This window comes from Mobula birostris, chromosome 20 (assembly GCF_030028105.1).
Source record: "Mobula birostris isolate sMobBir1 chromosome 20, sMobBir1.hap1, whole genome shotgun sequence".
In the NCBI taxonomy this organism is placed as follows: Eukaryota; Metazoa; Chordata; class Chondrichthyes; order Myliobatiformes; family Myliobatidae; genus Mobula; species Mobula birostris.
Genome location: NC_092389.1, coordinates 10,069,386 through 10,141,474, shown reverse-complemented (window position 1 = coordinate 10,141,474; position 72,089 = coordinate 10,069,386). Strand labels below are relative to the sequence as shown.

The following is a 72,089-nucleotide window of genomic DNA, read 5'->3' as shown; positions in this document are numbered from 1 at the left end:
TTGTATTTCCACAAAGTAAATTTGAATTTCATCATGGTTGTTCTATAATTTGAATTCATTAAAAAAAAGCTCTTAGAATAAGTAGCTGGTGTCAGTAAACAATCAAGTTCAAATTTATTGTTGTTCTGCTTTACACATGTATACAGCTAAACAAAACAGTGTTCCGCGGGAACTACAAAGTGACTACAAAATTGCTGTATTGTTAGAAAAAAAACAACTGATTCACTAATGTTCTTGAACAAATGGAACCAAAGCTGATAGACTACATATCAGGTTCGCACCAACATTGAATTGATCCTTAGCTGATTTGGGAGCATCTTCAGGGAGTCAACAGGGTCATGTGCTGTATGGGCCTACATATGGTGCCCTCTGCCAGGTGCGTGAATAATGATTGGATCCTACAGCCATCAAGGTTTGAGTTTATGCACTCACCAGCCCCAGTTTGGTTGAAATCCCTGGAGACCAAGTAAATTGTAATAAATTGCTGGAAATTGTAGATCAATCAAGTAACATCCTAGGAAGAGCATCCACTGGTTGGCATAGATGAATTGAGCCAAATGGTCCCCTTCCATGCTGTACAATTCTACGATTGTATGAATGATCCTCTGAAGTGGCTTAGGGATGGATAATAGTAATGCAGTGTTAAATATATTCCAAGAGTGAACAAAAAATCTGATTGAATTTGTGTTGATCAAATAGTCCCACAAAGTGAAGTTTCATAGATCTGCAGCCATTGAAGTCCACAGAAGGCAGTACTAGATCAGTTTCTGTGTAATTATTTCTGCATTTTAAGTTCACCTAACTCCTGGTAAAACAAAACCATGTAGTTAGATATTAAGTATCTACCATACTATTGCATTAGAAGCAGTGAGACTGTTTAACCTACATCGTTGAACGGTGCAACCTGTCCTTTGCCCCTCCAATTGAGCAAAGGCCAGGTTTAATATTTGCCCCCATTCTTAGCTCTTCTTTACTTGGAAATGGATTGGATCTTCAGCCACAGTTGAAATAATAGTTTCAAATGGATGTATTATAACTTAAATTGAAATCCAAGTTCAAAGTTTGGTCTCATTTGATGTTAAAGTTGTGATGGTATGGGTGACTTAAATGCCCTGTTGCAGTTGTGCCCAGAACAGGACATCAGTGAAGGCAACATTCAGATTTCACACAGGCTGCAATATCATTGAAATAAAATAACAGGAACATCCATCTGCAATAGGTTCCGGCATGGTGATGGTACAGATTGCAAAGTGAGACTGGTGCAATGGATAATGAATCAATCTAATAGAGTTTGTAGGTTATGGGTTCAACTCCTGGCATTGAGAGGAGGAGAAATGTCTTTGCTCAGATGGTTGTGAATTTGTGGAATTCTCTACCTATGAAGATAAAGTGGATGCTCAAATGTTGAGTAGATTCAATGTTGAGAAGGATAGATTTGTGGGCACTGAGGAAAGCAAACAAAATAGAATGAAGCAGGAGAATGATTTTGGAGGAGAGATCAGCTCTGATTTTGCTTGATTGGTGGAGCAAGTGTGGGGGGCTTGTGGCTCACCTCTCCTTCCATCGTTAGCTACTTACAATGCAGAATGCATTCTTTCTCTCTCCACAGACATCCATAGAGGAGAAATGGCATGGACCACATAATTAGTTAATTTGCTATTGTAAATTTTCCACCCCAGCTCAGAGCTTAAACAATTTAGTCCATTATATATGAAGGAAGCTGAGCTTGAATTGGCACAGGGCAACTAAATGACAGTATATTATAGTACAACAATTAACTTCATTTAATTGGATCAGTGTCTGATTGGACATTAGATTGATAATGATGGTTATGAGGTAATTAATAATTCTAAGAGACATAATGGTTCCAGGAGTATTGTGGGAGAGCAAGGTTCCCTAGAGGGCAAGAGTCCAAGGTGTCAGATGGAAGAATGAATGAATGAGTGAATTTTCCATACTCTTGATTAACAACCATATTTCTGCTACAAGGATTAATTCCATCTTTCCATTGTGGCTAGGGGAGATAGGTGAGAATGAATATAATTGTAAGCTATGAAAATATATTGGTACATGAGCAGTTTATTAGACTTCTCAAGCTTGTTCTGCTGATCACTGAAATTATGGCTGAGCTATGACTAACTCCACTGTATGGAATGATAGAAAAGGTTAGAAGACCTCTTTCACCTGTCCTGAAATACTGAAACCCTCCATTTTTGTTGCACAGCTCAGTTGATGTTCCCAGCCAGAAAATGAACCTAACTGCCCAAAAATCCAGTCATAGAGATCTATTGAATTACGTGTTGTAAGTCAGGAGATGGTTGGTGCCTAACCATGTGTCTGCTAGAAATACTGATTCCTAATAACCTGTCTATGTGTCATATTCGACTATTAGCGGGACATCTGGTCAGATTTTAAACTCCACCCATTCAGTAGAAGGTATGCTCAAAATTGAACCTTTGATGGAAGTCCTTTTGGTGTTATTTATTTTTATAATACTTAAAACATTTAACAGCATAGTACAGGAACAAGCCCTTCAGCTCACAATGTTGGGCAGAACTAACTAAATTAGTTATCAAATATCCAACTAAACATCCTTTCTGTCTGCACAATGTCCATATCCTTCCACCTTCACATGCCTATCTAAAAGCCTCTTGAATCCCTGTACCACCACCACCCAGGCAGTACATTCCAGGCACCCAGCATTCTCTGTGTGGAAAAAAAACTTGCCCCACACAGCATCTTTGAACTTAGCCCCTCTTACTTTAAATACCTGCCCTCTGGCGTTAGGCACTTCAACAGTGAGAAAAAAGTTACTGTCTTTCTCCTCTATCAATGTCTGTCATAATGTAGTAAACTGCTGTCAGATCCTTTCTCAACCTCCGCTGATCCAGAGAAAACGACCAAAGTCTGTCCTGCCTCTTATGAGAGCACAAGCCCTCTAATCCAGGCAGCATCCTGGTAAACTTCTTCTGCACTCTCTCTAAAGCCTCAACATCACTCCTATAATGAGGCTCCAGAATGGTATGCAATTCTCCAGATGTATTCTGATGAGGTTTTTTTTAAAGTTGCAACATAAATTCCCGACTGTTGAACTCAATCTCTTAACGAATATTTCCAGCTGTTTCTATTCTTTTTCGGAGTTCCAGCATCTATTGTTTAATACTTCTATGTTCTTTACATGTTGGTCAAATACAAAGAAAAATTATATTTGTATGTACTACATATCTCCCACCCTGCGTACGCTCAAGGCATCTCAAAATACTTCACAACCAATTTGTTGTTTTTGAAGTGCAGGTATTTTTGTTTTATAATGTAGCAGACAACCTGCACACAGCAAGATCCCATAAGTGTTGAAGTAACAGTCCAAACTATTTTTAATAGCTGCTGAATACTATCATGGTATGATATGGAGGGATTCTTCATTCATTTCTATGGATCCTTTTTCTTCCAACGATTTTGCTCATTTACATAGCAGCTTTAGTTTAATTGCATCCCATGATCCACTGCAACAAAGACAAGCAAAATTTGATACCAAACCCAAAAGAAGGAAGTCAGGGCAATACTTAGCGTAATGACACTGACAGTGCGCAAATGCTACCACTGAGGAGCAGAAGGGGGCAGCAATGCAGAAGAAGCCAGAACTGAAGGAAAGCAGAGACAAAAAAATCAGGGCTTGCTGAAAAGGTGAATTAACCGAAGGAATTATCCTTCACAGAGTTGTCGTTGAGTAATTAAAAGGTGAGGAATGATGTAGGCTGCATGTTGCATCTGTAACATTGAGCAGAAAAACTTAGGCGTTACTATGGGAATTCTGCATTTCCAGAACTGGCATCATCTGGAAGGGCAGGAGCTTTATTCCTGACATATTATACAAATTCCCGAAATAAAATACACATTACCAAACTGATCATAAGGCAGAGGAGCAGAAATAGGCCATTCAGCCTATCGAGTCCACTCCACCCTGCCATTCCATCATGGCTGATCCTGGATTGCACTCAACCCCATACACCTGCCTTCTCCCCATATCCTTTGATGCCCTGACCAATAAGGAAACAATCAACTTCCACCTTAAATATACCCACAGATTTGGCCTCCACTGCTGTCTGTGGCAAAGCATTCCACAGATTTACTACTCTGTCTAAAAAAATTACTCCTTACCTCTGTTCTAAAGGATCTTCCCTCAATATTGAGGCTGTGCCCTCCTAGTTCTGGATCCCCCTCCCCCATAGGAAACATCCTCTCCACATCCACCCTATCTGGTCCTTTAACATTCAGTAGGTTTCAATGAGATCACTTCCCCCCACATTCTTCTGAATTCCAGCAAGTACAGGCCCAAAGCTGCCAAATGCTCCTTAAATGTTAACCCCTTCATTCCCAGAATAATCCTCATGAACCTCCTCAGGGCTCTCTCCAATGACAACACATCCTTTCTGAGTTGTGGGGTCAAAACTGTTGATAATACTCCAAGTGCAGGCTGACTAGTGTCTTATAAAGGCTCAGCATTATCTCCTTGCTTTTATATTCTATTCCTCTTGAAATAAATGCCAACATTGTGTTTGCTTTCTTTACCACAGACTCAACCTGAAAATTAACCTTCTGGGAGTCTTGCAGGAGCACTCCTAAGTCCCTCTGCACCTCTGATGTTTGAACCTTCTCCCCATTTAGATAATAGTCCACACTATTGTTCCTTTTACCAAAGTGCATTATCATACATTTCCCAACACTGTATTCCATCTGCCACTTTTTTGTCCATTCTTCCAATTTGTCTAAGTCTTGCTGCAATTGCATTGCTTCCTCAGCACTACCTACCCCTCCACCTATCTTCGTATCATCCACAAACTTTGCCACAAAGCCATCAATTCCATTATCTAAATCATAGACAAACAATGTAAAAAGTAGTGGTCCCAATACTGACCCCTGAAAAACACCACTAGTCACCGGCAGCCAACCAGAAAAGGCCCCCTTTATTCCCTTCATTGCCTCCTGCCTGTCAGCCATTCCTCTGTCCATGCCAGTATCTTTCCTGTAATGCCATGGGAATTTATCTTGTTAAGCAGCCTCATTTGAGGCACCTAATCAAACGCCTTCTGAAAATCCAAGTAAATGACATCCTCTGCTCTCCTTTCTCCGCCCTGCTTGTTACTTCATTGAAGAATTAACAAATTTATCAGGCAAGATTTCCCTTTACAGAAACCATGCTGACTTTGACTTATTTTATTATTAGTCTCCAAGTACCTCAAAACCTGATCCTTAATAATATATTCCAACACTTTCCCAACCACTGAGGTTAGATGAACTAGCCTATAATTTCCTTTCTTTTGCCTTCCTCCCTTCTTAAAGATTGGAGTGACATTTGCAATCTTCCAGTCCTCCAGGACCATGCCAGAATCAAGTGATTCTTGAAAGATTATGACCAATGCATCTGTTATCTCTTCAGCAACCTCTCTCAGGACTCTGGGATGTAGTCCATCTGGGCCAGGTGACCTATCCACCTTAAGACCTTTGAGCTTGTCTAGTACTTTTTCTTTTGTAATAGCAATGGCACTCGCTCGTGTTCCCTGACATTCACAGACCCCTCGCACACTGCCAGTATCTTCCACAGTGAAGACTTGATGTAAAGTACCCACGAAGTTCATCTGCCGTTTCTTTATCGCCATTACTACCTCACCAGCATCATTTTCCAGTGGTCCAATATCAACTGTCACCTCCCTTTTACTCTTTATATAACTGAAAAGACTTTTGGTATCCTGCTTTACACTATTGGCTAGTCTGCCCTCATATTTCATCTTTTCCCCTTTTATAACCTTTTAGTTGCCTTTTGTTGAATTTTAAAAGCTTCCCAATCATACAACTTCCCACTCACTTTTGCTACCTTATATGGCCTTTCCTTGGTTTTTATGCAGTCCTTAACTTCCTTTGTCACCCACAGTTCCCTACCCCTGCCATTTGAGAACTTCTTCCTCTGTGGGACATACTGTATCTATCCTGGGCCTTGTGAGCTATTCCCAGAAACTTCAGCCATTTCTGCTCTGCCGTCATCCCTGCCAGTATCCTCTTCAAATCCACCTGGTCAGGCTCCTCTCATGCCTCTGTAATTATCTTTATTCCATTGTGATACTGATAAATGTGAGTTATGCTTCTCCCTCTCAAATTGCAGTATGAATTCATCCGGTTGTGTTTGTGGGATCTTGCTGTGCTTCAGCATTGCAACTGTGACAGTACTTTAGCTGTATGTTGAAACACATTGGGACTCAGTGGATGGTTTCATATGATGGTTCCAATGCAAGGTTTTTCTTTCTACTTCCTTGTCCATTCTTCCATATCCATTTATTCTCCTTGAGATGTTAAATTCAGCATCTATGATCCATCATCAATTGTGCACCACCCTGATTGGTTTTAATGGAAAACTCCATCAGGCAATGTGTTCCCACTGACGTTGACCGTTGTTGGATATGTTTAATCCAACCATCAGGCCATTTTCTGTCTGACTCTGAACCTGAACTGAGGAAGAGGAAGCAGAACGGGTAAAATTTCTCTGATACACTCAGTATCTAATGTGCACAATATAATGAGGTACAGAAGTAAGCATCCCTATTTTGTTAGAGATGTTTGTTGAGTGATAAATATTGGGCACTGTGTGACACCAGTGCTGTCCTTTCAAATGACATGGAATTCCATTTATCCTACTGAAAATTGACTCCTCTAATGTTGAGCCCTCCAGCTGTGCAACACTGGATTGGGACATCAACACACAGTCTCTGACCCACATGAAAAGCCTCACCAGAATGTCTTCCACCTGCCATTGATCAATATCCTAATCCATTTTATGAAGTTGAACAGGAATAAACACCAACGATATTGCTTCAGTAAGTGAAAGCCCAAATGTTCATTAGATAAGGCTGTGCCTTTAAATCCTTTGGATGTTTGAACTTCGGTGTTTTAGTCTGAGTACTGCGTGAGTGACGAGGAGTTAAATGGAGCCATTAAAACGATCAATTAACAGATTAGCATTTTTGCAGAGAGTCGAACATTAATCAACTGTCGTATCCATTTATTTTTGCACAGTGGGTTTAGTGGAAAATAGAAAACATGGCCACGTTACAAAGGGTGAACAGCTTTCAGAGGGTATCACAGAAATTTTAAAAGTTTATTAATATGACAGTTCACCTCAAAGGTTTGCACCCTTATTAATTTTAAACCAAAGAACTAAGGTTAGTGTAGAACAATGTTTGCTTCTGAAATCACTGGAGACAAAACAAAGACGTAGAGATGTCTATTTAAAGGGAAAAACTCTTGTCTCCATGGGCAGTGCGCCATATAGTCTCTGAGCTACATGTTGTTTAATTCCATATCCCCATTAATTTCCATGTTCTGTATGAAGGTAGCTAACACCAGCATAAGCACTTGAACATGCATTTCAGACATGCTCTCTGTCAGTGTTACCAGCTTCAATATCAGACATTAAGCTGAGGCACCATCTGCTTTGTCAGGTGGATGTGAAATGTGCTGTAGCACATTTATATGAAATAGGGAGTTCTCCCTGATGTCCTGGCCAAAGTTTATCATTTTACCATATTCCCATTGCCACATTCTGCTGTTTGTGGGATCTTGCTGAGTTTAGTTTATTTGTAATGTCTCCATATTTATACCTGTAGGAGTTACACTTAAACGTCACTGCCTTGAAAGCTCTTTCGGATGTCTGAGGGTATGAAAGGTGCTAACTAATTGCAGGTCTGTTTAGGAATTCTTCCTGGATGAAAGTATGTCACTGGGTCACCTACACGCTTATGTTTTTCTCACTTCCACCTGCAGTCTTCCTCTGATCTGGTTCACCAAAGATGCATCAGTTTTCAAAATGTCCTGCCAAGAAATTTGATTCAGGACTAATCAGTGAGTAAGAAATAAATTTACAAAAGGACTGGATTACCTGGCTCACAGATTGGTTTGATCACCACCCCAGCAAGGTTCTGCTTAGGAGTTACTTGGTCTTGAAATCAGATGGCTGACAAATCTAACAAATGAAAAGCAGGCAGTAAATGTGGAATTTTTTCACTTCATCCCACCCTTAAAGCAAGTTTAGCCATTTGCAAGGACTTAAACACAGAATCTTCTCCACAAATTTCCTCCAATAAAGGGTTGGAATAGATGGAGTTTTGATCTAACTTAGAAGTTTTGGGTGCTGATACTGAGAAGAAATAACCGGGTTCATTGAGATTTTAGCAAAGTTTAACCTTGTTTTTATTTTCAGTATTAGTATTTTTCATTTTACACAGTCTCATTATCAAACCGTAATTGCCCTGAGACCAACATTAACCAAGTTGGTGGGAGCCTGACTATATAAGGATGTCTTTGCTCAAGGATATTAATGAACTTGATAGATTTTACAATAATACAGTGACAACATGCTTACCACAAATGGATTTAAACTAGATTCAAATTTCAGGTTGTCAGAGTGAGATTTGAGTACCTGCAATGGTTAGTGTAGGCCACTATATTACTAATCTAAAAATAGAATTACCATCTATACCTTATCTATTAAAAATCTTTATGCCCTTCTGGACCTCTTTTCTTTTTCAAACCTTTAGGCTTTTAAAATGAGCACTTAATTATCTTCTGGCTTTTACATTCTTCTTTTCTCTCACTTTCGTCAGTGGTACTCTTTACTGAAAATGGAGGTTTCCACCAAAACTGGTCTTCCATGACAAGGAGCCATCTGCAACCAAATGCTGTAGACTAGTTCAGTTGAAGGCATGAGACCATGTGCTGAGGCTTGCTAAAGCTACTGAAACAGTTTTACAAGGAAAGGATTCAGGTGTAGAACCATTGCAAACCAAAGGGCTGAACCCTCCTTGTTGCATTATTCATGAAATGTATGAGAAAGAAATGGTACAAACTCAGTGACTCAGGCTTAAACTCAATTTATACTTCTGCGACAAACGTATGCCATAGGTACGGCGTAGCCACGTACACAGCGCTGTACTCTATGCCGTAGCCTAATGCGCACCTCTCCCAAAATGTAAGTACGCGCCGCGGCAACGCAGATCGCAATAACAGTGATTGGTCCGTTTGGTAGCTTCGCATTTCCTCCTGCACATTTCCGGTTGCTGCTTCTCTACCATTTCAGAATTGAGAGAGAAGAAACTCTTGTTCAACATTTATTAGCTCCAACTCCAACATGATGCGCTCAATTTCAATCGCCATTGTTTGAAGTACAGGAAGAAACTCAACACAGTGGCATAGGAACCCCACCGCCAACTAGCATTTTGGCGGTGAATTGCAGAGCAACACAGACACACCAATGCACAAGAATAAATGCTCACAATGGCATAGGCCACTTGCGTAGGCTATGGCGTAGCCCGTACGCACAAGTATAAATCAGCCTTTACCAGGGACACACATTGTTAGGCAAGAGAAAAAGCTGGAGGAATTCAGCTGGTAAGGAAGCATCTTTGGAGAGTAATGGACAGACAATTGTTTCAAATCAAGACCCTTCATCTGGTCTAGCCTAACCCCGAGTCCCTCCAGTGTTTTGTGTCTAGCATCTACAGTTGTTCCCATGTCCACACATATTCTTCTTGTGTTTTAAACCTAAAAATATATATACAATTTGCAAAATGCTGTATAGTCATATGTCAACATTCACAACTGTAGACATATCGTTCCATTTCTTTACAAGATTTACAATTGTACTTTCATAATCCAACTGAAAGAAACATCTCACTACACTGTGGCCAGATCCATTTTCATCAACAATAAGGGCAGGTAGAACATGAACACGTGGGGACTCTTGGTGTCTGCATATCCAGAGTATAGCTTGATGTCACCTCACAAAACATAACTGCATTGGATCAGAATCAGTATCAGATTTATTATCACCTATGTTGTAAAATTTGTAGTTTTGTGGCAGCAGTGCAGTCCAATACAAAATACACTATAAATTATGATAAAAAAATACTTTAAAAATTAAATAAGTTGTACAAAAAGGCAAAAATAGTGTGGTAATGTTCATGGGAGCTTGGAAACATGAGGAACAAATTTTCTCCAGCAGTGCAGGAGCTAAGTAAGGCCTTGACATATAACACACACAACTTCACTGACAACGGTCCCACTTATCCCCACAGCTGAAAGAAGTGGTGCTCCCAAAATTTCCATTTCACCTTCATTAATAGGCTCCATCCAGATTTTTGGTGCCCATCCTGGCTCCTACAAACCATATTCCCAGCATTTTCAGGTAAATGGACCTGACGGTGAAGAGAATAAATGGCCATTCAGACCAGTTACCAAAGACTATGGCCTTGCATTTTCTGAATTCCTCTCTCATCCGAGAGGTCAGTTCACACCAGTTTGCAGATGCTGTTCAGTCTGCAGACCAACAGTAGATCTGAAGAGAAGAGGATGATGTCATCCAAATGTTGGGAAGCTTTGACCTGAGGATATCAACTGCTTCCTATGCCACTCCCTTCCTAATGTATTAGGCAAGAAGCAATACAACAGATAAATGAGGTGGACTCGCATCCCTGTTACCTTGATCAGAAGGTACTTACTGCTTTAAACCAGCAGGTGGCAATTGGGAGCACAAAACGATACAGTGAATACTCATATCCATAAAATTTTTGCTTCCCCTCCAGGTTTGATATATGGGGAGTGGTGGTGGGGCAGAGTGTAAAGTCATTGGGCCAAAAGAATGGATAATCATTTTGATGAAATAAATTATTTATCAGTTATTGGGGGAGGGGGGGGTTTAAGAGGAAAAAAATTAATTGGATTTGGGAAAGGGCTGTTTTATGATTGGCCTTGGGAAGATGAGGTGCCACAAGAATGAGCCAATAGAGAAAATGTGAGGGCAAGAAAATGAGAGGTTATGTGACATCTAACTAAAATTGTCAACAGATACTACTTTTTTCCGAAATTCCTTAATGAAAGCAATCCTGATTCCACAAAGGAAATTAGAACCAGAGTAGACAGATCACTGTTTGCAGCAGGCTCTGTCTTCGGTGCTGTACTGGAAATTCTCTTAGATGTAGAGGGCTATACTTTGGGAAATTCCATGCAAAGAAGATGTGCATTGGGTAAATGATACAACAATTCTAATGGAAGGCAAGTGTAATCAATTCCCAGAGAGACCAGGGACACATTTTTGTTGTCAAGTGTCAATGCTAAGCAATTTGAACTCCCGCAGCATTATCAAGAAACTGGAACTCTGTACAATTTTACTTGAAATTTATAACAAGACTCAGGAGGTTAAGAAGCATGGAAAGGGAAATAGTGAAGGTTATATTAGCACCAGGAAAAGTTATAAATTAAGCATTTTAAGTTATAAAGAAGGAACATAGTTGAGAGAACAAATGGAATGCCTGTACCAGGATAGAGGACAAGTTTTACTCAATGCTGAGTCCTGGGAGCATTTAGAAGATAAGATGCTACATTTAGTTGAGATTTCCATCCATCCCGGTTATACTCTGGAGCAAACATGACTTGAGATGAATGCAGAACACAGAATTTTGAATATAGAATGCAGAATTTAGAATGTAGAATTCGCTCGCTGCCACAGGAACAGACTGAGGTGAATAGCATTACTGCATTTAGGAGGAAATTGGATAAATGCCTACATGAGAACAAAAGGGGAATAAAGTGTATCAGAGATCAAGAAGCCAACAGTACAAATGGCCACTCAGCCCATCGTAAGCTTTGATGGAGCTGTTATGTTTTGTACCATTTCCCTGCATTTTGTCTGTAATATTGTAATCCAGTCCAGCTCTATTTTAGACACTTATAGTCAGCTTTACCAACTTTTCAACTGGAACATTCCAAATCTTAACAGCTTGCCATGTAAAATCATTTCTTTTCATCACCACTCCAATTGTTTTAGTTTTATGATTTTTGTTTATTGATCCACTCCCCTAAGAGAACATCTTTCCATTGAAACGTTTCAATGTCTTGAGATCTTCTACTGTCACCTCTGAACCTGTGTACAAAGGAGAATGGTTCTAACTTTACAAATTTCTGCTCATTATTTAACTTTCTGATCATCATTTGTAACTTTTCCTCTAAACTTGTATCAAATTTACATCCTTTCTAAAGCAAGCTGGTAGGATAGAAAGGAACAAGATGGAACGAGGGATGTGACCAAAACACCAGCATAGACTACTTGTGGCCCATCACTCACGACCATGACCAAAACCTATTTAGTTTGTTGTTCACTCTTCCTAACATACAGCCCAGGCAATGTCCAAATACCAGTTGGGTTCTCCTGATCCTGGCCTTCTGTGTGGCTTTCTTGGCACAACACAGTCCATTTGGGTAGAGACAACTCATCTTTTCGATAGGTTTTGAGAAGGTGAGGTGTTAGAAGCATGGGCATTTTGGATAGCCAGTGAGAGTAGTGGAAGTGGAGATGATCAACACTTTCAAAAGGAAATGGGATAGGCACATGAGGGAAATAAACTGAGCTATAGGGACAGAGGGAGTAGATAAACTAGACTGACTGCTGCATCAAAAGCGTACATTGACCATTTGGGCGAGAGGACTCCTGTGCTGTGATGACACTATGAATGAGAGATGGCTATTCTGAAGGAAAAGTAAAGAGGAATCAGAACCAGGCTGATATAGGTTGTGAAATCTGTTGTTTTATGACAAAAATTTTAATAACCCCTGTGGTACATCACCTAACAGACTTCTTTATCTTTCGTGAGACTGGAGGGTTTAGGATCATTATGGTTAAACTCAATCCTAATCTGACTCAGAGTACATAAACTATACGACTGTACACCACTGGAAATTGTGGCTCTTTATCCTTCCTTTCTCCTCAGCTTCCTCTGATTTGAAACTATCTTGTTATACTGCCCAATGTCGCTTGCCCACAATGCCAACCTGATCCCAAGAGATCAGTTGCAGATAAATAGAGATGTTGATTCCAAGTTTGTGAAGAGCCACAAATCATTGACATTGGTGAATTTGGACCTGTGGAGTGCTCTGTGTTGTCTATTTTGCTACAGGATGAATTATTGGAAGCAATGTACAGGAGCCAGCCCCATGACTCGCAACTATAACCAGGAACAAATGAAATCTGGTTGCATTAAAAAACAAAAGAGAGCAACTGAGGGAGTAGAGACAGACTGGTCTCACTTGCATGTTGTTCTCAGCTCAATATTTACTCAGTCTAAAGAGGTGAACAAATCAATGAGACTAGTTTTTAAGTTAGATCATCAGGAGATCTTGAGGTAGTTTGGAGGTTATACCATCTGGGCCATTTGAAGTCAGATCATCTTTAACTGAGATTTGTAGTTTAAATATAATTTTCCTTCCTTGTTAACTGTGAAAGTCATCTGTTGTGTAGACTAGCAACAGCCCATTCATCCCACCTGGTCTGTATTGGTGATGTATCTCCACACAGGTCCCTAATATTCCGTCTGCTTTATCTCAGTCATTCAGAATAACTTTTTTGTTCATGTAATTATCCTGTCTCTTCTATAAGTCTTCTAATCTATTTGTTTCATTCACTTTCTGGGCTAACCAGTTTGGACATTCTAACCATACTCAGGAAAGGAATTTCTCCTATTAGCCAATTGCATTTTTTAACTACCTGGTGTTGATGGCCACTAGACCTAGACTCTTCTATACAAAGAAACATGCCATTTTCATCTGTCCACTACACACATAAGTTCACAGAACACCATCAGGTCTCTTTCACGGCCCCTTTATGCTAAGGATAAAGCATTAATTTATTCAATCTCTCCCAAAGTCTGTAACACTCTTGGTCTCAGTAGCATCCTTATAAGTGCTTCTTCACACTTTCTCAAGTACTTCATTAATATGGAGGCAAAGTCTTGAAGTACTTTAATGTAACTCACTCACCCCAGTGCATAGGCTAAAAATGACAGGGGTAATAATGCTTTAATAATTTTAAGATAATTTAATTCAGAAATTAAAATATAAATTTTAAAACAAACTGGTTCACAAGGTTGTTAGAAACCTTCACAACTTTGACCTATGTTTATTAATTTTGAACTCTACTGCTTTCAGAAATGAACCCTAACTCTTTGTTGCCAATTTTAATTGCTTTAACTTGCTTCAACTTTTAGATAATTTCTCCACCTGTTTTCTTTAAACCCTTTGTTCTCTCATCCCAAATAGTTTCTTATTTTCACAGTGCAGCTAGAAGCTTTATCTTGCAAACACATGTAACAAAGAGAAGCAAGCAAGAGCAGTCTTAATCCAGTTTCAGGTAGGCAGGGCAGTACTGTACTCTACTCCCTGACCATTCTAACAGTCTCTTTCAGAGAAGTCCAAGGATGGGAAATGGAGAAATCTCCTGCATGCTGCCAGAGATGCATGCATGAGGATGAGTATTAGATACATTCATGCAGAAAGGTGACAATGGAACTTAAAACAAAATCTGCACTATTTGTGCAGGGAGTACCTAATTCAGAGCCAACTTGGAAAACACTCAGTTCCTCAGTCCTGAGAATGGGTGGAGACCAAGTGTAGGAATTAACGTAGGATTAGTGTAAATGGGTCATTGATGGTCAGCATTAACTCTGTACGCTATAGGCCTTTCTCAAAGCTGTATTTTTCTGTGACTTGATGGCTTACTCCTTCTCCAAATGAGCACAAGTCATTTGTAAAAGAAAGGAATTGGCAACCGAGAAGCAGTATCTGTAAGAATACCCCCTTAATTTTAGGAATGTTATTGTTATCCCCTCTTTTTATTAGTGCTGGCACTCATTATTACACTTATCAGACGGATAAAGATGAAGGTCATTTGATCCATTAATTCCAAATGAAGGCCAAGAGTTCCCCTCTTCTGCTCCAGTTCCTTAACAACAAATAATCTGACATCTTGTTGCATTTTTTTTTACCAATTCAAAGACAAAATTCTACAGATGCTGGAAATCTGTAATATAACCTGAATGTGCTGAAAAGCATTTGCCTCGGTGGAAAGAGATATTGATTCAACCCCATGACCAGTTGGGAGGAATTTCGGCTCCATTGATCTCTCTGGGTCCATTTGAGGTGTGGATAACACTAGGTGAGACATTCTTCCTGCTAACACTCCCAAATGTGCTTGTGGATAATCATCAGCACCAGGTCAATTCTGCACTGTTTAAATTTACCAGTTTTGCTATTTCTGTGCCTGTTCCTGTATTGTCTTATCTATGCTGAGCAACACCTCTACAGGTTAATAAATCCAAGATCCTTAAATTCTCCAAAGCTACATTTTTGACTAGCCTCTCTGCGTTCTCATCGACAGTAAATTTCCTACAAACCAAAAGTGCTTCATTGGTTGTAAAGCAATATGGATCAGCTGAATTTTGATTTGAAATTTGCTATGTAAATACAACACCGGTCTTACAATATAGATCAGCATTCTATTTGCTTTGAATAATGTTTTCTTTGTGATACACCTCAAACTTAGCTAAGCTCCGTCAGTTACAGCTCACCTCACTGCTTCCATATATTAACTCTTTGAGGCTACTGAAAGCTTCTTATAATTCAAGTGTACTTTTTCGTTTCTATTCAGTTTGGTCATTTCTTCGCTGTATTTTTCTGGTTGTTGGCCAACGCAAGATTTGACTGCATTCAGACTGCAATGAACTGCCCCACTGCCAGTGCCCCCTACTACCACCACCACCCTCCATGTCAGCTGGAGCAAAGTTTTCACATTTGGGACTCTGTCTCTGGTCCAAAGAGGAGGGAAGAAATTAGCCATGGTCTCGAGACATTAACCGGAACAGAGTGAGAAGTCAGCTGTCAAGGTACACAAGTCTTAGCCATGGCTATTGTTATTTATTCTTTAACCTCAGTACTGCATTCTTTCTTGATATCCCTTTCGTGCTATTTCAGTTGTGCCATCTCCTTTTCAACTACATCAGGTTGATTCTGTGTCCAATGGCTTGTTTTATATATATATATTCCTACAACTCTGGGCAAAGAAATGTATTCTAAATTTAAATTTAACCAGCTTTGTTTAAATTCCAGATCCCAAAATCTAGATTCCTATGTTCAGGGAAAGTATCCAATTCCCTCAATTATTTTAACATGATGCCAACTAAATACACAATATCCAGTAAAGTATTGGAGGTGGGGTGCGTGCACATCTGGGCTCATAACAGTCCATTGTCTGGCCAAAATTCAACATACTCAGAAAACAGAGTTTACTTAAAGGAGGGATTAAACAGGACTCCAGTCAAAAACCATATCAACATTTATAAATACAATTAGTGTAATATCTCTAGTTGTTCACAGACCCTATGCTCAAAGTCAGTCTCTGTCAACATGGTTACCGAACTTGATTGGCAGGGACTCCACTCTAGCTGGGAATAATGTTGTCATGGTAAGCAATATTTTAGAAGCATGTCGCAGTCAGGCAACCTTGTGTTTCATGAACAGTATCCTGCTTTACTAAATGCTGCCTTTCCATTCTATGTGGGGATGCAGCCATCACTGTTTAATGTTTATTGGCCAATGCTTGTTGGATTGGGAAAGTATTCTTTAGAGCAGTTGAGGGTCAGGTACTAAAGTTAGAATAAGAAAGAAAGATTTATAAATATCTAGCACCTGGAAAGGTTAATTGCACTCACGAGCTTCTCTTGAATAACAAAATGAATTTGCATTTCTATAGCCCCTTTCATGGCTAAAGCACTCTACAGTCAGTGAAGTACTCTGAAGCAGAAAAGGGAGGTAAGAACGAAGGTGAAAGTCTATATACTAGTAGATTAAGTGACATTTTAGCCTCTCAAGCCTCATTTTCTTTCCCCTTTCCCCTTTCCCCTTCCTCTGCATTTTAGAATTTATTTCATATTTCAGATTTCTGTCCAAAGGTAGTCAACCTGAAATATTAACCGTTTTCCTCTCTGCGCCTGCTGCCTGTCCTGCGGAGTATCCCTAGCATATTCTGTTTTTATTTCAGATTCCCAGCGTGTGCAGTATTTTGGCCACAGATGCAGTTGTGAAGTGTGATCAGTATTGAATCGTAAGCATGGCCAGAGTTGTTAAAGCATCAGATGCCCTATCCTAAAGCATGTAAGTATTCTTTTGACTTCATCGTTACTATTATCAGATTTTTTAAAAATATCTGGATGTTTTAAAACTGAACTCAAAAATGCTCAGCTTGTCCTGATGGAGTCTGAGGCTGTGTTCTCTGGGTTATTCGTCCAGTAGTGTCCACCATAACTCATCTTCTATGACCCAGGGATTATCCTGGAGTAAAATTAATTTCTTTTGGTTCAGAATATACGTATTCGGGTTGGTCGATTAGGTCATGTCCCTGAAGTGCAAATATCCTGTTAGCGATCAGTCTGAGCTTGTGTATGGCATCTGGACCAGACAATGGAGGACTGCCAATATCTCAGAAACTATTCCTGTGATCTTGGAAATGATTTGGGGAATTCTGTAAGAATTCTACGCAGAGACGAGATGTACATTCTAGAAATGGGTCAGGACATTTGAAAGCCGCTGGGAGAGCGCCGGTGAGGGGATTGTCAAACAGTTGCCAAAGTGAAGGCTTCGGCTGTTGGTGCGGGATATTTTCCCCCCACTCTGATGATATCGGTGAGTTCCCTCTTCCTCTTTGTTTCAGCCCCGTACAAAGGATAACATTATTGCAAGGCACGGTACTGCCATCCGCACCTGACAGATCGCTTCCCAGGAATGTAGCCGGAATCTTAATGTCTGTCTGTGCCGAGTCAGTGATTCCTCAGTGCCTGTTGATGCAATTACTAAGGTTCCGGCTCTATCCACCTCACCGAACACCCCCCCCCCGCGCCCACCCACCAAACACAGACACATACACACACTCAAATTCGCAGATATCCACCTTTCTCTTCCGCAGGCAATGCGGTACGTTTTAAAAATGGAAAATTGCATTGAATGATTCTTGTAAACTGTAACCCTTCCGCCTGCCCATATTCCCACCCGTCCCTAAGAGTAGCCAACTTAAACCAAGTCCTTACCCCCACAGCCCTCCCCTGCGGATAACCGCAAGACTTACCAGCTCCCATTTAACTAATTCTTATTATGTTGGGCTTCTGTTATTGAAATAATTGGCTTGAAATAGACTGCGTTGGTTTCAGTAACTCAGCCACCTATCAGGATGAACCAAATCTACGTATTTGCATTTCCTATTATCTAATGATCATCCAGGACCCCCGCTGAATAATGTTGGCCCTTATTACTAGTCGCTTAAGGATGATCTTTTTATCCGCTTCTGCCGTTCCTACCCCCATTCCCATGCAGTAAGGGTGACAGAGTGAATCTAGTATTAGAACGATACAGCATGCTGCGTTGACGAGCGGAGGTTGTTATTACAAATATTCCCCCCCCCCTCACCTCCCCACCTCTGTCCATCTTCCCCTTCTGCAGAGAGAACTGAGCAGTGGTAATCAGAGCGGTATTGATTTCTGATTCCGCCAGTGCTGTTAGCATTTCATCTGACTCGGTGTGGAGAGAGGGAGCCTGACAAAGGAGAAATACTTCCAAGCTTTCCAGGAGAGAGAGAGAGGGGGCAGTGTGGTCCTGCACACTTCTGCATGTCACTGATTAGTGCCTAGTGTCTGTCGTCCATCAGCAGCCTCCTTTCCAAGGCTAGGGGAGAGCCAGCTCCAGACTATATGCGCTGTAGAAAAAAAGAGCGAGCCAGCCGCATTGATAGTGCAATGTCTACATGGTTAAGTTTAAAGACAGTCCTTATGATGCCGGTCTGGCGATGCTGGGGAAGACTGGAGAAGAGGATTATTTTCTGGCGTGTAGGTGTTCTGAAGAGGTGAGAAAATACACAGGACATTCATGCATGCAATTTAACGTTTTAAGTATGCAAGCTTGTTATGTTGCCGGATTGTGGGGCCAGGGTTATGTATGTTTTATTTTTAAATTTAATGTTTGCATGGACAGTATTTCGGATCTCTACTGAAAAGGCCCTGCCGGAACCGTCCTCTTCGCTGTTCCCTCTTCCCATCCGAAGGTGTTCGAGTCGGTCTACTTCGAACATCTTGTAATTGTGTCGTTTTAAAATAAGGAGGCAGGAAGAGGGAAACTGAGGGCATACTAGAAAAACAGAAAGATTATGTGTGTTGTTTCTCTTTGTGAGGTATTTTTGAGCCGTTTCTGTCGGCACAAAGTTCACCGAAAGTGCCTGTTCCTTTAGCCACCGTTGACCAAGAGTGACACAAGGATAGAGCAGGATATGTACAAGGAGGGAGGGAGGGGGGCATGTCTGCCAGAACCCCCCTGTGTATACTGAATGACACATCAGAACTGCAGTTGTTAATTTGGCCTTGGCTTGGTATAGGCAGCTGATGCATTGAGGCCCCAGTGACAGGGGTTTGGAAAATACACAAGGAAGGAAGCAGCGGAGAAGGTGGCTGCCGAGAATTTTTTTAACGAGAGAAAAAATTAAGAGAGACTGTATCATCGGTGCGGGAAATGGGCTGTCTCCCTGGCTTACCATTTTATCAAGATGCTAGTAGCGACTTGGGGGTCACCGGCAATCGGGATTTCGTTTTTTAAATTTTCTCTCTCAACAGTCAAGTTCTGAGATTTAAAAAAAATAATAATTTCTCGGCCCCTTCCTGGGGCTGATTGCAGGCGGTGTGTGCTCAGCGCTAACGGGTGAGTTCTGAAGTGATGTTTCGTTATCACGTTCTTCCCTCCCACCACTGTCCTCTGCCTGTCACTTGCCTCTTAAGCCTAATATTTATGGGCTCGGGGTGGGTAAATTCCCCCCTGTCTGTGACTTGTTTGGCAGGCTCTGCCTCCTGTCTCTCTCCCCTTTCCTATTCATTTCCTCCCATATTTCACCGTATGAAGATGAACAGTCAACCCTGGACAAGCAGGGAGCACAGGGACACCTCTCTAAAGAGATTCCTCCCACCAAAAATAAAATCTCATCCATAAATATCTGGCTGATTAAAATGGAATCAAAGCACCGACAAGAATGAATATTTTTTCTATTTCTAACATTCCTTCTGTTTCTCCTCTCGAAGCAATATTCCCTCTGACGGGTAAACTGATTTAAACCTCATTTATTCCTGCAAAGTAGAAGTGGTTAAAGATGCGCAAAAGGTGAGAGTTGCTGTGATTGGCAGGTTTGAGGCATGAGGAGGTGATGTCCGTATAAAGCGAAGAAGAAGAATTCTTTCCGCCAAATAGATTCCTTGCGACTTATTCTGACTGCATATATTCTTAATATATTTAACAATGTATATAAAACATATTGCACTCCTCTCAGTCCCTGAGACCCTAACTTGTGATGTGTATCTCCTTAATCCACGGGTTAGGCTCTTGGGAGCTGTGTGCTGTGCATTGACATCTTAAAATTGAAGGACATTTGGAAAGAGAAAGTTTTGGTGCTGAGGTGTGTCTGTGTGGGTTGGCAAATGGCGGGGAGGGGGGTCGATAAATGGAATAATGTCAGATGACAATTTTACAGACGTCAGCTGATATGAAAACCTCTGTTTAAAACTGAACAAAGGCATGTCCAGATTTGCGAGGAACAGAAATTATATTTGTTAACTTTTTCTTTATTCTACACACATGCTGTCAAGTGTTTGACAAGATGGTGGGATTTGTCCTTGCAACCTCTCAGACGGCCTCTTCTCGGAGGGCTTTTGTTATCAAAAATAAATAAATCAAATAAAATGATTGACAGTTTGAACTAATTCCGTGTGTGGGGTTTGATATTCTTCTCGAGTCTTGGTCAAAGAGAACGCCTACAATTCTCTGTCTAACTTGAGGAATTGGAAGTTGCCTGTACCCCCTTGTGACTGGGCTTGGCTACGAAAGGGGCTGTGCGCGTAAATTTAGTCCCGTTCCTCTCTCTATGTGCCCGAGTGTAGAGAGGGGAGGGGAAAGGAAACGAAATGCTGACTGGGGATCAGGTTTCTTTCCTTGCCAGGTAAGATGATAAAAGTGCGCCGCAAACATTCTGCCACCCTCCCTTCAAATAAACTTCTCCTGTCCCGTCAAAACATCAGTCACCGCACTGTCACCCGGGGGGCTACTCCACCGAGGGGTCGGAAGAACCGCCGCAACAACTTGCATTTAATCATTGATTTAGTGGGGTAAAAATGCCCAAATTATGCTACACAGGAGAAAAAATTATTCCACCTACATAGCAGGGCAGGTGCCCGAGGGTTTGCAGGTAGGTGCTTTCGAGGGAGGATTTCCAGGGGGTAGGCATCGAAGGGCGCGGAGGTGGGGGTAACGGATGAGAGGCCACCAGAATACTTGGATGGTTACAGACTAGAAGAGGTTGCGGAAAAGGGAGGAGGCGTGAGCGCACGTGATTGGTGCAAATGAGTGGGAGGAAGCAACTTTAAAAATAAATGAAAATATGTATTTATAAAAAACTAGCGCAGAACAATCAATTAACAAACTAGTGGGAAATACTCCACAGAGAAAGTTTCGCGGGGCTGCTTTACAAGGTGGGGAAAAGCGAGAGGTGAACATGAACAAGGGGCGCGGAGTTCGGATAATACGATGAAAAGAAGTGTGAGTGTGGGCCAGGGGAGGGCCGAATCAATAGGAAAGGTAGCATTCGTCCTCTGCAGCACAGGCAGGTTACCCCAGCGGTGAAGTGCACTGAAATGAATAGCATAATTGCTAGTTGGGTCAATCACCGACAGTCTAGACTGGTCCAGACACATCAATTAGTGCTGTCTTTAAAGTGGGGAGTTCAGCAGAAACAAGCGGGGCCTTATTGATACTAATCTCTACAGGAAAAACCCGGCTTAGGAAGTTCGGACCTACACCAACATTTGGAAAGCCCAGGAAACATGCAAAATGGGGATAAGCCACCCCCGGAAGAATAACTAATAAAATATATCACCTACCCCAACATACAATGATTCATGAGTTTGACAATTTGTTTCTTTTAGGGTTCCTTTTCCGTAGGTTACAAAGACGAATCAACGCAAACCACCCTCTGTCAAGTCTACGACTTGAGCTAAATCTTTGATGCAATTTCATAAATTCACTGGTAAAATTATTTTGTTCTGTCTTTGGGGTATATGTAGGGAAACTCGTGCTGTTATCTTTCAACTGAGATCGTACAGCAAACGCCGGCAGTTCCCTCCTGCGCCGTTGTGCAAGACGCCGGGGAAGGTAGATCTGGTGTGGAGGGAGTCACGTTGCTCTCCTCGTCTCTCCTCCCTGGTTCTTCACCTTTCTTATTAATTAAGGCAGCATCGGGATTCTGCGAAGAGAGAAAGGTCGGTTCAAACGGGCCCTGTGGGATTTGATAGCTCGATAAAGACAAAAGACGCATAAGAGGAAAAAAGTGCTGTTGGGGGAGTGAGATTGTACCTGCGCTTTCTTTGTACATGTACCAGACCCTTCACCGGGTTTTCAGTGGTTATTGTGAAATTTTTTATTGTCCAGGTAGGGTGGTGGTTGGAATAGTGAGACGATGGGGTGTCAGCAATTACCCCATTAACCCTAAAATTAGGGTATGATGGGCATAATGAGCCTAATGATGTTTAATTTATGATTAATGTTAAGACGTCCTGTCACTTGCTTTTCCTCTTCCCCCCCTCATTAACCAAGTGATCATTAGAAAAAGGCGGAAATAGGGCTGGGAATTTTTTTGTTCGATAATGGGTTAATCGCCTGTGGAACCTGGTTAGATTAATTATACACATTCAGAGACAAACCGCCAATCTATTTCAGTGAAGGATTCAGTTAATTCTGTCTTCCTTCTGATGGAATTTGATACTGAAATGACGAAAACCTCAGGTAAAACACGGACAGGTCGCGCAGTCTTTTATTGGACCCGTCTACACTGAACCCGTTCCCCCCTCGGGCTAGTTTTATTCGTTTTAAATACCCGAATAAATCTTTCACACCCTAAGTAATGAGTTCCTTTACAAGATGCCACAGCTTCATCGCAGCCCATCAGTAATGGATTCACTCGGTCATCAGTAAAAGCTTTGTTTAAAAAAAATCTGCGCTGCATTTTCTTTAATCCTTTATTTTATATTATTACAAGAGAGAATCTTTCTGTTGGTTTGCTAAATGTTTCCTTTCTAATCCCCAGAAGCGATTGAAACACCGACCGTTTCCATTTCATCTAGAGCTGCTAAGCTAAAAGAACTGTTTTCAGCTTCAACGCAAGCCCGCCTCCCGCCCTCCCCTCCTCTTTATGCCTCTGGTTTCATTTTGAGCTGAAAAATGCAGAGCACGGCGCAATACTGTCTGGTTGGTATGGAAACCAGCGGAGCTATTATCGCACCCTTCTCATTCATCACGAAGGAGCTGCACTTGACAGAGAATGCAGGAGAGAGAAAAATGGCCATTATTTAAAAAGGACGTTCGAATCACTCAGCTCCATTGTATGTAGATTTAAAATGTATTTATAGACGGTATTGGCTCTCTACATAGGATTTCTCCTATTTAATTTTATTTCCAGAGTACGGGGCTCCACGGGTGAATGAATTTGTTGAGTCGCTACTGCCCAGACACCAGCCACCTTTATTGATAGCAGGTTCTCTCTCTCTCTCTCTCTCTCTCTCTCTCTCTCTCTCTCTCTCGCTTGCTTGCCCTGCAGCCGATGCAGTTTATGCAGCTTATAATAAAGCACTTGGTTTAAGACCTGCGTATTTGCTTATCAAAGTCACCGGGAAGCTGGATGCAAGGAACGCACAATGCACGAGGGGAGAATTTTTTTTACCTACCTTTCTGATTTCCACTCGTAGGTTTTAACCAACGCTGTGATTACGTGTCCGGACTCGGAGTTTAATCGAATATTGCAAATTCCCACACCCCACCTATCTCAATCTTGTTTTCTTTCCTTCATCATAATAGTGGCCAGATCCGATAAAAATATTCTAGTGGCTGGATACACACTGAGCCTCATAACAATGAAACCTTTTCTCAAGCCATTTTTCCTGCTTTCTCCCCTCTATCAGCAATGCACCTGCTTATTAGATTTAAATGCCAGCGGATCATGCCAGTTCCTGCACGAATCAACTGCTCCATCTCAATAAGTCTGGCCTTGCCGCTCTGCTTTGATACCAGCAAACATTGTTCCTTTCAGTGCGTTACTGCGTTTTCAATAACCCTTCAACGTGCAAAGATAGCAAAGTATCTGTGAATATTATATTCATTTCAGCTTTTTACATACAACGATGCTAGTAAAATAACGCATTCTGATACCCTGTATTATCGTTGGTGAAATACTGGAGCAGTGGTCATGGTTGAAAGCAGTGAAGGTAGAATGTTCTTGTGGAATAAGGAAAGTGAGGGTAGATATTGACCGTGGAAACTGAGGAATGTCAACATTAGAGCTAGGGATTTTGTCCAGAAGCATTTTTTTTCTCACACACAAAGAGTGGAGAAAATCTGGAATCTTACTTCAAAAGCTCTTGTTCTGGGTAATTTCCAAAAGCAGATTGATAGATATTTTGTTAGATAAGGCATGTGAATCTGAGATACAGGTCAAGCATATTTCAAGCAAAATATGAAAAATGCTTGAGGAACTCAGCAGGCCAGCCCCATCTATGGAGGGGGAATAAGCAGCCGATATTTCGGGTAAGAGCCTTCTTTATTAGGCATAATCCAAACATGTAACCAGGTTGTAATAGAGTTATTGTAATATAACTCGGTTGAAGGGGGTATACGCCTTCCTGCTGTTCTTGCGTAAAAAGACCAGCAGAGATTAATGGCTTCTTTCTGATCCTGAGCTACAGATACAAAGTGACCGAGTAACCCACGTCTGCATCTGGAATAGCCACAAATAACAGTACCAGAGGCGGAACGTCCTCTTCATGGGTCCTTCTGTGTAGCAGGCGCAAAGGGCTGAATGGCCTTCAGTCATGGGAGTGAATGATCTCGTCGTCTTCCAGTCTAACAAGCTCAAAGCAGCTAAATAGCAATTGTTCCACGATGCATTGCTTAACAATTCCCTGTAAGTCTTCAAGAGAGGAAAGACAGATTAAAAAAAAGACGATTTTAAGGGAAAGGACATTATTTCTAAGATTGAAACTTAGGGAAACAGTCAGAACTGTGCAGGAATCCCCTCTCATTGTACAAACGTTCTCTCCTCTTACACTGTAAGTGTTGAAAATAATGGACTTCGGGAGAAATAAAGACCTGTTAGTCTGAACTATCCAACAAATAATTCTTGCTTTCCTGAAAGCTCTTTTACATTTTTTAATACTTAAAAGAGAATTTTGATTTACAGTCCTGAGCCATATGGTTCAAAGTTGAGGGTGTCATGATCTCCTGCGGGAATTAACAGAAAATCTCTTTAATCACAAAAGTAAGTGTTGTATGTAATGAAAGACAGCTTCTGTGACAAGCGTACTTATTGAGGGTATTATTTGTGAAACGCAGTGGAAGTAGCTCTCTCTGAAGACCCTCTCTCTGTGTGTGGCAGTCTCCCTGCTCTTTGATCACATATCCTCATTGCTCATTCAGAGGTAGTGGTGCTTCAGAAGTGTTAAGTGTTACTTCTCTTCCTAATAAAAGAAGCCATTATGAGCTTTCCACAGACTCCGTGTGTGTGTGTGTGTGTGTGTGTGTGTGTGTGTGTGTGTGTGTGTGTGTGTGTGTGTTCTGTAAATGAGTGTGTGACTACGTATGACTGTTGTTTCAGTGTTTGTGAATGTGTGAGTGTGAACACCAGTGTGTTTGTGTATGTCAGGCTGTGTGTATTTGTCTAGGTCTCTCAGTGTGTTGCTCTCTGTCTATAAACCTCTCCATATATAAATAGAGTTGTGGTAAATATTGACAAGGATGGTAATAGACTACAAGGGAATACAGGCGAACAAGTGGCAGACGAAATTTAATACAGAGAAGTGAAAACAAAAGGAGATTACAAAGGATAAACGGGACAGTTCTAAAGATTATGCAGGAACAAAGGGGCATGGATGTACATGTGCATAAATGTCTGAAAGTAGCAGGATGTGTTGTGGGAATAGTTAGTAATCATATGGGACGCTGGACTTCATAAATAGATCCATACAATCCAAAAAGCAAGGGAGGTTATGCTGAACCTGTATTAAACACCATGATCAGTGCATTGCATCTAGTTCTGTTCATCACACAAAGATATTGGATAGGCATTTGTGTCTAAGTAACTTGCAGGGCAACAGGAAGAGAGCATGGAAATGAAATTGAATGGATTGCTTTATATATGGAGTCAGTGGGCCAAATGACCACTTTCTTGCCAAAACAATCCCACGGGTGTAAAACAGTGTGAATATCCATATGCCTGTGATATTAGTTATGTCAGCATGTTTCTTTCTGTGAGTGTGAGAGTATGTTTGTGTGTGCGCTCATAGATTCACTGAAAAAGGAAGTTCTGCCAGCTAAAACAATAGCTGCTTGAAGATGCCGTGCTTTGTTCCTGAAAGGTTACTCGAAGAGCATCTGCTTTCATACCGTGTAGATGTCCTGTCAGCTGGATAAAGAGACAATGAGCTTCTGGATCATCAAGTAACGCTGGGAGATTAAGATTTAATTACAACTCAAGAGTATTACACCAACATTGGATTCTAGGATCAGGCCAAATCAATTCTGCACTTGCTGCAGGGGTTGCATGTTAACGAACCATTGCTTTGATATGAGTTTTATTTATTGCCAGGGAGTAAGCCAAGGGGACCAGCAGGAGTTTCACATCCAGATCTGTCAGGTTTCACTTGCACTCTGTTTCTGAACCCATGGAATAAACAAACAAACATGATCTATGAAAATTGTGGTCGTAACTGAAACTAAAGGCAAAGTTTCACCTTTCTTCAATTGTTCAAAAATGACTATAAGTAACCAAGCCAAAACTAAGTAGTGACTCCCAAAAAGTCCCAGTTATTGAAATAACAGCAACACACACAAAATGCTGGAGGAACTCAGCAACGCAGACAGTATCATTGCAAGGGAATAAACAGTGGATGTTTCGGGCTGAGGCCCTTTATCAGTACAAGCAAGAGATTTACTTTTAAATCAGGTATTTCAAAACTCTTGCTCCAGTCTTGGCCATTCCAAACTCCTCTTGCAGGATTCCCACCTTCCAATCTACGTAAGCTCAAATTTGTCCAATTTCTCTGCACATTCCTTAATTTACATTGTCTCATTATCCTTCTTTTCACTCTCCGACATTGGGTCCTGGTCAGGCTACATTTCCATTTAAAAATTTGTGCCCTCATTTTCAAACTTCACTCTCCCTAACCTTGCCCCTTCCTATCACTGTCATTTGACCCAACTCAATAGTCCCTAAGCTCTCTACCCTCCTCCAATTATTGCCTTTTGAACATTTCTAATTTTTAAAACATCCTATCATTGATAGCCATGTCTTCATCTGCCAGGGTCCTTGGCTTCAGAATCCCATTTTAAACTTCCACTTCCCCAGTCTCTCTCTCTTAATTTTCTATGGCAAGCCAACGTCAAAATTTTGGTCCAAGTTTTGTTAAGCTGTTCCAAAATCTTCCATGTGTTTCGACGTTCAACTTTCTTTGACAATACATCTGTGAAATACTTTTTGGTGCTATAATGCAATAAAAGCGCTTTAGAAATACGAATTGTCGTTGGTTACATGGAAGTTTCCTTTACCATTTCTCCTCCTACTATTATATACATCCATACTTGCCCATTCTGCTGTAGGTCTCTGCAGTGCAGTCCATCCTTTTATTGTTCTCAGGCCATTTGTAGATAATATAACAATGACACTTCCTCACAATCTTCTTCCTCCATCAACTAACAAGGAAGCAGCCACTGGGAAAAGAAGAGATTGCTCTTGTTGAATTAAGTATGGAGGAGATATAGGGCTTGCACCAAAATATTGATGCTCTATGGCAATATGTCCCTGTGGCTCAGTGATCATTTGAACTAGGAACAGCTGCACTGACCTTGACAGAGCTAAATTATATTAAGTCTGAGTTAGTTGCTCACAGCCAGGGTGTTAAGTACAGGAGGGGACTTCCCATGCAAGAGCAAAAACATGATTTCAATCTTTATTTTTATGTTGGATGAAAGGCTCGTGTCGCCCCGACAATATATTGTGAATAAAACTGATTTGTTCAGCTTCTTATTAATTCTCCAAGCACTACCTCCAAATCTCTATCCCACTGGGGTTTCCCTAGTTTTAATTTCAACTGGTTTCACTTAGCCAGTAGGCCCTTTTCTTAGAACTCTGAACAAGCTCTGGTCCTTTCATGTTTGTGAGCTCATCCATAACTATGAATAGAAAGTTCTTGTCATTTTATGGTGTTATGCAGAACATCCCAAAGTACTTATAACCAAATAAATTATTTTGGACATGATGCATAGCAGGAAACATAGCAGTCAATGTGCACACAGCAAGCCCTCATTAACAACAAGAAGATAGAAAATCTATTATCCACCACTGTTCATAAAAGCAAATCCAAAATTCATGTTATTTTACTTTGCTTCTCCCACCTTAGCTCTATACACACTTCTCTGGGATATGTTAATTTATTATGCCGTAAGTTCTAGCCTTTTGTTGGTTGCAGCTGTGAGCTCCTGAGTCTTGGGTTCAGTGATTGCAAAGTCCATTCATTCTTGTTCTTTCCACTGGCAGTGAATGGACAGGATCAAGGAGCAGGAATTGAATGGGAATTTCTCTCTTTCCCTCTTGGTTACTTATAGATACTGAGGACTGGACCTCCTCTTGAACTACAAACGTAGATATAATCTGCCTTTCTGCTTTGGTTTCCTTGACAAATGGCTCTCCTCAGTCTGTCACTGGGATAGTTCACTAAACCCTTGACAGATTTCTCAACGTTTCAAGATCAGATGAAAAATCAAAACTAAACCTTGCTGATTATATACAAATCTTCCAAACTTAAGAAAAATTTGGCAAAGCCATCGAGAATAAACATGGCTCTTTGCCATTAAAAATTGAGACACTAAACATGGAAATTATACAGAAAATGTTGTAATTCACTGGTCAATACTCATCTGGAATTTCATGCCCAGTCCTAATGGACAACACCTTATAGGGAAAGACACCAAGGCTTTTGAATACAGCAGTCGCTCACCGAAATGTACTCAGGGAAGGACTTCAATTAAATGGAGAGACCAGAGAAGTTAAGACTGTTCTCATTGGAGGAGAGTCCTTAAAATGTAGTTTAATAAATGTCTTCAAAGTTGTGGGGAGTTTTGATCGACTAAGCAGGGAGAAATTGTTTCCACTGCCGGGAAGGATTGGAAACCAGAGTATTCAGGTTAAAGTAGTTGGCAAAAGTATGTGAGGAGAGCTTACTCTGTTAGTTAGTGTGCTATTTTGATTTGGAAAGCTGTGCAGATGCAATGACATTAAAAAAATAACAGTAATTGTTGTTGGATGTTCTGAACGAAAATAGGCAATGAGCAGATTTTTCGGCAAGGGTAATGGCAGTTCTCTCCATCACAGCACAGATATGATGAGCTGAGTGCCCTTTGTTGTAGGATTCCATGGATTTGCTATTTGTAACTTTTTTGGTCTTTATTTTTAGGGATTAGAACTTCTGTATGATTGTAAGTTGGCTATTTTGTTCTCAAGAGCCACTTAATTCTCAACAATGGAAAATGGATAAATTTTTATCAATGTAAATAGGGAGAAGCAAAGTATTATTTTATTTGGACCTACTTTGGTTATGTGAAGTCATCCATTGCCTACTTAGAACTAGGCACCAATCTGTACTGGGAGACTCAAACTGTCTGAAGTTTGACCTGACCTCAACATGCATTTGACACTGACATTTTCGCAGGTTTAGTGTAAGTATAAACAATGGCTTTCATGTTACTCCCTGATTCTTTATTTGGCTACTAATCTACAGAACAAAACCCCCTTTTATACACAGCAACCCAGTTAGAATATCATGATTTTGAATTGGCGTTTCCATAGAGAATAACGTCACCTAACAGCATTCAACATCTTAAATTTCCCTGCATTTCTTGGGAACCCAAGGTGACCATCCAGATGGTGAGACACTATTATGATCAAAAAGAAATAGTCAAAAGCAAGTATGTTTAGTTGCTGACTACAAGTATTTAATCAGCCCAACAGGTGCATGCCAGTGTGTATGCTCTGCATAAGCCTCATCTTCCATCTCACCCCACTAGCTAACTTCCTTTTCCCTTGTTTCTCACATGTTTAGCTAGCTTCCTTGATGATTTGCTTCAAGTATCATTTGTGGTAGTACATTTTATACTTTAATGGTCATCTTTTAATGCTCTTTGGGTTTTATTACTAATTATCATAGATTTATAGTCTGTGGTTTATGCCTCATCCATAGAAGCGTCATCTCTGTCCTTTTCCTATTAAGCCCTTTCTTTGTCTTGAAGACCTCCATCAGGTCACTTCTCAGAAGAGAAATGGCTTTCATCTGTTCAATCCTTCTTGACAGTAGTTATATCGTACTTGGTCTAATATCTAAAACTTTGTTATCTCTTCACCCGTGCCTTTATTTTTTGATATTGAGAATAGAATTTATCTGAAAAAAAGATGAGAAGTCAGAGTAAGAAGGTGGGGGAGGAATGAGAGGAAGATGTACCCTCTCCTGGTTTCACCTATTACCTACTATCTTGTACTTCGTCCTCCCCTCCCCCTACATTCTTCCTCTAAGTTCTCATCTTTTTTTCCTAGTCCTGATGAAGGGTATCGGCCTGAAACATCGACTGTTTAGTCTTTTCCATAAGATGCTGCCTGGCATAGACGTTTCTCTGGCATTTTGTGTGTGTTGCTTTGATTTCCCGCATCTGCAGATTTTCTTTTGTTCCAGAATTTATCTAACCTATGGTTCTGTGCAAGCTTGACATTACTTCTCTGCTTTCAGTTCTATCCCAAGAGTCACACATTTGAAAGAATGGTGAAAGAAGATAACAGTACACAGTGAGGAGAAAGGGAAGTAGCCTAGTAAAGCAAATTTCTATTTCAGGGAGAGTTTCTGCAGTGCAATGATGATAGAATTCAGGACGTGTGTAGAGCTATATGCAGAGTGACTTGATTCACAAACCATTGGAAGTCAATTACTTCCTAGTTGATGTGCTACAGTGCTTTTAGAATTGAAAATCATCTAGAACTGGCAAATGCTGCAAATAGTTTTCATTGAAATCTATAGAAACTAGTAAGAAAATCAGCTAGAATTTTAAAAGTTTTCCCTTAATAATAGCAGTATATTTTACAATAAATGACAAGCTTCCTCTCTCTTACTTGGAGGTTCAAAGGCAGAAAATATCTGATTCTCTTCCATCATACTAATCTGCCTTCTACCCCCAAAAGTGTTGAGTCTTGTTGGGTGCAGCTTTGTTGGTAACAGAGCTCCTACAACAACTCACGCAGGCTGGCATCGTTAATCGATGAATGCAGATGCAATCATAACATTTGAAAATCATCTGGACAGGTACTTGGACAGTAGAGAAATAGAGGGAAATAGGTCCAATGCAGGAAAATGGAATTAGTATAGACAGACAGACATGATCAGCACGGAAGAAGGGGGTCTAAAGGACCTATTTCTTTGCAGTATCTCTCTGTAATGCTATTAAACTATGAAGGCTAACCTTACCAAACCTTGTCCTTAACCGCCTACGTACTTTACTGCAAAGGCAATGGTTGATAATCAGGATCAGGTCCTCTGGTTCTTTGTTTCAACCTTTCCACCTCTCCAACTTAGCAAGGGTTAAGTACAGAGTGCATAAATGAAACTTAGAGTGCAAAAGGTGGCTGGTTAGTCCATCAAGCCTGCGCTGGTTCTTTGAAAGAGCAGTTGTTTCATCCCTCACCGTTAAGTTCCTCATTGTCAAGGAGCTGTCCCATTACTTAGAGTCCTCAAGTCATACAGCAGGGAAAAAGGCCCTTTGCCCAACTTGTCCATGCCAACCAAGGTGTCCATCTGAGCTCGTTCCATTTGCCTGCATTTGGCCTGTGTCCCTCCAAACTTCTTTTTACCTGTATACCTCTCTAAATGTCTGATCGAAAGGGAATGTATCTCTGGCTGGTATCAGTTATGATGTTAGAGGCAAGGAATGAAAGATCCACAGGTAGGTATAGGCAAACAGAATAATGATTACCTGCGCAAATTTGTGCTTCGATTTCCAACCAATTATGGTTACAGTTTTCTTTTTCATATACCAAGGAACCTTTGAAATCTTTAAGGGAAATGTTGTCAGCCCACTGTCACAAAAGTCGAGGAAATTTCATGCTCAGACTTTGTGAGTGACCAGACTCAGAATTTTCTTGGTGGTGGAGCTTATTGTTCTGATTATATAGAGCACTAAGTGTGAGGAATGACGGATTATCAAATAAATTGGCAAATATCCAGGACTGAGAAAGACCTTGGCATTCACTGTTTCAATTTTCTTTTGTATTTTAAACTGCTGTATTTGGGTTTATGCATAATGCTTAGAATTTACAACACAGAAGCTGGCCATTTTGCCAAAATGATCCACAGTCGTTTTAATAATGCTTCATGGGGTGTTAGCTCACCCCAACAATATACCACTTAGTCTGTTCTCTTCCATGCACAGAGGAAGCTTTTTAATATTCTTATGTTAATGTCTTCTTGCCTAATTCTTACATTCTCAAGATAAGGAACTCCCTCCAACTAGATTTAGAAGTGACCATATGATTTTTTTTTGCTGACACATTCAAAAACAAAGTCAAGTTTATTGTCAGGTGCACAAGTACATCTATGCTATGAAAAACTTAATTGCAGCTGCATCACAGCGACATAGCATTAGATAAGCAGCATTCATAAGAAAATCCATAATTAAACAATGTTTTACAAGAAAAAAACATAATTAGAATGAAAAAGCAAAGTCCAGCGTAAAATGGAAATGCAAACATTTCTTCATTTATCCTACAACTTGCAGTCTTTTCAAGCAAAACAATGCCCCATCTATTTATTTTTCATTTCTAATTTCACTTTTAATTTTTTATGCACCTTCTCCAGTGCCTTTCTATCCTTTCTAATTTACAGAGCAGCTTTGTATAAATACCTCTCAAAGTATTTATTTAACACCGAGCGACTTTGCAGTACAGTGAAGTGGACTTAACTTGACAAATACAATAACTGTCCAATTGTAGCACATTTCCACAGCTCTCCACAGTTAATATTCCCTTATGCATATGTTATTTTGATATTATTTTTCAGGACCACATCATGATTACACTTTGCACCTGAATATAAATCATTCTTCTGCAAATACTGTAAACTCAGTGGCCACTTTATTAGGTACAGCTGTACACCTGCTCATTAATGCAATTGTCTAATCTGCCAATCATGGCAGCAACTCAATGCATAAAAGCATGCAGACATGGTCAAGAGGTTCAATTTTTGTTCAGACCAAACATCAGAATGGGGAAGATATGTGATCGAAGTGACTTTGACTGTGGAATGATTGTTGTTGCCAGGCGGGTGGTTTGAGCATCTCAGAAACTGCTAATCTCCTGGGATTTTCATGCACAACAGTCTCTAGAGTTTACAGAGAATGGTGTGAGAAACAAAAGACATCCAGTGAGTGGCAGTTCTGTGGGTGAAAATGCCTTGTTAATGAGAGAGGTCAGAGGGGAATGGCCGGACTGATTCAAGCGACTGTAACTCAAATAACCATGTGTTACAACAGTGGTGTGTAGAAGAACATTTCCGAACATAGCACATTGAACCTTGAAGTGGATGGGCTACAGTAGCAGAAGACCATGAACATGCCCTCAGTGTCCACTTTATTAGGTACAGGAGGTACGCTGAGGCTATATCATGTTTTATGGCAATTTTACCATGTCTCTTTTTTGTAGAGAACATATGGTTTATTTGTGAGGTCAGTGGTTTGCAGCTTGGTGAAGTCGATATGTTAATTGTAAATAGTCCCCAAATCACCAATAAAATCCCCAGGATGATCCCAGACAATGAAAACACAATTTAAGTTTTCAGTGAATCCAATTACAAGTGGTTAGAATAGCAGAATCAGATTCCGAATAACACAATTGGAGATCAGTCAGTCTGTGTCAATCCTTGGCAGAACTAATTGATAAAGCTGTTTAAAAAAAAGTTTATGGGATTGTTGTCTTTCAAATCACAGCAGGCAGTTCTGCCCATCCTGCCCATCCTATCTTTTATAGATTTAACCCACTCCACCTACTGCTATAGCACCGTTCACTCCATTAACTCCAAAACTTTGAAAACTCTATAGATGTGTAGTGGAAAGTATATTGACTGGCTGCATCACAGCCTGGAGTGGAAACATCAATGCCCTTGAACGAAAAATCCTACAAAGAGTAGTAGATACCGCCCAGTCCATCATGGGTAATGACCTCCCAACCATTGTGCATATCTGCATCATTGGGGACCCTGACCACCTGGGACATTCTCTTCTCTTGCTGCTACCATTCGGGGGGGGGGTGTGGGAGGGGTGCAGGGACCTTGAGGGTCACGCTGCCAGGTTCAGAAGTAGTTGCTGCCCCTCAACAGTCAGGTTCTTGCGCTAGGTGGGATGGCTTCATTCAGTTTCACTTGCCCCTTCATTGAGGTGTTCCACTCACTTTCAGGGACTCTTCATCTCATGTTCTTGATATTCATTGCTTATTTATTTATATTATTGTTTCTCCTTTTTGCATTTGCACAGTTTGTTGTCTACTGCACGCTGGTTGAACAGCTTATTTGGGTGGTCTTACATTGATTCTGTCATGGTTATTATTCCATTAACTTGTTGAGTACACCCACAAGAAAACATAGCTCAGGGTTGTATATGGTGACGTATATGTACTTTGATAATAAACTTGCTTTGAACTTTGAGCATTGAGTTACTACACCAATCATCATTGGCTGTCCTCCGTCATGTAGTCATTGGCCATTACTGATTCAGGGGCTGCTTTGTTGAACCCCAGCCTCTTGTTAATTCTCTTCTAAACACTGTCCTTAAACCAACTGTGGTCATCTCTTCGAACCGATATCCAAACTCCATGCTCCCTGTCTGATACCTTATTTCTTCCCTGTGTCTTTCCAATTTTACTGCAGCACTAATCCTCAATCCACCATTCACCTTAGGCCTCTATCCTACTTCTCCTGCTTTCATCTTTATTCTGGGCCTGTCCTCTCTCCTCTCTCAGTCCTGATACAGGATTTCAACCCACAGTGTCGACAATTCCTTCACGCCTCCCCTTCACCCAGATGCCGCTTGACCAACTGAATCATGCTGCTCGAACTGACTGTTGATAATCCAGATTCCAGCATCAGCACTCTCTTGTTACCACAGTGCTCACAGTTCAGTAAATACTTCACTGACTGTTGATAACTTTGAGATTCCATAAGACCATAATTCATAGGAGCAGAATTTTGCCAAACAGCCCATTGAGTCTTCTCCACCATCCAATTATGGCTGATTTATTTTCCCTTTAAACCTCATTTTCGTGCCTTCTCCTGGTCAACCTTTATAACATTTCACTAATCAAGAACCTATCAACCACTGCTTTAAATATACCCAATCACTTGGCTTCCTTAACCATCTGTGGCAATGCATTCACCTTCTGGCTAAAGAAATTCCTCCTCATCTATATTCTAAAAGAACGTCTTTCTATTCTGAGGCTGTGCCCTCTCAGTCTAAGCTGTCCCACTATTGAAACATCTACTCCACGTCCACTATGGCTAGGTCTTTCGATATTCTCTAGGTTTCAATGAGATCTCCCCTCATTCTTTTAGACTCCAGTGAGTATGGGGCCAGAGTCACCAAATGCTCTTTATACATTAATCCTTTCATTCTTAGGATAATTCTTGTGAACTTCCTCTGGATCTTCTCCAATGCCAGCATATCCTTTCATAGATACTGGGCCTAAAACTGCTCTCAGTACCCCAAAAGTGACCTGACCAATGCCTTATAAAGCCTCAGCATTGCATCCTTGCTTTTATGCTCTGAGGAAAGCATTTGCTTTCCTTACTACTGACTCAACTTGCAAGATGACCTTTAGGGAATCCTCAGAGTCATAGTTATTGCTCTAAATGTAGACCACTATGGATGATTTTTAAATTGAATTGAATTGACTTTGTTTCTTACATCCTTCACAAAAATGAGGAGTAAAAATCTTTACACTATGTCTCCTTTTAAATGTGCAATGTGCAATTTATAGTGATTTGCAATAATTAGTATGTACAACAGAACAGTCAATATAGTATAGAAATACAATTGTATCAGGGTAAATTGATCGGTCTGATGGCCTGGTGGAAGAAGCTGTCGCGGAGCCTGTTGGTCCTGGCTTTTATGCTGCGGTACCGTTTCCCGGATGGTAGCAGCCAGAACAGTTTGTGGTTGGAGTGACTCGGGTCCCTAACCAGGCAGTGATGCAGCCAGTCAGGATGCTCTCAATTGTGCCCCTGTAGAAAGTCCTTACAGTTGTAGCTCTTCACCTCTAACATGCACTCTTCTGAAACTGTTGATATTTCCACTAGCACCAGCCACTCTTCAGGTGGTTTATTCACTTACCAGCTAATATCTTCAGACAGATCAGCCATGGTTCTGGCACTAATGAGAGTGCTAACAGGGGTGGCTGAAGATAAGATCAGAACTGGGGAGGAGATGTGGTGGGAGAGTTGAAGGTGGACCTCAGTAAGGGAAGAACTGAAACTGAGGCTGACTGTAACAGAGGCAAAGTAAGAACTTACTATGTCTATATGCAGAGCAATTGGACCAAATGGCATGTGTCAGTGATGTATATTCAGTGATGATGCAAAAACTGAAAGTAAGATGATACAGTTGAACCAGCAGAAATAGACGTGGGAAACCTCCTGGTAATCAATATGGTTCAAAGTCAATCAGTGGACTGTGGTTGAACTAGATCCAAGAGACGGATTGGCAGCTCTTCCTCTGGGATGTAAAAACAAAGACAACTTCTTCCCTGCAAATGCCCAGATCACAATGATGATCATTGCAGTGAAACCAGGAGCTCTCCGTCTCCAAAATTGTTCTATCATTCAGGGATTAATCTTGGCCAATAGAGAATTTGCTGAGGATCCCTTCTCACTGATACATCCTTGCACTTACCTCGACCATTTGTTTCTACCACCGTCAGTTTGTGACATCTTCATTACCAAAGACTTACTGTATACCCAAACAAAAAAAAATGGATAAAGGATCAAGGATCAACTTTATGATATAAGTTTACACGTATGAGGAATTTGCAGTGTGGTGTGTTTGTTGGCACAACATGCGACAAAATACAATATTCAACTATTATAAAGAATTATATAAAAATAAAGTTAGAGGTTAAAGTACAAATATGTAGTTCAAAGCACTTTACAATGGGATAAAAGTACAACTATGAAAATAAACTAAAATGATAATAAAAATGAAAGACAAAAAATGTTAGTTAAAAGCAAGGCTAAATAAATAGGTTTTGAGCTGGTGTTTAACAGTGTCAACTGAGTCTGCATCCCTTATAGTTTTAGATGTTGAGTTCCACAGTTTAAGAGCGTAGTTTCAAAAAGCTGATCAGTCAATTATCTTTTGAAGGTGTTGTTTAAATTTAAGAGATTGGTGGAGGAAAACCTGAGAGCTCGAGCAGGATTATAAGATGAAAGTAATTTTGTGATGTACTCTGGTCCCAGATCATTGAGAACTTTAAAAGCAAGTAAGAGAACTTTAAAGTCCATTCTAAAAGATACAGGAAGCCAATGCAGAGTAGCTATTATGAGAGTGAGATGTTCCCTCATCCTGGTTTTGGTTAAAATCTAGCAGCAGCATTCTGAATGAGTTGAAGTTTGGTTATAGATTGATTGGGAAGTCCAGTAAAAAGTGCATTGCAGTAATCTAGTCTATTTGATATAAAGGGGTGAATTAGTTTCAGCATCACTATATGACAGAAAAAAACCTACCTTTGCAATATTTCTTAAGTGTAGGAATGCAGCTCTGGTCACTTTCTTTATGGGAGATTTAAAATTCAAATCTTGAATTGAGGATAATACCCAAACTAGTTACTTCTGATTTTATAAGGGGAGCCAAGTTCTCAAGTTTATCCAGAAGTTTATCTCTTTTGGCTTTGAGACCAACCAAAAGTATTTCAGTTTTATCTTCATTTAGTTTTGGGAAATTATTGCTCATCCATTTGTTTATTGCAGCCACACCAGAAGTCAGAGAAGAAAGAATTCAGAACTACATCACTGTATGAAAAGTGCTCTATAAATAAAGTTATTATTATTAAAGTACTATATAATTCAGAATTAAATACATATTTGGTGCCCACATTAGCTGAGTAGCAGGGTTTATCCACTGGTAACTTCTGAATATGAACGTTAATTTGATGTAAATATTGGAAACAAGTTTAGCAATAGTTTTAGTAGTGAAACTGAAATTGGTTATTAGTTCTCCACCAACTGAACTCCATGTTAAAGCATTGGCTCTGTTACATTTTAGCCTAGCCAGCTCTTTGTGAACCTTACTTTTTAAAACAATCACAATTTTAGAATTTAAAGATTCATAGAAAATTTCAATGTAGAACATAGAAATGCATAATCTGCCCATCAGCAAACATAAACTATCTGCTGTCATCGTTAGGCATTACAGGATTCATACAGTTGGGAAGAAAGACTGCAAGGCTGAGGAATAGGATGCAAGTATGGGGTACAGGGAACAAGTAGGCACATAGCAAACCTGAGTCAAGTAGAGGAAAATAAAATAACAAAGGGTGAAATGAGATGGAGAAAGCTGTGGATTCAAGAATGAGGCAGGAGAAAAGTAAAAGAAAAGATATAAAAGGGGAAATCTAAAGGTAAAAAAGAAACGGTGTTGGGAAGAACAAGAGTGTGACATTACTGTTGTAACCTGAATGAGTTTGCAAAAACAGGAACAGAAATAAAAGATAAAATGCAGCACGTCTGTCTGTGTTTGTAGAGAGAAATGATAGGTTCATGTTTCAAAAGTAGAACCGTTGTTAAAGTCTGTGTCTTCTATTTTCAGACACAGCAGTCTGCTGTACATTTATGTTTCTCATGCCTCCCTTGCAGTTTCCAGCCTTATCTGATTTCCTTCTAATTTCACCTGAATGGAGACGAATGGGCTTGGATATGACATCCCTTTTCTTCATAACCCTGTGACAGCCACTTTTGTTGGGGTCACTGATTCCTTCAACTTTGAACATGCTCCAGATTTTTTTGTTACTTTGCGTATTTCCTGTAAGGCTGCCACGAAAAATAAACAATGCTGAGTTACATTTTACATGATTATAATATAAATAAAACATAATTATGAAGTATTAAACATTTCTGTGCCAAGGACCATAGTCAAGCAGTTAGTCTGTGGCTATTGTGGAATTCTTAATGAGTTAATCCCTCCAACAAAATATCAGATGAGAATATTGCACAAACACATTCTTTGCATGGTTCATGCGAGGACAATTTTAGTTCCTTTCTTAAAAGGGCAATGCCTTTGTGAAACATTCAATAAGAAAATTATAATCTGCACTGCTGCATTTTCTGATTCTTTCTCTCAAAGGTCTGTCGAATTTTTTTTTCATGTTGGATGATCCCTTTTCAAAGCTTCATGCCCAGTGGTCAAAATGACACTCCCCTAAATGTTTTTGACAGGACAGTGTAAATCACTCTTTTCAAATAGCCTTTTACACCAAAGATTTTGTAGATTATCGGGTGGTTATGGGTTTATCTCACTCCAGAGATTTAAAAATAATAGTAATAACTTATTTACGGAGCACTTTTCAAACAGGCGATGTAGTTCAAAGTGCTTTACAACGGGATAAAGTGCAAACATGAAAATAGAAGACAAAAAGATGCTAGTTAAAAGCAAGATTAAGTAAATAGGTTTTGAGCTGGTGTTTAAAAGTGTTAACTGAGTCTGCACCCCTTATAGTTTCATGTATTGAATCCCACAGTTTAGGGGAGTAGTTCAATAAACTGACTTGCCAATTATCTTTTGTGGGAGTCATTTAAATTTAAGAGACCAACGGAAGAAGGCATGGGAGCTCGAGCGGGATTATAAAATGAAAGTGATTTTGTGATGTACTCCAGTCCCAGACCATTGAGAGCTTTATAAACAAGAGAACTTTAAAATCAATTTTAAAAGATGCAGGAAGCCAATGCAGAGTAGTTAGGACAGGAATGATATGTTCCCTCATCCTGATTAGAAATTTGAACTCAAATTTGTAGTCTAATACTAACTGCAGTATTTGAAGTGCTGTTAAACCAAGGATCCACCTATCCCTCACAAGTGCAATGAGAAATCAGGGCACTCTTTTGAAAGTTGCCCTGTTCAATAATTATCCTTAAGGCTGGTTATCTGCTCAGTATTACATTCATTTTGAGGAAGCTTAACCTATGCAAAATTACTACTGTGTTGCCTACATTACAATAGCTGCCGCATTTCGGAATTACTCCACTGCCCAGAACATGCTCCAAGATCACATGATACATAAACATTTATACTATATCATTGCTGGAGGAAAACAGGAGTAAAATGAATTTCACAGTAGCATTGAATTTGAGCCCATTCTCATTTAGAGTATAGGACTAAACTGCAACTCTGAACTTCATAGATGTGAGTAAGGGAGCATAATTTGCAAATGTTCACAAGAATGGAGGTCAAAATGTCATTTGTATCCAAGTGCTAGAAAGGAGAGATGCAATCACAAACAAGAGAAAATATGTAGATGCTGGAAACCAAGCAACACACACACAAAAATGCTGAAGAAACTCAGCAGGCCAGGCGACATTTATGGGAAAGAGTAAACAGCCGATGTTCTGGGCCGAAACTCTTCATCGACTGTTTACTCTTTTCCATGGATGCTGCCTGGCCTGCTGAGATCTCCAGCAATTTGTGTCTGTTGAAGGGAGAGATGCCATTGTTTCTTGGATACATGGAAGATATCAAGAGCTGTTCTGTCTTTTGCATCTCAATGTGGCTAGCTTACTGACGTGAATTTCCAGTGTGGCACTATTAAGCAGGGCATTACTTCCTTGACATTTTCAGCTCAAAGCATTTGTAACCTTTTCCAAGCTACTGTCTTCCAGGATCTCCTTGCTCCTCTAATACATAGCCTTGCACCCACCAACACCTCCCCCCCCCAGTTTATATCACTCCCTGAGATGCATTGGACCCAAATGCTGGCAGATAGAAGCTGTATAGTATAAAATGAGAAAACACCCGAAATATCAGCAGACAACATCAGTGGAGAGAGAGAATTTAAAAAAAGACAATATAGATGCTGAAGATCTGAAATAAAATCAGAAAATACTAGTTTGACAAAGGTTTTCAATCTGAAATGTTAACTCTGTTTCCCTTTGCACAGATGCTGCCTGATCTGCTGAGTGTTTCCAACATTTTTTTTTAGTTCAGTGAAAAGAGAGTAGAATTAATGGGCCAGATGGCATGAGTTTGATCCTTTCACTGGGAGTTGCTGCCCTGTGGATACCACCACTCATATGCCCATGTTCTCCTGACCTGGGTACAAACCTGGGTAATGACCCTCTGTATCTAGCAGTGTGGTTGCTGTATCCAACTTTGGCAACTGCATGATATCTCTAATATTTATATATTTAGAAATGCTTACATTCAAACGATTCAAAAGCATTCAAAGTACATTTATTATCGAAGCATGTATGAAGCATACAACCCTGAGATTCATCTTCCCACAGACAGCCGCAAAACAAAGAAAACCATGGAACCCCTTCAAAGAAAAACATCACCCCCCCATGTGCAAAAAAACAAATCGCGCAAACAGCAACAAGAACATCAAACCCCCCCAAGTGCAAAAACAAATTGCGCAAATGACAAGAACATGAAACCCCACCCAAGTGCAAAAACAAATCGCGCAAACGGCAACAAGAAAGAACAAGCAAAAGCACAGAATATAAAACACAAGATCAAAAGAGTCCATATTCAGTTCAGCTCAGTGTTCATTATCTGCAAGCTGTCCTAATTGAAAGTCACCCAAAATAGCAACAGAAAAAGAAGTGACCAGAATTACAGGACAATCCTCAAACTGCAGACCCAGAACTTTGGTATCATCTTCTGACAGCATCGAGGGAGAGGGACCATTCGAACACAGGGGCCTTCCCTTGTAAGCAGCAAGTGGGAGGGAGAGACAGACAATCAAAAGCAGACACTTTCCTCCAGCAGCAGTGAAGAGGCTGGTAGACGTGCTGAACACTCGCCCGCCTTCTGCACTCACCTCGACGTTTTCAATCTTTCTTGATGTTTTGATTGGCGAGAAATGGAAATAATCATGGGCTTGCACTCCATCTCTAAGCTTCTTGACCTTGAGACCACTCGCTTGTGAAGTCTTCTTGGAGACAGCAAAGCCCCAGATCGCTTGATCGGCCCAAAAACACACCACCAATCTCTAGACCACAGGCTCCAATAATACCAGAAGCACATTTAAAAGAAAAAAAAGACATAAAATAAGTGAAAGAAACAGTTTCATGGACTGTCTGGAGACTATCATGGGCGCCACCTTCTTCCGATTATTTATTTACATGAAAGTAAATAAATAATAAAGCTTAATTTTTAAATAATTGAAAACATTAATGCATGCTTTCATTTCATAGTCCCACCATCCCTATTGAAATCAGTGGGACTGGAGAGAAGATCCCTCTGATTGATAACCCCCAAGTGCCCATGTGTGACAGCACGTGCAGGAAAGTTCTGATCCTACTGCTCTATAAACAGCATTAATTTGGCTCAGAACTGTCCACCATTGTTTAGGTCAATAATCTTTCATCTGAACCAACCTGAGGTCTGTTGCAGTTCTTTTTATTATTTTTCTTGTTCTAAGGATACTAGAAAGCAGAATAACTTTGGGCTCTTTGTTAAGAATGCCAAGCATTCATTTAGTGAGTACTGTAACTAAATTCTATGCAAACTGTTTGAAACTGCTTATGAACATCACAAGGATAAAAAAAAAGCTTAAAGCTGGAAGAAAGTTCTGTATCCCAATACTTTGACTTGAATTTTGTGCAGTTGAATTATTGGCATTCTTTCAAAGAATTCAGATGATATAGTTTATCTTCCTGAGATGCAATATTAAAAAAAAGATTGATTGTTGTAGTGCAAGGGATTAACTCAGTGAAAGGCAAAGACAGGACTCTGGACCGTGGTCACTTCACTGTAGAAGAATGCCTGAAGATGTGTGGGAGCTACTGCAGAAATCACCCTCTGCTCCCACCCCTGCAGGAGTTATGGCAGTCATGAGAGTTAATGTGGGAATTAGGATGACTGAGTAGCTTCCTGTGTGGGGGGAGGGGGGGAGGCAAAGGAGAAATGACCCAGTTGCGGTGCCTACCCCATCTGTGTAAGCAAGCTGTTCAGCCAGGAACCGATATGGTGAAGTAAAGTTATGCTACAATACAATGTATGAGACCTGTGATTGTAGAAAGGAGCAGACAGATTGCTCCAGTCATTTCTCCAGGCCAGCCCATCACAGAGTTTGGCAACTTTTAACCTTCGTATCGTGCCCATCAATGGATGAGCAAACGACTGGTGCCTGGTCTTTGAGAAGAGGAAGGGTTAACATTACTTTTTCTCCTTCCCCATTCTGCATGTACTTGATCTCATACACAGATATTCGTCATGTTTCCTTTGTGTATCCTCTTTCCTTAAATGAGAGCTACATAGCTTTATAACAAGAGATGCCAAGCATGATGAAATTACCACAAGCAAGTATGACTCTGACCAGCATAATACAGAGAAAAAAGAAATTAATTAGGAAGTAGAATTGATCAAAGGCCTGGCCACATCAAGGAAGTTAAAGGCAAGGCAATTTCTCCCTCCATCCATACTGAATATACCCACCTAGAGTAGATACATAGAGGATGTATTGCATTGCTTGAGGATTATCTGAACCACATCACATGTGGTTAATTTTTCATTAATCAATATTCCCAATTTACTTTAAAACCACACAGTCACATCACAGACACACTGTTTTTTAATCAACAGGTTTTAGATGCCAGTCTTCTTTAAATAAAAGAAACGAAAAGATGGGCTTAATTATATGGGGCATAAACCCTACTGCGAAACTCAATGTGGCTTGCTCATTGCTCTGATTTATTGGTCATGCTCTTGTAAACCATGCCTTTCACTCACGTGGAAGGTTTAACCTGCATCAGTCCAGGGACCTTGGTCAAGGTTACTTGATAGTTTATTTTAACAAGATGACCATCAAAATACATCAATAAGCCAACTAAACTATAACAATGTCACCAATATACTCCAGCAAAGTTAACAAAGCAAGACAGACCAACTGAAACCCTAAACACGAGGAAATCTGCAGATGCTGGAATTTCAAGCAACACACACAAAGGTTGCTGGTGAACAACAGCAGGCCAGGTAGCATCTCTAGGAAGAGGCACAGTCGACGTTTCGGGCCGAGACCCTTCATCAGGACTAACTGAAGGAAGAGCTAGTAAGAGATTTGAAAGTGGGAAGGGGAGGGGGAGATCCAAAATGATAGGAGAAGACAGGAGGGGGAGGGATGGAGCCAAGAGCTGGACAGGTGATTGGCAAAAGGAGTATGAGAGGATCATGGGACAGGAGGCCTAGGGAAAAAGAAAAGGGGGAGGGGGAAACCCAGAGGATGGGCAAGGGGTATAGTCAGAGGGACAGAGGGAGAAAAAGGAGAGAGAGAAAAAGAATGTGTGTATATAAATAAATAACAGATGGGGTACGAGGGGGAGGTGGGGCATTAGCAGAAGTTAGAGAGGTCAATGTTCATGCCATCAGGTTGGAGGCTACTCAGACGGAATATAAGGTGTTGTTCCTCCAACCTGAGTGTGGCTTCATCTTTACAGTAGAGGAGGCCGTGGATAGACATATCGGAATGGGAATGGGATGTGGAATTGAAATGTGTGGCCACTGGGAGATCCTGCTTTCTCTGGCGGACAGAGCGTAGGTGTTCAGCGAAACGATCTCCCAGTCTGCGTTGGGTCTTGCCAATATATAGAAGGCCACATCGGGAGCACCGGACGCAGTAATCACCCCAGCCGACTCACAGGTGAAGTGTCGCCTCACCTGGAAGGACTGTCTGGGGCCCTGAATGGTGGTGAGGGAGGAAGTGTAAGGGCATGTGTAACACTTGTTCCGCTTACAAGGATAAGTGCCAGGAGGGAGATTGGTGGGGAGGGATGGGTGGGACGAATGGACAAGGGAATCGCGTAGGGAGTGATCCCTGCGGAAAGCGGGGGTCGGGGAGGGAAAGATGTGCTTAGTGGTGGGATCCCGTTGGAGGTGGCGGAAGTTATGGAGAATTATATGTTGGACCTGGAGGCTGGTGGGGTGGTAGGTGAGGACAAGGGGAACCCTATTCCTAGTGGGGTGGCGGGAGGATGGGGTGAGATCAGATGTGCGTGAAATGGGGGAGATGCGTTTGAGAGTAGAGTTGATGGTGGAGGAAAGGAAGCCCCTTTCTTTAAAAAAGGAGGACATCTCCCTCGTCCTAGAATGAAAAGCCTCATCCTGAGAGCAGATGCGGCGGAGACAGAAGAATTGCGAGAAGGGGATGGCAATTTTGCAAGAGACAGGGTGAGAAGAGGAATAGTCCAGATAGCTGTGAGAGTCAGTTGGCTTATAGTACACATCAGTAGATAAGGTGGTTCCAGAGATAGAGACGGAAAGATCTAGAAAGGGGAGGGGGGTGTCGGAAATGGAAACCCACTAGGAAAGCAAGCAAAGTTCACTAGCAAATTCCTTCTATCAAACAACAGCAACTTTTATTGATACTGTGAATTTAATATAGTTAACCTTCTTAAGGGAATTCATGGGAGCATTAACAAGCAAGATTTGGCATCAAACGTTATAAGGAGATATTCTTGGCTATATCTGGCAGTTTCATAAGGAACTATTTGGAATCAACCATTCAGACAGAAGAATGTTCAGGATTTTCACAGACTATGGTTTACTGAGTGACAGAATCTCCATCCCTCTGCTTTAATAAACTATATTTTTATATTTTTAAGCATAAACGTCAATTTTAACTGATCTAAGTCCCACAAACATTTGCCAGAAACCATATCCCCCTACCTAACTAGGTCTCCTTTAAATGTCTGTCAGAGACGTCCTAGGTTGAGGCACTCAGGTAACATCACCCAAAGACCATTCACTGAGAGACCTTGATGGACAACCATCCACGGCGGCTCTTCTCAGCTGGCCCAAGTGAGTGGCTGGAGTTAGTGGGCAGTGAATCCTGAGGAGGGGTAGGCCCAGTACAACCAAGTTCATCAGGATGAGCAAGTAAAATCTTTGTCAGAGCAGGAGTCTTTAAGGAGCCTCTTGAGAAATGGAGCGATAGAAGGGATGAAGATAATTTCCACTGCTTAAGGCCTGGTTGATTGAATGCAGGCTGTCAGTTTCATAAAGATTAAAGTCAGAGACCAGAATCAGCTGGGAATACAGATCTTAGAGATTGTAATGTTGAAAGTAAAAGACATGAAAGATTTGAAATCCAGTTAAAGAATTTTAAAACTGACTGGAACAGCTCAAGATGGTAGAAGTGGAAGATGGGAGACGTGCCAGGAGAGCACTGTAGCAGTCAGATTTAGAGAAAGAAAAGAGATGGCTGTGTCAGTAGTGCTGAAGCTGAAGCAAAGTTGGACAGACCAACAGAAGAGAAGTAAAGCAGGTGGCCCATGTTTATGGAGCAGCGATACAATTCAAGGCTAATCTAGGGAATCGGATTGCAAGCAAAAAAAAACACACTGGATATAAATTTCAACTGGAAATAGAAAAAGCATGTAATAAGGGCGGCGTTATGATAGTCATGGGTGATTTCAGTACGCAAGTAGATTGGGAAAATTAGGTTGGTGCTGGATCCTAAGAGAGATAATTTGTATAATACCTATGAGATGGCTTTTTAGAGCAGCTTGTGGCTGAGCCCACTAGGGGAAAGGAAATGTTGGATTGTGTGTTGTGTAATGAACCAGATTTGATTAGGGGATGTAAGTTAAAGGAACCCTTGGGAGGCAGTGACAATCAGAGCTCACCCTGCAGTTTGAGAGGGAGTAGATAAAGTCAGATGTATCAGTATTACATTGAAATAAAGGGAATTACAGCTGTATGAGAGAGGAGTTGGCCAAGGTTGATTGGAAGGGGACACTACCAGCGATGATGGCCGAGCAGCAATGGTTGGTGTTTCTGGGGGCAATTCAAAAGGTGCAGGATAAATACATACCAAAGAAGAAGAAGTATTCTAAAGGGAGGATGATGCAACTGTGCTGACAAGGGATGTCAACAATGGCAGAAACTAGTGGGAAATTAGAGGTTTGGGAAGCTTTTAAAAGCCAACAGAAGGCAACTAAAAAGACCATAAGGAGAGAAAAGATGAAATATGAAGGTAAGATAGCCAAAAATGTCAACGAGGATACCAAAAGTTTTTCAGATACATAAAGAGTAAAAGAGACGCTATACTGGACACTGGAAAATTATGCTGGAGAGGTAGCAATAGGGGACAAAGTAATGGCAGATGAACTGAATGAGTATTTTGCATCAGTCTTCACTATGGAAGAGACTAGCAGTACGCTAGAAGTTCGGGAGTGTCGGGGCAGAAGTGAGTGTTGTTGCCATTACTAAGGAGAAGGTGCTTGGGAAACTAAAATGTCTGAAGATAGATAGATAAGTCACCTGGATTAGGTGGACTATACCCAGGGTTCTGAAAGAGGTAGCTGAAGAGATGTGGAGGCATTAGTAATGATCTCTCAAGAATCACAAGATTCTGGGGTTGTTCAGGATGTATGGAAAATTGCAAATGTCACTTCACTCTTTAAGAAGGGAGAGAGGCAGAAGAAAGGAAATTATAGGCCAGTTAGTCTAACTTAAGTGGTTGGAAAGATTTTGGAGTACATTATTAAGGATGAGGTTTCGGGGTACTTGGGGGCACATGATAAAATAGGCCAAAGTCAGTATGGTTTCCTTAAGGGGAAACCTTCCCTGACAAATCTGTTGAAAATCATGAGGAAATAACAGACAGGATAGTCAAAGGTAAGTCAGTGGATGTTGCGTACTTGGATTTTCATGAGGCCCTTGACAAGGTGCTACAGATGATGCTGCCTAACAAAATAAGAAACCATGGTATTACAGGAAAGATATTAGCATGGATAGAAGATTGGCTGTTTGACAGGAGGCAAAAAGTCAAAATAAAGGGAATCTTTTCTGGTTGGCTGCAGGTGACTAGTGGTGTTCCACAGGGGTCTGTGTTGGGACTGCTTCTTTTTACATTATATGTTAATGACTTGGATGAAGGAAGTGATGGCTTTGTGGCCAAGTTTGCAGATGATACAATGATAGGTGTTGGGTCAGGTAGTGTTGAGGAAGCAAAGAAGCTACAGAAGGATTAGGAGAAGGGGCAAAGAAGTGGTAGATGGAATACGGTGTTGGGAAGTGTATGGTCATGCACTTTGGTAGAAGGAATAAAGGTGCAAAGGGACTTGCAAGTTCTTGTGCAGTAGTACCTAAGGGTTAACTTGCAGGTTGAGTCTGTGGTGATAAAGGAAAGATTGAGAGGACTAGAACATAAAAGCAAGGATATAATGCTGAGGCATTATAAGGCATTGGTCAGACCACACTTGGAGTATTTTGAGCAGTTTTTGGCCCCTTACCTAAGAAAGGATGTGCTGGCATTGAAGAGAGTCCAGAGGAAGTTCACGAGAATGGTTCCAGGAATGAAAGTGTTAACTTATGAGGAGCACGTGATGACTCTGGGCCTATACTCACTGAAGTTTAAAAGAATGAGGGGGATTCTTATTGAAACCTATCAAATATTGAAAGGCTGAGATGGAATGGGTTTGGAGAGGATGTTTCCCCAAATGGGGAAGACTAGGACCTGAAGGCGCAGCCTCAGAATCGAGGGAGATCCATTTAGAACAGAGATGAGAAAGAATTTCCTTAACTAGAGGGTGGTGAATCTGTGGAATTCATTGCTACAGACAGCTGTGGAGGCCAAGTCATTGAATATATTCAAAGCAGAGCTTGATAGGTTCTTGGTTAATCCGGGTGTCAAAGGCTATCGGGAGAAGGCAGAAGAATGGGGTTGAGAGAGAGAATAAATCAGCCATGATGGAATGGTGGATCAGACCCAATGGTTGAGTGGCCTAATTCCGCTCCTATGTCCCATGGTTTTATATCCATGCAGTACAAATATATTAGCAAACTGAACAAAAGATCAGAAATCCCTGAAGTACTGTATATGCCAAAACTATTGAAACAAGCCAACAAATTATCTTGGCAAGTTCCACAGAAGTGTTGCAATGAACCAAAATATATAAACACTTACCTGAATAAATAGCAAGCCATAGAAAAACTGATTGGATGTAGAAGTGCTCTCTCCAGGATGTGCCGTCATCCCCACAAAGATAGGTATTCACAAAAGATCAAGAGAAATCCTAAAAATGCAGCCAAGTAAAATAATCAAGATATCAAAATATACCAGCAAATAACATGTAAGATAGGCTCACAAAACTGCAGCAATCAGCATCATATATCATCAAATAAAAACTTATGCACCATAAATGCTTAACCGAAACAGCTCTCAAAACTTGAATTGGTGGGATGAGTGAGGATCTGGATAAGAACCAAAATACCTTTGGAGAAACAACAAAATACCCCATTGAAACATCGAAATATACTGGTAAATACAGGATGGATAAAACACCAATGTGTACCAGAGAAAGGAACAAAATGCACTTGACGCTGTGCCAAAAGGCTGTGATGCATAAATAAACTCTGCCTAAGCACACTGCTTAAGAAAACCCTGCACTGGTAACTCAACAACATATTAAGCAACACACACAAATGGATTGGGCAAAAGAACAAAATGGAATGTTTAAGGAATGCTCACCAAAGTACACTGGTCAAAAATATACTTTTAAGAACACTGACATAAGTGAAAAAGTACAAAAAACAACAAAGTACTCTTGGAGAATATGACACAAAATTCACTAGAGAGAAAAAGAATAAAAAAATAACCTGGGAAAAATATCAAATAAACATAATTGAAAAACATTGAAGTATTCTGAGGAAAAGACCAAAATATACTGGATGAACAACTGCTAAAAATGTCAAACTATACTGGTAAAGTGTATCATTATAATATGTCAATCCTGCAGAGAAATGGCTGCAAAACACACACGAGAATTACAAATATACTTGTAAGAACACTTGCTTTGGAATAAAGCACTATCTATACTATGAAAAAAACCCAAGAAATAACTTAGTAAGCAGAATGTTGGAGATCCTTCCATAGAAATCTGTTCACGGCCAGCTAAATAAGTGAAGGAGGAAGGAATATATAATTAAGTGAGTATGGTTGGATGAAGAAAGAGGTGAGAGTGCATGGTAAGGCATAAACCATGCTTCAGTTTCAGAAAGTTATTTTCCACTAAAACAGGGTAGCAAGAGAGTAGAATGAAAGGTTAAATTCTACATTTAAAGCTCTCCCCGATAAACTCCCCAAACACACGCTGTTAATATGAAGATTAAATTTTATAGAGATTTAAAAAGTTTTTCAAAAATGAAAGTAAAAGGTATTTTAAATGGGTTGCAAAGTGCTCAGTGAAGGGTTCACTCAGTAATCAAGACAAGGTTGGCTCTGGTGGAATGTTCAATCTCCTGTCCAGGACATGAACAGAGAACTGCACAATATTAATGCTGAAATCCTGTCAGCCTTCTCAAGCGGAAGTGAAGCATCATTTGGCATCAGTAGATGAGAACGAGAGACTCTTGCTGGCATCCTGTTTGGTATTTATCCCTCTAACAACATCATTAAAAGCAGATTAACCATTTATTTACCTTATTGATGTTTGTGAAATTGGAAGCTGGGGTGTTTCCTTTCTGGAAATCATGTTTATGCCCCAACATATTTCATTGGCTGTTACACTCAGTGGCCAATTTATTAGGTACCTCCTGTATCTAATAAAGTGGCCACTGAGTGTATGTTAGTAACATAGAAACATAGAAAATAGGTGCAGGAGTAGGCCATTCGGCCCTTCAAGCCTGCACCGCCATTCAGTATGATCATGGCTGATCATCCAACTCAGAACCCTGTACCTGCCTTCTCTCCATACTCCCTGATCCCTTTAGCCACAAGGGCCATATCTAACTCCCTCTTAAATATAGCCAATGAACTGGCCTCAACTGTTTCCTGTGGCAGAGAATTCCACAGATTCACCACTCTCTGTGTGAAGAAGTTTTTCCTCATCTCGGTCCTAAAAAGCTTCCCCTTTATCCTCAAACTGTGACCCCTCGTTCTGGACTTCCCCAACATCGGAAATAATCTTCCTACCTCTAGCCTGTCCAATCCCTTTAGAATTTTATACGTTTCAATAAGATCCCCCCTCAATCTTCTAAATTCCAGACAGTATAAGAATAGTTGATCCAGTCTTTCATCATATGAAAGTCCTGCCATCCCAGGAATCAATCTGGTGAACCTTCTTTGTACTCCCTCTATGACAAGAATGTTTTTCCTCAGATTAGGGGACCAAAACTGCACACAATACTCCAGGTGTGGTCTCACCAAGGCCTTGTACAACTGCAGTAGTACCTCCCTGCTCCTGTACTCAAATCCTCTTGCTATGAATGCCAGCATACCATTTGCCTTTTTCACCGCCTGCTGTACCTGCATGCCCACTTTCAATGACTGGTGTACAATGACACCCAGGTCTCATTGCACCTCCCCTTTTCCTAATTGGCCACCATTCAGATAATAATCTGTTTTCCTGTTCTTGCCACCAAAGTGGATAACCTCACATATATCCACATTAAATTGCATCTGCCATAAATTTGCCCACTCACCGAACCTATCCAAGTCACCCTGCATCCTCTTAGCATCCTCCTCACAGCTAACACTGCCGCCCAGCTTCATGTCATCCGCAAACTTGGAGATGCTGTATTTAATTCCCTCGTCTGTCATTAATATATATTGTAAACAACTGGGGTCCCAGCACTGGCCTGCTCTCTAGTTGGTTTCTCAACATGTTGGTTCAGAAAACTATCCCGCATACATTCCAAGAAATCCTCTTCCGCAGCACCCCTACCAATTTGGTTCACCCAATCTATATGTAGATTGAAGTCACCCATTATAACTGCTGTTCCTTTATTGCACGCATTTCTAATTTCCTGTTTAATACCATCCCAACCTCACTACTACTGTTAGGTGGCCTGTACTCAACTCCCACCTGTACACATGTTCATGGTCTTCTGCTGCTGTAGCCCATCAAGGTTCGAAGTGTTGTGTGTTCAGAGATGCTCTTCCGCACACCACTGTTGTAATATGTGGTTATTTGAGTTACTGTCACCTTCCTACCTGCTTGAACCAGTCTGGCCATTCTCCTCTGACCTCTGTCATTAACAAAGCATTTTTGCTCACAGTATTGCTGCTCACTGGATGTATTTTTGATTTTCACATCATTCTGTGTAAACTCTAGAGACTGTTGTACATAGAAATCCCAGGAGATCAGTAGTTTCTGGGATAATCAAACCACTCTGTCTGGCACCAACAATCATTCCATGGTCAAAGTCACTTAGATCACACTTCTGATGCTTGGTCTGAACAACAACTGAACCTCTTGACCATGTCTGCATGCTTTTATGTATTGAGTTGCTGCCCACATGATTGGCTAATTAGGTATTTGCATTAACGAGCAGGTGTACAGGTGTACCTAATATTATGGCCACAGAGTGTATGTGTTGAAGGTGTGCATCACTGAATCAGTGTTGTTTGTGAAGAATCAGAATATTATGGGAAGACTGGAGGAGAAAGTATATATTATTTTTACACAGAAGAATGAGTATGACCACTGGCTCAAATTTTCTTAATGCAGCTTAATTTCATCCACAGTGCCATGACACAGTTATTGGAATTGGTTTATTATTGTCACAAGTATCATGTTGTAGTGAAAAGCTTTTGTTTATGTGCCATCCAGACAGATCATTCCATGAATAAGCACATTGAGGTAATAAAAAGGAAAACAGTCTAGAAGGCCATAAGACATAGGAGCAGAATTCAGCCATTCAGCCTATTGAGTCTGCTCCACCATTCCATCGTGGCTGATCCCGGATCCCACTCAACCCCATACTCGTGCCTTCTAGCCATATCCTTTGATGCCCTGACCGATCAGGAAGCAATCAACTTCCACCTTAAATATACCCACGGACTTGGCCTCCACCACTCTCTATGGCTGAGCATTCCACAGACTCACTACTCTCTGGCTAAAAAAATTCCTCCTCATCTCTGTTCTAAAGGGTCTTCCCTCAATTTTGAGGCTGTGCCCTCTAGTTCTGGACACACCAACCATAGGAAACATCCTCTTCACATCTGCCTTATCTAGACCTTTCAACATTCGGTAAGTTTCAATGAGACACCACCCCCACCACCCCTCCCCCCCTGCATTTTTCTAAATTCCAGTGAGTACAGGCCCAAAGCTGCCAAACCCTCCTCATATGTTAACCCCTCCATTCCTGGAATCATCCTTGTGAACCTCCTCTGAACTCTCTCCAATGACAACACATCCTTTCTGAGATATGGGGCCCAAATCTGCTGACAATACTTGGAGTGCAGACTGACTAGTGTCTTACGAAGGCTCATCATTATCTCCTTGCTTTTATATTCTATACCCTTTGAAATAAACACCAGCATTGCATTTGCTTTCTTTACCACAGACTCAACCTGTAAATTAACCTTCTGAGAGTCTTGCACGAGGACTTGCAAGTCTCTGTGCACCTCTGATGTTTGAACCTTCTCCCCATTTAAATAACAGTCTGCACTATTGTTCCTTTTACCAAAATGCATTATCATACATTTCCCAACACTATATTCCATCTGCCACTTTTTTGCCCATTCTTCCAATTTGTCTTAATCTTGCTGCAGTCACATTGTTTCCTCAGCACTACCCACCCCTCCACCTATCTTCATATCATCTGCAAACTTTGCCACAAAACCATTAATTCCATTATCTGAATCGCTGACAAACAATGTGAAAAGTTATGGTCCCAATACTGACCCCTGAGGAACACTACCAGTTGCTGACAGCCAACCAGAAAAGGCCCCTTTATTCCCACTTGCTTCCTCCTGCCGGTCAGCCATCCCTCTATCCATGCCCGTATTTTCCTGTAATGCCATAGGATGTTATCTTGTTAAGCAGCCTCATGTGAGGCATCTTATCTAACGCCTTCTGAAAATCCAAGCAAATGACCCCCCTGCTTCTCCTGTATCTATATAGAATGTAGTGTTACTGTGACAGAGAACATGCAGTGCGGCCACACAAATAAGACATACTTCCTGCATGTTTTTTTTTGTAAAGAGGCAGCCTCACCTGAACTTCCCCACACATTCTTTGAAAGAAACCAATAAGCCAGGTGCATACTGTTAAAAAGCCAATGTCTCTGGAACACAATAGATTCTGCATATACTGGAAATCCAGAGTAACACACACAAAACACGGGAACAACTCAAACACGAGGAAATCTCCATATGGTGGAAATTCAAGCAACACACATAAAAGATGCTGGTGGAACGCAGCAGGCCAGGCAGCACCTATAGGAAGAGGTACAGTCGACATTTTGGGCCGAGACCCTTCACCAGGACTAACAACAGGAGGAACAACACCTTTTATTCTGTCTAGGTAGCCTCCAACCTGATGGCATGAACATTGGCTTCTCTAACTTCCGTTAATCCCCCTCCTCCCCCTTCTTACCCAATCCCTTATTTATTTATTTATTATTATTTATTTCCCCTTTCTTTCTCTTTTTTCTTCCTCTGTCCCTCTTGCTATATCTTCCTCTGGTGCTCCCCTCCCCTGTTCTTTCCCCCTAGGCCTCCCATTCCATAATCCTCTCCCTTCTCCAGCCTTGTATCCCTTTTTCCAATCAACTTTCCAGCTCTTAGTTCCATCCCTCCCCCTCCTGTCTTCTCCTATCATTTCGGATCTCCCCCTCCCACTCCCATTTATAAATCTCTGACTATCTCTTCTTTCAGTTAGTCCTGATGAAGGGTCTCAGCCCAAAACGTCGACTGTACCTGTTCCTATAGATGCTGCCTGGCCTGCTGCGTTCCACCAGCATTTTGTGTGTGTGTTCATGGAAAAACTCAGCAGGTCAGGCAGCATCTGTGGAAAGGAATAAACAGTCAACGTTTTGGACTGAGACTCTTCATCAGATCCCTGATGAAGGGTCTCGACGCAAAACATTGACTGTTTATTCCTATCCACAGATGCTGCCTGACCTGCTGGTTTTTTCCATCATTTTGTGTGTGTTACAATGACTCTGGAAATGGGTAGTTCAATGTATTCTAAACATTAGTTTTTAATCCCTCAGCTCCTTGTGCTTCCCTGATTTTGATTCTTCTTCATGAACTGCCATGCCTACAGCCACCTGGACACAAAGCTCTGGAATTCTTTCCCTAAATTTTTCTGCCATTGTCTCCTATAAGACTCAACAAATATCTCCTGCTTTGATACAAAAGAAATCTCATGTCATATAAGATAGTGAAAATAAGTCTGATCCTGAGTCTAATCAAGTTTTTGGTACTTAAAAAAGCACTTGTTACATCTTGACTTGGAAAGCTGCTGGCCAATTGCTGAAATTGGGTTAGTATGGATAGGAATTTGATAGACTGTATAGACATGCTGTGCTAAAGTCTGTCTCTGGCTTGTATAGCTCCAAATTCTATGACCTTTTCGGAAGCCCTCCGTTGGTCAGGGTTGACCATAGATGTTGCATCCTGGCTGCCTACATAGTCGATACACAACCCACTATGTAAGCCAGGGCGGTACAAAATCAAGAGCAAGCTGTTGTCCATGCAGCAGGCTCTCGCTCTCCACGGAGCTAATGAATCCAAAGGAATGGTAGAGACCTATATATTTTGGCACCAGTGGCATTACAGGAGTTTCTAGCCTGTGTTGAACTCAATGTAGGACTGCCTCAGGACTCCAGGTCCAGATTTTTCTCTTGGGGTTTACTCCCAAGCCTTCCCCATGAGTGGGCGTAGCTGCAAGGCAGCAGAGGTTTGAGATCAGAGTTTTTCTTTTCTTAGATGAGCTGCCAACCACAGCGGACAAGCTCCCACCTGCCCAGAATGACCTTTCCTCATAACCATTATATCAATATCCTTACATTTGATATTTTGAAGTGAGGAATCATGAGATATTTATACAGGGCACTAAATGCATACCAGTCAATAACATGCAGATGCTGGAAATCTGAAATAAAAGCAGTGGAAACACTCAGTAGGTCAGGCAGCATCGATAGAGAGAGAAACAGATTTAACCTTTCAGGCTCTTTTTCTGAAGTAATAATGTGGGAAATCAATAGCTGTGAATGGCAGCGAGAGTTGGGGAGGACTGGAAAATGCAAAGGAAATATCACCGATAGGGAGAAGACAAAGTCATTCCAATGTTTGCAAAGCTAACTGGTTAAACAATTAATGAGCATTGTTAGAGGGAAACAAACAACAAAGGGCCACGTTAGAGTTGTGAAATTCAGGTCAGAGCTGTCACTGAAACCTGACTCCAAAAGAAAAAATGCTATTTATATACATGAAATGTATGTTGTTTTATGGCTAAAAGTTGACAATTGTAAGAATGGCAGAATATTAAGGGAACAGAATTTATGTGCTTAAGGAAGGAAATAAATTGCAACAGAGTGAAATAAAGAGAAATGGGAAGTAACAAGGGATTAAAATTCAGAGAATTACTGAGTAAAGAACAGGTTCATGAAAGGAAAAAGGATCTTGCAACATGAGTTAGCTATCTCACTGAAACTTGTCCAGGAATACATATTCTAGAGGATTATTCCTCAAAAATAATGGCTTGATGGTGTCACTAACCAAGTCAACACCTTTGCTCATCCCCCTGAATGCTTGTGAGAAGGTTATAGTAAGCTGCCTATGTGATCCTTCAGAGTGAGGGAACAAGGAAGAGAAACCTCAAGTGGTGGCAATCTCATGCATTTGGCAGCCCTTGTCTTTCTTGGTGTTAATAATTGATATAAGTGGTTTTAAGATCTGAATATATCATGTGATTTGAATTTCTGATACGTTGTTGTACTGGGCATTGATGTTCAGTTTAGAATTACTGCCTTCAATAACAGCCTTCTGTTGATAGCTTGTCCTCTTTACCTGTTCACTTATGTAGCAATCCAAAATAATGCAAAGAAACCTTAAGCTGAATTGAATTGAATTGACTTTATTTCTCACATCCTTCACATACATGAGGAGTAAAAATCTTTACGCTACGTTTCCATCTGTATGTGCAATGTGCAATTTATAGTGGTTTGTAATAAATAGTATGTATAACAGCACAGTCAATATAACATAGAAATACAATTGTATCAGCAAGAATTAATCAGTCTGATGGCCTGGTGGAAGAAGCTGTCCTGGAGCTGGTTGGCCCTGGCTTTAAAGCTGCAGTACCATTTCCCGGATGGTAGCAGCTGGATCAGTTTGTGGTTGGGGTGACTCAGGTCCCCAATGATCCTTTGGGCCCTTTTTACACACCTGTCTCTGTAAGTATCCTGAATAGTGGGAAGTTCACATTTACAGGTGCACTGGGCTGTCCACACCACTCTCTGCAGAGCTTGTTGTTTTGAGAGGTGCTGTTGGAGTGGCCATGCAGATCAATTGCAATGCATTTGTGCAATTCATTACCATAGATGGCTGTGGAGGCCAAGTCATTGGTTATATTTAAAGTGGAGATTGATAGGTATTTAATTACTAAGGGTGTCAAATATTATGGGGGGGGGGAGGTAGGAAAGTAGGGTTGAAAGAGAAAATAAATCAGCTATGATCGAACAGTGAAGCAGACTCAGAGGGCTGAATGGCTAATTCTGCTCCTATATCTTATGGTCGTATGGTTTTCTATTCCATCAATTGTGCCTTGTGGTTAACGATAAGGTTCTGGGGAGATAGTGAGAGATCTCAAACAGGCTGTGGAACTGGAGGAGTTAAAGGTATAGAGACGTGAATTGTGGAGGGATTTGAATGAAATTTTCATAAATAGGTTCATTGTTGTTTCTTCCAAAATGTTGCGGTCCTGGTTTCCTCAAAGTCTTGCAGTGGAAGTGAATCTCAAAGACAGAATACTTGTCGTCATTAGCCAGGACTTAGAATTTATGGTATAAATGTATAAAGGATTTGTTAAGTCAAAACTGGAGTACTCTTTGCCGTTTTGATTGTCATGCACTAGAGGAAGGGCGTGATTGCACTTCAGAGAGTGCAGAGAAAATTCAGCAGGGGATTGTCGGGATGAAAGACTGAGTAGGCCAAGTTTGTTTCCTTTGCAGCAGAGGAGGTTGAGAAGGAACCTGAATGAAGAATGCGAGATGATGAGGTGTATGGATGGGATAGATGGCAAGAACCCTCACTTTTAGCAGAGTTGTACACAATCTAAAGGCATGGAGTCATGGTAAGGGATAGGAGATTTGGAAGGGATTTGAAGTAGATTTTATCCATTCAGAAGAAGGTTGAAATTTGGAACTCGTCTGCCTGAGGGGCTAATGGTGACAGAGGCTATGGGCTGAGTACTGGAACATGGGATTAGTATAGAAAGGTACCTGATAATTGGCATGGATGTGATAGGGTGAAGTGCCACTCACTGTACAGTGCAACTCCACACAACTACTAGATGTTCACTCCAACTGTGGTTCAGCTTGCTGATCCTGCATGAGTTCAGGTATCAGCTGCACATCCTGATCACAACCCAGTAGATGGCTCAGCTCCACCACAAAGCATTCCTTTTGGTTTGAGTGGTCTTTTGGTTAGAGCACCAAAGAAAGAGCATCCGGGCTGAATCAACTGCAGCCAATCCCTGAAATTCCAGATCCTGGGGAGGGCAGAAGTATGAAGCAATCCCAATGGTTACTCATGAGAATGCTGCATTTGAGAGTGAAGGAGCACTAATGGTTTGCCTTGAGGGTTTTTTTTGGATTCATGCCTGTCGAATGTAAGATGAAAACAACCCCCACTATCACCCACCCCCTCTGCCCCCATCACACACTTACAAAATCTGAGAGAAATCAATATTAATTGATCTGAGGGATCAGAATGCAGCCTTTGACTTCCTGCTGGGAGGTTTTCATGCTTACTGCTATGACAGTGGGACTATGACTAATGCATCTCCAAACTTTTACATACAAGAGGTGGAATTAAGAAACATAAAACTCATTGTAATAACAAGCATGCAAAATATGCTGAAGTTTTCATTTTTAGGTATTCTTACTGGAATCTAATAATAGGGAGATTTTAAAAAAAACAACAGCTTTTCTAGCCCAAGGCATTGTGTGCCTGGACTTGTTCTTGGTTCAAAGAAATTTTGTTTTAAAGTTGTCAGTTTTGGTGAACAAAGCCTGGCTTTGAATTATAAACCTAATGGCCCATCCAACCAGCTTCCATTACCAGTCACTACATGCTACCTGGATAACGATGTACCACTCTGGAATTCATAGCATTACATGGAATTTTACAGTTTGTCTGCATTTACCATTGAAGAAGGAATTGTAAGCTGATAACTTAAGGGGAGGAAATAGTGATATTCTGATGTATTTAAACATTATAAAGGTGGAGGTGTTGGAGGTCTTGAGATACATAATGGTGGATAAATCCCAGGGTTCTGAGCAGATTTAACTTAGGATTTCATGGGAATGCAAGACAGGCAATTGCTATACGGGCTTTTGAAAGGCATTTGACAAGGTCCCACATAGTAGCCTAGTTTGGAATCCAGGGTAAGGTAGCAAATTAGATATAAAATTGGGTTGGTTTTACAATGCAGAGGGTGGTAGTGGTGAATTGTTTTTCAGAATGGAGGCCTGCAGCCAGTTATGATCTTCTGCTGTTAAAGACTTGGATGAGAATACAGATGGTGTGATTAGTAAGTCTGCAGATGATGCCAGAATTGGTGGTATAGAAGACAGTGAACAAGATTGTCTAAGGTTACAACAGCATACAGATCAACTGAGAAAATGGGCAAGAAAACGGCTGATGGAGTTTTCCTCGAAAACGTGCAAGGTGATGCATTTTTGGGAAGTTAAACTGGGGTACAACATGCACAATGAATGGCAGGGCCCTTGAGACTGTTGTGGAACAGCTTCTTGGTTACAAGTAATAGTTCCCCGAAAGTAGAAACACGAGTAGAGAGAGTGGTGAAGACGTTGTAAGGTACACTTGTTTTCATTGGCCGAGGCATTGAATATCAGAGTTAGGGGGTCATGTTACAGTTCTACAAAATGTTGGTTTAGCTGTACATGAAGTATTGTGTCTCCACAGAACAGAAATGACATGATTAAGCTGGAGACAGTGCAGAATAGATTGACAAGGATATTGCCTAGATTGAAGAGCTTGGGTTATCAGGAGCGATTAGATAGGTGAGGTCTGTTTTTCTTAGAACACGGGAAACTGAGGGGTGATATATAGAGGTTTATAAGAGTGATATAATTAGAGACCATAGAGTGGGTAGACTGCCACTGTCTGTTTCCCATGATATAGGGATCAAAATTAGAAGGCATCGGGCTAAGGTGAGAGGGAGGCTGTTTAAAGGGGATCTGACAGGTACATTTTTCACACATTGAGTAGTTGTTATCTGCAATGAGTTGCCGGAGAAGGTGGAGGAGGTAGGAATAATAATAACGTTTAAGAGGCATTCGAAAAGGTACTTGAATGAGTAGGGCATGGAAGGACATGGAATTAATGCAAGTGGGATTAAAGTACATAGACAAGATGATAGGCATTGATGTGATAGGCTGAAGGGCCATTTTCTATGCTGTATAACTGATTCCATGTTTCCTTAGGCACAATCACAGGCTTGTCAGACCAGTTAGATTGTGCTCGTGTTTATGCTGCATATAAACCTCTCACAACATCAGAATACCCACTTTTTCTTTCTTCTTCGGATGACTTTTAGCATCCCTTTGAATGTATCTACCTTATATACATAGATCATTCCTAACCGTAGAACTTGAAGTATTTTTTAAATTCATTAGATTTATTGGATTTATCAGTAACTGTCTTCATTGGAAAATTGATAAATTGGTTTATGGTGATCTACTGAGCTGTTTCAACAACTCTCTGCAGTTTCTTGCAGTCCAGGCAGAACAGTTCCATACCAAGGTATGATGCATCCTGCTAGGGTGCTTTCTACGGTGCAAGAATAAAAATTGGCAAGGGTCAGAATGGTGGAGCAGACTCAATGAGCCAAATGACCTAATTCTGTTCCTATGTCTTATGGTCTTATGGTTTTTCCTGACGTCAATGATTGACCTTTGGTTTTGATTATCCCCCCAAAAATTGGAGTTTATGAAAATCTTTGATAGATCACATCTCATTAATTCCTTTTAAAGAGGAAAGAAGCCCAACATATTCTACCCATCCTGATAAATACCACCCTCAGTTCTGGCATCATCCTTCTAAATCTTTGTTGCTCCAGTTCCTTTGCTCACAAACTGTGCATGGCACTTCAAGCATGGTCCAGCAAAGCTTTATGTAGCTATTCTTTTCAATTCTAGCACTCTAAAAATACTCCCCACTGTTTTATATAGTCTTATAGGCCTATGCTACTATATTTAATGATATGCTTATTTGTACTCAATGTCCTTTTGTTTGAGATCAGATTAAGACAATTTTATAAAAAGGCTAAGTTTATATAGTGCTTTTGACATTTCCTTACAACATACAAATGTGTGTGCAGGCAATGTAATGTAGCTACTGTTGTAAAGTTGATCCTGCTATCCAGTTAGCAAGTTACTACAAACAGTAAGTGTGATAATGACCAAACGATCCCTTTTAGTGATGTTGAAAAGAGATGAATATTAGGAGGACAGGAGGGCCCCTTTCTCTTCAAAGTAATGCCTTGGGATCCTTTATCTCAATCTAAGAGGGCAGGTGGAGCCTTGGTTTAGCATCTGATACTGAGTGACAGCAACACCTACTCTGCAGCACCCTGTCAGTCTTGCACTGGAACATTGGCTGAGGTTTGACATTCAGATTCTGGATGCATCATGGACCCAGAAGCAAGAGGAGAGCATACTAAGAATTGAGCCATGCAAAAGGTTTGTGGCTCCCTTAATGTTCTTTTCAAAATTAAATTCACATTGTTGTCAAATTGGAACATAGATACTATATACTGTATCTACATACTCAGATTCTATCATTTCTTTAGGAAGTATTTCTCCCGTTTACCAAAATTCTCTCATACATTTTTTGAAGAAAGGTCCCTTTGTTGTCTTTATCCTCTTTTCCCTAATCTATGATCCCATTGGACCCACAATATGCCATGGCGATTTTTCTTTGAGGCAATGAATAATTGGCTATTCAACTTCAGGCAGCATTGTAGCACAATCCAAGGGCATCAGTAAGAACTTAAACCTGTCAAGGGCTGCACTTGTGCCTGTTACATTATGAAGCAAACGTGCGTGTTCACGTCCATGACCTCATATCGTACACATATCTTCAATGGTAATTATTGCAGCAGGCACTCGTTTTATTTGTCACCCACACTGCACACATCCCTGTCACAATCAAGCCTCATGCTGTCCTTGTAGTGAGGCATAATATTAACAAAGGGCAGCAGTGGGAAAGTCTAGGCAGACTGGCCCCACATTGAGGTACCCCCATTCTCAGCCAAATACTCAGATATAATGCTCTATCAGCTGTAGGGAGAGTACAGGAAGAGAAATGTGCAAATAATCTAGTCCCACAATAAGGGTAGGTTATTTTACTATTTGTAAAACACACCATAAACCACACATCACCAAAGAATGTTCAAGTTCACTTTGATTTGGTTTTAATCTAACATGTTATCAGTAAAATATTTGACATGGATGGAAGTACATCAACAAATCCCACAGAAATACATTTTTCTCCTATTACTGCATCCTGTGATTCATCAGGATGTTGATGTGAGTCATTAATCTGATGCTGAAACCTCATTCATGCCTTTGATATCTCATGACTTGACAATTCCTGTGCACTCTGACTACTCCACAGTTTCCACCCTGCATAAGCTTCACATCCAAAAGTATGTTAAACAAACCTCATTACCCCTGTACTTCCTGACCTAAATGGTTCCTAGTCAGGAAGATAACAATTTTAAAATTCTTCTCCATATTTTCAATTCCAGTGTCTGTACAACCTAAACCAGACCTACACTCCCCCGAGCTCTCTGTGCTTCTCCATTTTGTTCCCTTGTACTTTCTTCACCAGTATTCAGCTGCCCAAGTTTTAAGCTCTAGAATTCCCTCCGCAAGCACCCTCTTCTATATCTCTCTTCCCTCAAACTTACCTGCGATGAAGGGTTTGCTTACAGGTTTTCCTTCCCCTTTCTGTGTCCCACTGCTTAAATGAAATACTTGTTGCATTTATTGTTAAAGATGCAATATAAATTCAAGTTGCAGAACTAACCCAAATTAATTTTAATTAAGCTATTGACTTGAAGCTATCCTTTCCAGGATGTGGAATAGTTATTAATTTGCCACTTTAGAAATTACTGGTCCAAAAGCTAGTTCTTTGCTAGTATAAGCTATGGTACAGTATGAGAGCTATTAGTTCAAGCACCCAGGACTCTCAGGATAAAGACAGAATTTAGTCTGGCATTGTAGGGCTGTCCTGAAGGAACACACATAAATGCCCACAGCACTACCTAGAGAACAGGCGAGTTCTCCACAGTGTTATGTGCAACATTTTCTCTTGCTAAATGTTAAATTAGTTTCCTGATCCCTGAGAACTAGTTGTGTACTCGTTTGCTACTGCTTCCTAACACCTCAGACTTTAAATGTTCCTCAATGCACTTCAAGTTCAAGTTTGTCATCTGACTGTCTCGTGTTCCCACAACCAATGATCTCACTTTAAGGACTTTTGATCTTACTATCTCATGTTCTCATTATTTATTGCTATTTATTTACGTTTGCATTTGCAGTTTGTTGTCTTCTGTACTCCGGTTGATCTTTCATTGACCCTGTCATAGTTACTGTTCTATAGATTTTCTGAGTATGCCCACAGGAAAATGAATCTCAGGGTTGTATATGGTGACGTACAGTATATGTACTCTGATAATAAAATTTACTTTTAACTTTGAACTTCGATATATACAACCAAATGAAACAACATTCTTTTGGACCACATCGCACACAGCACATTAAACAGAATATTACTGTAAATAAGTTAATAAAATAGAATTTGAAATGCATGTAGTGTGCAGCACAGTTAGACAGTAAACAGCTTGCTGTCCTAGTGACGAGACCTTGGTGGTAGCAAGGTTTTCATTAGTCTCACAGCCTGAGAGAATCACAACCTTTCGTACTTCTCTACTTTAGAGCTCTGAACTACCCCTGATATTATATCTTTGTTAACTGGATCAGAAATGAGCGAGGATTTTGTTGGTCCTTTTAAAATATAATTCCAATCTTCATTTTGAATTTTAAAATTCTCACAGCAGATATGGACCAATTCCAAGCATCCTTAACTCTTAGCTACCTGATGACAACAGTTCATTGTTTGATTAGCAGGTGTTTGAATGTACTGTACAATGAAGGGAGAACACCTGGCCATGGTCTACAAGGTCTACTAATCCAGATAATTGTATTTGGTAGCCCATATTAGACTTCCCACATCTGTGGGCTTAAGGCTAACTGGAGCATGTTAAATAGTTTCCCCATTGATACCATCTGGGTGAATGCTAAGAGGAATTAAGCTTGTGAAAGATCAGTGGTTACCTTCATTTCCATGTGTAAGAGAAGAGATCAGATGATAAAAGAAATTGTATTTGTAACATCTCAATTGTTTATAGCCAATGCTGGTCCAATAATTTAACAACTTGGCTACGGTAGTGCTCTTTGAAGAAAAATCTAACTGTGATAACAATACCATGAAAATCCCTGAAGACAAACATCTAGCCTACTGATGCACTCCAGGGAGGAAATATGCCTTGTTATTAATTTAGTCTACAGGTAACTCAATGTAGTTTACTCTTAACTGCCTCTTTAATTCAGTGGCAATAACGGATAGGCAATAATTGCCAGCATTTCTCATGTTGTGAATGAATTTTTTAAAAACTTGCTAAATTGGAGTTTGGTGAGATCGTACCTGAAATACTTCACACAGTTTTGATCTCCTTATTTACAGAAAGCTATACCTTCACTGAAAGCACCTCAGAGATGATTCCTAGGAGCCTTGGAGTTTCAATGAATGTGACATGATCATTGAATTACCTAAGATTCTGTTCAGTGGTTGGATGGGCATCACACTGTAGGTGTTGAGAGAATGTTTCTCCCTCAACCCAGAACTGAATGTATTGTTTCAAATTATGATGAGAAAGAACTTCTCCTCTTACAAGGTTACGGACAATCACTGAATATATTTAATAATGTGATAAACAGATTTTCAATCTGTAGGAAATCAAGAATATAAGGGAACAAGCAGAAAGTTGGAGCTAGAGCCAAGATCAGTTTGACCATGATCTCACTGAATGGTGGAACAGACCCAAAGATCCATATGGCCGATCCTGTCTCTATTTTATCATGCTCTTATCTTTCTTTCTAATGTTGCTGCTGTAATGCATCAGATTAGAAATATCATCCAGCAGTTATGATGTCATCAAACTGGCTGAACATCCAATCACATTAAAGACTTCTCATCAGCAGCATATCTGGTAATAATCTGCAAATTTTATTAATTTTTGAACACTATTCAGAGTGATAATAAAAGACTGAAGCATAAGCACACAATGAAAGTAAAGAATAAAAATATCTTATTTAGCATTTTACAAAATAAAATTCAATTCCCTGTACTTTTAAAAAGTGTCTTTAAGAGAATTACAATAGACAAATTCAAATTAGGTTTTTAGGACTACATAATTTCCTAAAGATTAGCCTTACTTGTCACATGTACATACATCAAAATATCAAAATATACTGTGAAATGCGATGGTTGTGTCAAATCAAATCTGAGCTGGGGGCAGCCCACAAGTGTCGTCACGTTTCCAGAGTCAATGTAGTATGCCCACAACTTACTAACTCTTAAGTCTTACTCACTCTAACTCTAACTCTGTGTGTCTTTGGAATGTGGAGGAAACTGGAGCACCCTGAGGAAACTGACGCAGGCACGGGGAGGACGTACAAACTCCTTACAGCTGCGGCAGAAGTTAAACGCCAACGCTGTAAAGTGATTGTGCTAACCACTATGCTTCTGTGCTGCCCACGAAAGCAGTAATTATAACACAGCAGAGTGCTAAGAACTTGATTGACTTGGTTTGTACTTTGCTTGAATTGATGTCACTCGAAATGATCACCCTTGATTCCATTGATGAAGGCTGCAGAAACCATTTTCAGGATTTCCATATTAAACTATACACACGCAAGTCCTAAAGTTGCTGTCAGTTTCATAGTGTGATATACTTTATACTTTATGGTCACCAAACAATTGATACTAGAACGTACAATCATCACAGCGATATTTGATTCTGCACTTCCCACTCCCTGGATTACAAATCAATAGTAAATATTAAAAATTTAAATTATAAATCATAAATAGAAAATAGAAAAATGGAAAGTAAGGTAGTGCAAAAAAACCGAGATGCACGTCTGGATATTTGGAGGGTACGGCCCAGATCTGGGTCAGGATCCGTTCAGCAGTCTTATCACAGTTGAAAAGAAGCTGTTCCCAAATCTGGCCGTACGAGTCTTCAAGCTCCTGAGCCTTCTCCCGGAGGGAAGAGGGACGAAAAGTGTGTTGACTGGGCGGATCGTGTCCTTGATTATCCTGGCAGCACTGCTCCGACAGCGTGCGGTGTAAAGTGAGTCCAAGGATGGAAGATTAGTTTGTGTAATGTGCTGCGCCGTGTTCACGATCTTCTGCAGCTTCTTCCAGTCTTGGACAGGACAACTTCCATACCAGGTTGTGATGCACCCTAGAAGAATGCTTTCTACGGTGCATCTATAAAAATTAGTGAGGATTTTATGGGACAGGCCAAATTTCTTTAGTTTTCTCAGGAAGTAAAGGTGCTGGTGGGCCTTCTTGGCAGTGGACTCTGCTTGGTTGGACCAAGTCAGGTCATTTGTGATATTGACCCCGTGGAACTTAAAGCTTTTGACCTGTTCCACTTGCGCACCACTGATGTAAATTGGGTCGTGTGGTCCGCTACTCCTTCTGAAGTCAACAACCAATTCCTTCGTCTTGCTGACGTTGAGGGATAGGTTATTGTCTTCGCACCATGCCATCAGGTTCTTAATTTCCTCTCTGTACTCAAACTCATCATTACCCAAGATACGGCCTACAATTGTTGTGTCATCAGCAAACTTGTATACTGATTTTGATGGAAACTTGGCTACACAATCATGGGTGTACAGGAGTACAGCAGGGGGCTGAGTACACAGCCTTGTGGGGCACCGGTGCTCAGAGTGAACACAGGTAGATTTGTCATAAACTCATCAAGTCATAGAAAGAGAGGCAGCATGGAAGAAGGCGTTTTGGTCCACTGAGTCCACACTAACAATTAAGACCCCATTTTAACACTAATCCTACTCTAACCCATTTTATTCTTCCTTCATTCCCCCTCCCCTCTTAGATTCTATCGCCCCCTAGATGACTTCCAGTGGCCAATCAACCAACCCACCCACATATTTTTAGGATTTTCTCTCTTACCATGTCAGAAATCAAGACCAATGAATACTTGTAGCATCGGAAGGAACAAGGCTACAGGGAGAGCGCAGGACCAGGAAAGGCATCATCAAGCTGGAGATGGTACAGAAGAGATTTACAAGGATCTGGAGGGCCTGAGTTGTTAGGGAGAGGTTGGCCATACTGGATTCCCTGGAGCACAGGAGACCGAGTGATGACCTTACAGAAGTTTATAAAATCATGAAGTGCATGGATATGATGGGGGGAGGGGGTTCATACTCTTTTCTCTAGGGTTGGGGAATCCAAAGGTAGAGGACACAAATATAAGATAAAAGAAATTTAGGAGATATAAGAGGTAACTTCTTTGCAGAAGAGATAGTACCTGGAATGTGCTACTGGAGGAAGCTGACAAGGTGAAACATTTAAGAAGCATTTGGATAGGTAGATGGAGGAGAGGGGCCTAGATAGTTATGGTGCAAATATGGTCAACTGGGCCTAAAAGGGAGATGTTATGGTCAGCATGGAACAGTTGGGCCGAAGTTTCTGTGCTCCATGAGTATGACAATGGAATTAACTATTAAATTTGAACAAAGAGTTGGTGTGGGCAGGATAGACAGAATAGTCTTTGGAAATTGTATAAGTTTCCAAGAATGGCCATTCATCTGAGACGTCAATGTAGCTGGTGGCCTTTGGTTTGTAGCCTCAACAAGTCTCAGATTCGGAGGAAAGGGGCAAAATTGGTGAGCCGACAAAAGCAACTGAAGTACCCAAAGGCATTCTGTTGTGGTTTCAATCATTTCTCAAAGATGGCTGCTCATAATTAACCTGACGACCCCTGGCTGAACTTCCCTCATAAAGAAACTTGCTCTGAAGTAAATTAAATGCAGGTGGAAGGTGCATAAAAGCACCTGAGGTAATGTCCTGAATCCAATCACAGCAAGACTAAATGACAGAATTGAAAAACCCAGAAATACACTATGTTCATCTGTAGAATGTCGGGGTTCGTTGTCATTATGGAAAAAAAATCAATATTTAATCTCCAGTTTCTTAGTGAATATTGATCTTTTTGGCTGCTCTGTTAATCGATGAATTTTTTCCTGAAGGTTTTAAACAAAGTACAATCTTTAAATGACTAGAAGTTCATGGTGGTATGTATACGCATACATAAAATATTAAACTACATATGAATTTCTAAACTATCTGATGCATAAATAATGTTGAATAATGTTTAAAAAGACATTACCTTGCAGCTTTGAGTGGATATTTGGAGACTGACTATGCTAAGCAGATCGCTGCTTTCCTCTGCTTGTTAGAGTGCCACTGTAAAATTGTAGCAACATTTAAGTATTTCAATATGGTAAAATGACACAACTGACTGCACAGTTTTATGTCTGTTGAAATACAAGTGACCAAAAATTTGTTCAAATTGATAGGTTTAAAAGGAGCACCTTAGATGAGAGAAGTAAAGGGATAGGAGGACCTAGAAAGGGAATTCTGGAGTTTAGAGCTTTGGCAGTAATTAACATTGGGAAAGAGAAAACCAGAAGTGTGGTAATTTCAAGGCAGTAGGATTGAAAGAAGTTAGAGAGATTGAGAAAGGTAATGGTAGGGAATGATAGCATCAACATACCAACATATGGACATATGAAATAAATGCGGTCAAAGGCCACTTGGCCCCTTGAGCCTGTTCTGCCATCTAATAAGATTATGGCTGATCTAACTATAACCTTAATTCCACATTCCCAACCACCAGCGGTAACCTTATCCCCACTTGCTTATTGAGAATCTATCATCTGCCTTAAAAATATTCAAACAGGCTGTTTCCACTGCCCTTTGAGGAAGAGAGTTTCAAACCATTGGAGAGGGAAAAAAATAGTCTCGCTTTTATTTAAATAAGCGATTCCTTATTTTTAAATAGTCTCCCCTATTCTTGATTCTTCAAAAGAGGAAACACTCACTCAATAGACACAAGCGATTCTGCAGTTGCTGTAAATCTGGAGCAACACACACAAAATGGAGGAACTCAGCCGGTCAGGCAGCATCACAGCAGGAGAATAAACAGTCAGCATTTTGGGCCAAAACCTGCTCACTCTATATTCCCTCACTCAAGATCCCTGAACGTTTGATATGTTTCAATTACGTCACCTCACATTCTTTCCAGATCAAAGCGATTAAAGTTAAAGGTGATGAGAATTTTTAATGCAAGGAGATGCCAGGGAGAAAGGGTAAGTAAAGTGGTGGGGGGGGGGGTGGGTGACCAAAAACAAGTTACTATAGACATAGAGGCAGCACAGTGCTGGGCTTATGAGGGTAGGTTGCCCTGGGAACATGGAATATGGCTGCAGAGGCGCGATGCAGTTGCACTCTTACTTGCCTGCTGGGTTGACTGATTCTCTTGTGGATCAATAAAAGGCTAGATCAATGCAGCTGAAAAGATTCACTGGCTAATAAGATGCCAAGTTAATTAATGAATTGTTTCAGTGTTAAATATTTCAGGCTCAGCATTAACTGTGAATGGTAATTTAGTGACTAGAGATCTCCTGACCAGGACCTAGTTAGACCTCATGTCAGACTGCCTGTCCTATCCAAAAGAAAAAGAGAGTTTATCAGTACCAATGAGGTTTTTCAGTATTTTGAAAATTAATTCTTGTTTTGAAACCATCACCTATTTTAATGCAGGAGTGGAGTCACAAATGGGCCTCAGCAAATATGCTTAGAGGACTAGAGATGGAAACGTTTCTTAAACATAAGAAATTCTGCAGATGCTGGAATCTTAAGCAATACACACAAAGTGCTGGAGGAACTCAGTAGATCAGACAGCAACTAAAGAAGGAAATGAACAGTCAATATTTTGGGTCCTGTGGGGACTGGAGGGGGAGATGTCTAGAATAGCCTGCTCAAGAGTAAAGGGAGTTTAGAGATTTGTAGCCAGAAGTGTCCCACTCAGGGTGAAGAGACCGGCTTTGCAATGTCTGTTCAATCAAGATAAGTCAAGTCAAGTCAAGTCACTTTTTATTGTCATTTCGACCATAACTGCTGGTACAGTACACAGTAAAAACGTGACAATGTTTTTCAGGACCATGGTGCTACATGAAACAATACAAAAACTACGCTGAATTACATAAAACAACACAAAAACTACACTAGACTACAGACCCACCCAGGACTGCACAACGTGCACAAAACAGTGCAGGCATTACAATAAATAATAAACAAGACAATAGGCACAGTAGAGGGCAGTAGGTTGGTGTCAGTCCAGGCTCTGGATATTGAGGAGTCTGATGGCTTGGGGGAAGAAACTGTTACATAGTCTGGTCATGAGACCCTGAATGCTTCGGCGCCTTTTGCCAGATTACAGGAGGGAGAAGAGTTTATATGAGGGGTGCATGGGGTCCTTCATAATGCTGTTTGGTTTGCGGATGCAGCGTGTGGTGTAAATGTCTGTAATGGCGGGAAGAGAGACCCCGAGGATCTTCTCAGCTGACCTCACTATCCGCTGCAGGGTCTTGCGATCCGAGATGGTGCAATTTCTGAACCAGGCAGAGATGCAGCTGCTCAGGATGCTCTCGATACAACCTCTGTAGAATGTGGTGAGGTTGGGGGGTGGGAGATGGATTTTTCTCAGCCTTCGCACAAAGTAGAGACGCTGCTGGGCTTTCTTTGCTATGGGGCTGGTGTTGAGGGACCAGATGAGATTCTCCGCCAGGTGAACACCAAGAAATTTGGTGCTCTTGACGATCTCTACGGAGGAGTCATCGATATTAAGCAGAGAGTGGTCACTCCTTGTCCTCCTGAAGTCAACAACCATCTCTTTTGTTCACATTCAGAGACAGGTTGCTGGCTCTGCACCAGTCTGTTAGCTGCTGCACCTCCTCTCTGTATGCTGACTCATCGTTCTTGCTGATGAGACCCACCACGGTCGTGTCATCGGCGAACTTGGTGATGTAGTTCGAGCTGTGTGTTGCAGCACAGTTGTGGGTCAGCAGAGTGAACAGCAGTGGACTGAACACACAGACCTGGGGGGCCCCCGTGCTCAGTGTGATGGTGTTGGAGATGCTGCTTCCAATCCGGACTGACTTTTCCAATTTCCCCATGCTACCATTTCCCATTCATCGGGTCTGAAAAGGAAGGGGGACGCATTTCTGGCATATTCACCCTGAGATCATTCACTCATGGCTTACTGACTCCTGTTGGTGTGTGTGTGTGTGTGTGTGTGTGTGTGTGATTTTGCAATATCAGACTTTCAGACTTAGACACTGCAACCCACCACCAAGTGTGCCCGTGTCAGCTGCAACTGTGGATTTCAGCCTGGAAGACCTGATTCCAAAAAATGATTGATGATTTGCTATTAGTGCCCAATCCCTATCTCAGTACATCGAAAATGTGAAAGCTGTTCATTGACTGTAAATTCCAAAGCATCTATGGTGCAGCATGACAATGGGATTACTTTTACCAGATGCACTGTTATGGTTCACCATCACTTTCTCAAGGGCAATTAGGCATGGACAATAAATAGTGATGCCCACATCCTGAAAGATAAATTTTAAAAGAACATGTAACATTCCCCACTTGACATGTTTTATGATTGCAC

At 40.8% G+C, this 72,089-nt stretch overlaps 1 long non-coding RNA gene across 2 annotated transcripts; it reads right to left on the bottom strand.

Annotated features, from left to right (window-relative positions):
• Nucleotides 1–27,580: 27,580 nt before the first annotated feature.
• Nucleotides 27,581–49,532, bottom strand: LOC140184924 (uncharacterized). 2 transcript variants are annotated; one of them, XR_011882476.1, is made up of 4 exons: nt 49,488–49,532; nt 49,181–49,289; nt 42,092–42,274; nt 27,581–27,699 (listed from the first exon to the last, which is right to left on the bottom strand). It is a non-coding gene; the product is annotated as an uncharacterized lncRNA (long non-coding RNA). The 2 variants fall into 2 exon arrangements; XR_011882475.1 differs by lacking the exon at nt 27,581–27,699 and adding an exon at nt 37,521–39,089.
• Between the last annotated feature and the right edge of the window lie 22,557 nt (nt 49,533–72,089).